Raw genomic sequence first — 72,089 nt, forward strand, 5'->3', positions numbered from 1 at the left:
TCTCCTCTATATCTTCCTCGAGTTTATCTGTTTTCCTGGGTGGTGCCATGCCGACTGTCGTGGCTCAGTATGGCCACTATTGATTACAAAAACAATTCTCACCAGTAGCCTCCACCACCACAGGTCCGGTAGCCGCACCCCAACCCTCCCCGTTGCTAACCTCGTTCACAGCCGCCCCAGCCATGGTCGTAGCCGCCGCCAGCCCTGGATGTAGCCGCTGCTAGCCGCGGATGTAGCCGACGCCTCGGGCCTGGATGTATCGCCGCCACCGATGCCTCGGGCCTGAATGAACCGCCTCCACCGATGCCTCCGCTGCTAGCCTCGGACGTAGCCGCTGTTAACCTCGGATGTAGCCGACGCCTCGGGCCTGGATGTATCGCCGCCACCGATGCCTCGGCCTGGATGAACCGCCTCCACCGATGCCTCCGCCGCCAGCCACGGATGTAGCCGCTGCTAGCCTCGAACGTAGCCGCTGCTAGCCTCGGACGTAGCCGCTGTTAGCCTCAGATCTATCTGACGCCTCGGGCCTGGATGAACCGCCTCCACCAATGCCTCCGCCTGGATGAACGCAGAATGGTTCTGGTTGGTCTGATGCAGAATTCACGTCGGCAGTAATGACACCCGGTTACGCCAATCAGAGGTCACTAAAATTAACATTGAATCGGTGTGTAACTTTGCAAAAACAATGTTGGACTCTGTAGTTTTCTCTGGGCCCCTCCCCAATCGGACCGGGAGTGACATGTTTAGCTGCATGTTCTCCTTGAATTGCTGGCTGTTTGAGTGGTGTCCAAAAAATGAGGTGGGCTTCATAGATAATTGGCAAAGCTTCTGGGGAAAACCTGGTCTCATTAGGAGAGACGGCATCCATCCCACTTTGGATGGAGCAGCTCTCATTTCTAGAAATCTGGCCAATTTTCTTAAATCCTCCAAACCGTGACTATCCAGGGTTGGGACCAGGAAGCAGAGTTGTAGTCTTACACACCTCTCTGCAGCTTCTCTCCCCCTGCCATCCCCTCATTACCCCATCCCCGTAGAGATGGTGCCTGCTCCCAGACCACCAATAACCAGCAAAAATCTATTTAAGCATAAAAATTCAAAAAGAAAAAATAATATAGCACCTTCAACTGCACCACAGACTAAAACAGTTAAATGTGGTCTATTAAACATTAGGTCTCTCTCTTCTAAGTCCCTGTTAGTAAACGATATAATAATTGATCAACATATTGATTTATTCTGCCTAACAGAAACCTGGTTACAGCAGGATTAATATGTTAGTTTAAATGAGTCAACACCCCCGAGTCACACTAACTGCCAGAACGCTCGTAGCACGGGCCGAGGCGGAGGATTAGCAGCAATCTTCCATTCCAGCTTATTAATTAATCAAAAACCCAGACAGAGCTTTAATTCATTTGAAAGCTTGACTCTTAGTCTTGTCCATCCAAATTGGAAGTCCCAAAAACCAGTTTTATTTGTTGTTATCTATCGTCCTCCTGGTCGTTACTGTGAGTTTCTCTGTGAATTTTCAGAACTTTTGTCTGACTTAGTGCTTAGCTCAGATAAGATAATTATAGTGGGCGATTTTAACATCCACACAGATGCTGAGAATGACAGCCTCAACACTGCATTTAATCTATTATTAGACTCAGTTGGCTTTGCTCAAAAAGTAAATGAGTCCACCCACCACTTTAATCATATCTTAGATCTTGTTCTGACTTATGGTATGGAAATTGAAGACTTAACAGTATTCCCTGAAAACTCCCTTCTGTCTGATCATTTCTTAATAACATTTACATTTACTTAGGTTTAAGGATATGATTCCTTCTTTATGTTCTCTAATGCCATATACCAACACAGTGCAGAGTAGCTACCTAAACTCTGTAAGTGAGATAGAGTATCTCGTCAATAGTTTTACATCCTCATTGAAGACAACTTTGGATGCTGTAGCTCCTCTGAAAAAGAGAGCTTTAAATCAGAAGTGCCTGACTCCGTGGTATAACTCACAAACTCGCAGCTTAAAGCAGATAACCCGTAAGTTGGAGAGGAAATGGCGTCTCACTAATTTAGAAGATCTTCACTTAGCCTGGAAAAAGAGTCTGTTGCTCTATAAAAAAAACCTCCGTAAAGCTAGGACATCTTACTACTCATCACTAATTGAAGAAAATAAGAACAACCCCAGGTTTCTTTTCAGCACTGTAGCCAGGCTGACAAAGAGTCAGAGCTCTATTGAGCCGAGTATTCCTTTAACTTTAACTAGTAATGACTTCATGACTTTCTTTGCTAATAACATTTTAACTATTAGAGAAAAAATTACTCATAACCATCCCAAAGACGTATCGTTATCTTTGGCTGCTTTCAGTGATGCCAGTATTTGGTTAGACTCTTTCTCTCAGATTGTTCTGTCTGAGTTATTTTCATTAGTTACTTCATCCAAACCATCAACATGTCTATTAGACCCCATTCCTACCAGGCTGCTCAAGGAAGCCCTACCATTATTTAATGCTTCGATCTTAAATATGATCAATCTATCTTTATTAGTTGGCTATGTACCACAGGCTTTTAAGGTGGCAGTAATTAAACCATTACTTAAAAAGCCATCACTTGACCCAGCTATCTTAGCTAATTATAGGCCAATCTCCAACCTTCCTTTTCTCTCAAAAATTCTTGAAAGGGTAGTTGTAAAACAGCTAACTGATCATCTGCAGAGGAATGGTCTATTTGAAGAGTTTCAGTCAGGTTTTAGAATTCATCATAGTACAGAAACAGCATTAGTGAAGGTTACAAATTATCTTCTTATGGCCTCAGACAGTGGACTCATCTCTGTGCTTGTTCTGTTAGACCTCAGTGTTGCTTTTGATACTGTTGACCATAAAATTTTATTACAGAGATTAGAGCATGCCATAGGTATTAAAGGCACTGCGCTGCGGTGGTTTGAATCATATTTATCTAATAGATTACAATTTGTTCATGTAAATGGGGAATCTTCTTCACAGAATAAGGTTAATTATTGAGTTCCACAAGGTTCTGTGCTAGGACCAATTTTATTCACTTTATACATGCTTCCCTTAGGCAGTATTATTAGACGACATTGCTTAAATTTTCATTGTTACGCAGATGATACCCAGAATTATTGTATGGCCTTGCCTTACAATATAAAGCGCCTTGGGGCAACTGTTTGTTGTGATTTGGCGCTATATAAATAAAATTGATTGATTGATTGACTCGAGGTTCTGGTGTGTAAATTAACGGACTGATGTTGATAAGGTTTTTCTGATAGCACCTGCACTGAACAGGGAGTTTCTACTGTTATTGTTTTTTGCTGGAGATGGTGTGTGTCTACATCATCAGCAGGTTGTGTTGAGATTATAAAGTTGTGATAAATTTGAGAAAAAGGAAATAATGAGATGCTTGAGAATAAACGGTCGGCGTACTATTTGCACTATTAACGGTGCATGTTAACGTTACTATACAAGATGGCGCTGCCCTGCCAGCGACATGGAGGAGGCCTTCTGCTGCACTGTTTATTTATGTCTAGTGGTGTTGGTTGCGGGTTTCCAACCTAATGTGGAGTGGAAATTGACTCATTATGCAGTATATTTATCAAATCAAATCAAATCAATTTTATTTATATAGCGCCAAATCACAACAGTTGCCCCAAGGTGCTTTATATTGTAAGGCAAGGCCATACAATAATTACGGAAAAACCCCAACGGTCAAAACGACCCCCTGTGAGCAAGCACTTGGCGACAGTGGGAAGGAAAAACTCCCTTTTAACAGGAAGAAACCTCCAGCAGAACCAGGCTCAGGGAGGGGCAGTCTTCTGCTGGGACTGGTTGGGGCTGAGGGTAGAGAATCAGGAAAAAGACATGCTGTGGAGGGGAGCAGAGATCAATCACTAATGATTAAATGCAGAGTGGTGCATACAGAGCAAAAAGAGAAAGAAACACTCAGTGCATCATGGGAACCCCCCAGCAGTCTAAGTCTATAGCAGCATAACTAAGGGATGGTTCAGGGTCACCTGATCCAGCCCTAACTATAAGCTTTAGCAAAAAGGAAAGTTTTAAGCCTAATCTTAAAAGTAGAGAGGGTGTCTGTCTCCCTGATCCGAATTGGGAGCTGGTTCCACAGGAGAGGAGCCTGAAAGCTGAAGGCTCTGCCTCCCATTCTACTCTTACAAACCCTAGGAACTACAAGTAAGCCTGCAGTCTGAGAGCGAAGCGCTCTATTGGGGTGATATGGTACTATGAGGTCCCTAGGATAAGATGGGACCTGATTATTCAAAACCTTATAAGAAGAAGAATTTTAAATTCTATTCTGGAATTAACAGGAAGCCAATGAAGAGAGGCCAATATGGGTGAGATATGCTCTCTCCTTCTAGCAAAAAAGCAGTCCTACATATTTGTTTAATATGCGCATTGAATGACATATCCTGATCAAAAATGACTCCAAGATTTCTCACAGTATTACTAGAGGTCAGGGTAATGCCATCCAGAGTAAGGATCTGGTTAGACATCATGTTTCTAAGATTTGTGGGGCCAAGTACAATAACTTCAGTTTTATCTGAGTTTAAAAGCAGGAAATTAGAGGTCATCCATGTCTTTATGTCTGTAAGACAATCCTGCAGTTTAGCTAATTGGTGTGTGTCCTCTGGCTTCATGGATAGATAAAGCTGGGTATCATCTGCGTAACAATGAAAATTTAAGCAATGCCGTCTAATAATACTGCCTAAGGGAAGCATGTATAAAGTGAATAAAATTGGTCCTAGCACAGAACCTTGTGGAACTCCATAATTAACCTTAGTCTGTGAAGAAGATTCCCCATTTACATGAACAAATTGTAATCTATTAGATAAATATGATTCAAACCACCACAGCGCAGTGCCTTTAATACCTATGGCATGCTCTAATCTCTGTAATAAAATTTTATGGTCAACAGTATCAAAAGCAGCACTGAGGTCTAACAGAACAAGCACAGAGATGAGTCCACTGTCTGAGGCCATAAGAAGATCATTTGTAACCTTCACTAATGCTGTTTCTGTACTATGATGAATTCTAAAACCTGACTGAAACTCTTCAAATAGACCATTCCTCTGCAGATGATCAGTTAGCTGTTTTACAACTACCCTTTCAAGAATTTTTGAGAGAAAAGGAAGGTGGCAAAGAGGTGGCAAAGAGGTGGCGTGAGGCAGCGCGTTCGAAGTGCCAACAAACTCCCTCCACTGCCCGTGATTCTCACCCGCGCTCTCAAAAACAAACTGGATGAGCTGCACCAACAGGTAGGAGCCTGTTATGAGTTCTGAGTGTGTGGATTGATGGCCTTTACCGAAACATGGTTTGGAGAGGAGGTGCCAGACAATTTTATACAGATCAAGGGCTTTTCACACGTAAGACTGGACAGAGATGCAAACTCTGGAAAAACCAAGGGGGGGGCAGAATCTGCATGTATATCAGGGACAGTTGGTGCTGTAACATCGCAGTAAGGGAGAAAATATGGAACCAGGACCTGGAACTGCTGCGCGTAACGTTGCGACCACATTATCTCCCACGTGAGTTTACTAACATCTTTGTGTGTCTTATTTACATTCCACCAAGCGCAAGTCCTGGCAGGGCAGCCAATCAGATTGCAGACTGCGTGCACCGCCTATTTCATGTAAAACCTGATGCTTCTATGCTGGTACTTTGAGATTTTAACCAATGCAGTCTATCTGCAACATTGCCAGGCTTCTTTCAGTATGTTAAGTACTAGGCATAAGAACATTCTTGATAAGTGCTATGGCAATATTAAAAATGCCTATATTGACAAAGCCAGAGCACCATGGGCAACTGGGACCAATCACCGGGCACATCAATCATCCTACATACCAGTCTGTGTTTAAGACAAGCAAGCTGAAATAAAAACTGTGAAGAAGTGGACTTATGATAAACAGGAGGAGCTGCTTCCTCTGGACAGATTGGGAGACCTTTTTTGATAATGCAGATGTGAATGAGGCTACAGAGGCCATTACAAACCACGTCTCTCTCTGTATTGACTCCATTAATCCTCAAGTAACTGTCAAAAGGTATGTTAACAACAAACTATCCTTTGACAGGGGAGCGAAGGAATGCCTGGAGAGAAAGAGGGCAGCTTTTCAAGCAGGAGACTTGTTGGGTATTTTCTCCTCCAAACATTTTTAAAACCTTTAACAAGACAAACAGAGTCAAGAAACACCAGTGAGACAGAAAGTCAAATTTTACGCGCGGAGTGCAGTCAGGCTGTACACCAAGGCTACACTAAAGTCTGGCCTGCGCTTCGCTCTTTTTATTAGTGAATCCCTCATCACATAAACAAAAACTTGTCCTAAGGGTGGGGGAATGACGCAAGACAAGTTTCTTCCCGTAACATAAACACACACGTCAATAAGTGCAGCTGTAAGCAAAAACAGTTTCTTTCTTTTACTCTTATCGTCGAAGGTCAGCACATCTCGTTCGCAGTTATCAGCTGTTCTGCATCTGCCTGGAACACTAAGCATCACATCACAATCAGTCAAAATTCAACCTTCAGTTCTTTTACTCCCAGTCGTTAGCGGCTACGAAAACAAGTTGTATAATAATAATAATAAGTACATCCAGCTCTTCATTCCCAGTTCAGATTGACCCCAGCATGCTAAAACAAGGTTGAATAACACGTACATTCTCAGGGTTAGTGCAAACAGCACAACACCGTTCTCATAAGAAAGAAGACGAAGGTACAAATGTTTAACAGTGATAACATATATATATATAAAATCTTTAACATTCCCCTCCTGTTTATCACCTGTTAAACATACAGTAGTAGTTATCACCTAGCTTAGCACTTCTTTTTGAGATTTTCACTAAGAGGTTCATCATGGTATGTTCTATAGGCTTACACCCCAGAGGTGATGTCATCATTGTCACTATCATCGGTGTCTGGGTCATCATACTTCCATGGGTCTGGGTACAGGTCATGGGAGTCATTGTCCTCCTCGGTGTCGTCTTGCCCCAGGAGTGGATATGATGCTGGTCCCCCTCCTGGTCCTGGACTTATTGCTGCGGTTATCATTCTATTTACAAGGCCTCGGAGACATGGAATACAACAACATCCACACAATGTTAGAATTGCAGCAAATACTGCTATAGACACTAATAGTGAAGAAATCAAAGACCTCCATCTTCCCATCCCTTCCAGCCACCAATCCCAGCCTTCGGTGTTTACTCCACTGTGCTCTTTCATCTTCCTGTTCAACGTCCTCAGCCCGTCAATGGCTTGAGTGAGACTGCCGTCTGCAGCCGTGTTGTTGGGAATGAATGTGCAGCATTGTTCTCCGAACATGGCACAAACACCTCCTTTCTCCGCCAACAACATATCCAGAGCAATACGATTCTGGAAGGCCATAAGGGACGTGGCTTCTAACTGTGAATGGACAGCCTTAAATCCTTCCTCAGTCCAATTTCCTAATTTCTGCACATTGTAGTGGATGTAGTTTATTCTGTCCACGTTTTTATTAATTGAACACCACCAACAGATGGAAGATTCGAATCCAGCTGCTATTTGATCAACCAGCTTATACTCGTCAGGCACTCCTCTGGGGACTCCTATTGCGTCAATATATGTTGGATTTCCTACTCCTTTCCACTCTCTTTTTACTCTATGTCTGGCTATGCCTTTCTGCCAATCCTCAGGAATAAGAGAGGCTGTATATGTCGTAACGTCTTCAGGGGTCATGGGTAACAATAATGATATTAATGCACAATAACCTGACACATTTCGTGGCAGTCTGTCAAAGATTCTGTTATCACCACACCACCACCATACATCACTTCGGCTGACTGGTATAAATGAACCGTTTTTCTGTATTATTCGACTACACCACTTGTCTTATTACTTTTTCAGCTAAAGCTTCATAGGCTAAGAGTGTGTTAACTCATCACGTCAACAGTTCAAGCTTGAACTGGAGTTGTGAGCTTTTCAATATCATCATAATTCTCAGTACAGTCATTATAGTTTCTCCACTAAGGTCTGACTGTTTCAATGCTTGATATTTTGGCATAGTTTGTTGGAAGGCCAGATTACACTGTACAAATGTATTTGACACCATTTTGCCAACCATTGTTTTGATATAAGGGATCACACAACACATGCAAAGTCCAATCAGAATTAGGACTATAATAACTGGTGTCACCATTTTCAATAATAACTGCCAACATGGTCCTGAAGTCAACCAGGACTAGGGATTCCACCGGTTCATGGCTAGGGTGTCTTTATGCATTGCATCACGAAGTTTATTCAGCTCTTCCAATGCGTCCTGCATATCCACTGAATGAATGGAGTCTGGGATGAAAGTACAGCATGTTGTGTTCAGCCGAACACAAACTCCTCCCTGTGAACCAGTAAGCAAGTCTAAAACCATGCGATTTTGCATCACCATGGTACGTAAAGCATCTATTTCAGTGTTTTGAGCTGCTACTATTTTTTTAGTTACATTCATGAACAGACCCAATCGATAATTCAGAGTTTCAATCATTAATGAATTTTTTCCCACTCCTATCCAGGGGAACAATGAATGTGCTATTTTATCTCCTACAGACCACAATTTTTTGGTCCTTTAGTACATCCGAGCCCCACATGTGATCATGTGGTAACACATCTGGATATATCAATCTCCTCCGTCTGGTGCTGCCATTCTTCTCTGTGGAGGTCCTACCACATATGTATGGTCAGTCACCTGGGTAGGTGCACACACACCACCCCAATTTGGTGGGAGACTCATGTACAGTCTGGAACCACAAAGCCAATAGATGTCATCATACACCGGAGTACCATTTACAGGTGGTAGCAAAAACTTACTAACATAAGCACATGATTCATCCGTTCCCCATGGACAGGAGCCTGTATAATTACATCCCCGTCCAATGTGATGAAGATAAGTACCATCCTTAATTTTACCTACAGTTTTATTCCCTGTCCCGTAAAAGCAATTTGGGAATGGCCGTTGTGATGACAATTTAACGTGATGATATTTTTGCGTTTCCCTTCAGTCTAGTCAATGGAGCAGCACTTGGGCACGCTTGTACGTCCTCTGTTGAAATCCCTATCATATAAGTGGTTGCACTGAGGCAAGTGGTGTTAGAACTGCCCCCGAAATACAGTTTGATTATGCATCCGTATGATAAGACATTCTGTCACCCTAGCAGGGTACGGTTTAGCCGTCAGAGCTGGGTGTGTTGAGGATATAGGTATTTGCGAACAAACATAACAATTAGTAACGTAATTCCATAGCCAATAAATGAACATATCTGTACCACATATTAGTATGGTATATATGAGGGTGTCCATCTGTCTCGTTCACATTATGAATAAACCTCTTCTGACGTTGCTTGCGTTGTTCTCTGGCTCGGTCCACAGTGAGCTGCAATTCTTGGGTCAACCACCAGGCCAGGAATCCGAGGAGCACGAAACACACTAAGATCACAACGCAACCGGCTGCCCTACCAACAGTCCGGCAGCGGCGGCGCTGAGCACGCCGCTCCGGGGTCTGCTGTAGTTCAGTCATGATTGCTAGGATACAGTGTTGTTAACCACCTCACCTAATAGTGCAAGGATCTCCCTGCTTCACTGGCATTGAGACAATCTATTGCTAATTAAATAGACTCCCTTTGTAGCCAGACTTCCCCTTACACTGTGGAGGCCGCCAACACACGCTGTATCTTACAGTGATGTATCCACGTTGATCTCTCCGCTATCTTTACTGCAGTTGGTGTTGTTAACAGCACTTGGTATGGACCTTCCCAACGAGGACTGGACCAGTTCTTCCTCTTAATCACTCTGATGAACACCCAGTCTCCTGGCTAGACTACTGGAAGGCCGTCCTGTGGAAGATCAAAATTATTCGGCAGTAAATGTGTTTAAGTTATCTCTTTCTGTGTTAATGTCTTTTTCATAAAATTTGCTAATGTTTGTTCCTCATCTGCTGTTTTAGTATCCATGTCAAAATTGGTAGACGATATGGTCGTCCATAAGGTATCTCAAATGGTGTTAACCCTGATGGTGTTGGTGTTATTCTCATATACAATTTTTACTAGGTCCAAACATTCAATCCAGGTTCGTTTTGTCTCTTCTATACATTTCCTTAATCTTATTTTTATTGTGCCCTTTGTCCTTTCCACTAATCCGGCACTGTGTGGGTGGTAAGCACAATGATTTTTGAGATTGACCTGTAACGCTTCTCCTACGTATTGCACTATTGTATTAACAAAATGCGCTCCATTATCTGAATAGACTGTTTCTGGTATTCCAAATCGTGGAATGATGTCTTTGCACAATGCCTTAGCCACTGTAAGTGCATCTGCATGTTTTGTAGGGAACAATTCTACCCATTTTGAGAAGGCATCAATTATGACTAAACAAAATTCCTTCCCTTCATGTTTACTCAGCTGTATATAATCCATATGAATCACTTGAAAGGGATATTGTGGTGTTGGAAATTTGCCTCTTTGGGGTCTCAAATTGCCTTGTGAGTTGTGTTTTGCACATGTCATGCATGCTCTACAATGCTGTTTTGCATATGCATCGAACCCATAAAGACAAAAAATAGATTGCAATTGCGATATCATACCCCCTGATGAGACATGCGTCACGCCATGGCTCATAATAGCTGCCCATTTAAACATATTTTTTGGCAATATGGGTTTCTTTTGTGGTCATACGTACAAATCATTTGCATACGTAGCTCCTTTAGCTATCCACATTTGTTTTTCTCTGTCAGTTGCCTGCTGTTGCATGTCAGCAAGCAGTGTATGACCTAAATGCAAATCTGGAGTAGTTTCCTGTACAACAAAAATAGAAGAAGCTGCTGCTGCCTCTTTTGCTGCTCTGTCAGAAAAATCATTTCCTTTTGAAATACTGTCAGAGCCTTTGGTGTGAGCCGCACATTTGCATATAGCAATTTGTTTAGGCAATTTCACAGCTTTCAGTAGTGCAGTTAGGAGAGTGGCATGAGTCACTGGCTTTCCAGATGATGTCACCATTCCACGCTCTTCCCACAGTTTTGCAAACACATGCACTGTGCTGAAAGCGTACTGGCTGTCTGTATAAATTGATACAGCCGTACCTTTAAACAGATAGCAAGCTGCAGTTAAAGCAACTAATTCAGCTGCTTGTGCTGAAAATGACGATGGCAATGAAGCAGAATCCAATACTTCTGAATTTGTGACAACAGCATATCCAGATTGTGTTTGTCCATAAGCGTTTTTAGTGGAAGAACCATCCACATACACAATTGTACTGTTTGGGATGGGTGTGTCCCGGAGGTCTGGGCGTGCTTTCGTACAGACTGTAGCTACATCAAGACAATTGTGCGGCTCACCATCCTCAGGTAAAGGTATCAATGTGGATGGATTCAATGTTGTACAGCGCTCTACCGTAAGATGTGGTTGTGATAATAGCAAGGACATACACGAAAGATGTCTTGCTGGGGACAAAAGGCTCATGTTTGTCTGCAACAGAAGTGCAGAAACTGCATGTGGAACTTTCAGTGTCAACTGATGGAATAGAACAACATTACTGCTACTTTGAACAGCCATAGAGGCTGCAACAACAGCCTGTACACATGGTGGTAAAGCACTTGCTACTGCATCCAATTTAGATGAGTAGTAGGCAACTGGCCTCAATTTTGAGCCATACACTTGAACCAAAACACTAGTCATGAACTTATTCTTACAATCAACTGTTTGAATGAATGGTTTACTATAATCTGGTAGTGCCAAAACTGTGGATGACACTAATGTTTGTTTTACTTTTACAAAGGCTTCCTCAGCATCTTTGTTCCATTCCAACACGGTTGACATTGAAATATCATCCTTGTACATCAAATCAGAAAGTGGACTAGTCAATTCTGCATAGCAGGGAATCCATGCCCTGCAGTAATTAGTCAGTCCAGGAAATGACATCATCTGCTTTTTGGTTTGTGGTTTTGGAGCGTGCAAAATTGCTTCCTTCCTGTCAGACAGGATCGTGCGCCCAGTGGCTGATAATTCATGTCCTAAATATTTTACTTTATCCCTACACAACTGAACTTTGTTTTTACTCACTTTGTGGCCATTATCAAATAAGAAACATAATAATGCTACTGTGTCAGTTATGCAGTTTTCTCGTGTGTCAGAGGCAATCAAAATGTCATCAACATACACTAATAGTTGGCTATCTGCCGGTGGAACGAAATTGGCTAAACATGCTGACATGACTTGAGAATAAATAGTTGGACTTTCTGCGTAACCCTGCGGTAATCTGGTGAATGTATATCGTTGTCCTTTAAAGGTAAAAGCAAACCAGAATTGACTATCTGGGTGTACTGGCACAGAGAAAAAATGCATTACTTATGTCAATTACTGAGAAACTATTAGAATTTGGTCTCAGCGAATTTAACAAGGTGTGTGGATCTGGGACACATGGTGCTCTTTTAATCACAGCAGCATTTACTGCCTGCAGATCTTGAATCATTCTCCACCCCACTGAGGGCGGAGCCTTTTTTACAGGAAATATGGGTGTGTTACATGGTGAATCTGGACATGGCACTATTACTCCTGCTGTTAATAAATCCTCTATTACTGGCCTGATTCCTTCAATTGCATCAGGTTTCAATGGATACTTTCTTACACATGGTCTGTATTCTGTTTTTGGTCTTATAACTACAGGTTGTGCATTTTTTATCAGTCCTACGTCTGAAGGACCTGTTGTCCACAATCCTGATGGTACCGAAGAGAGAAGATCATCCTCTTCAGGACTCAACTGAAACACTCAGGATTGTGAAGTGGACACATCAATGTGTGTTCCAGCTGTCAGCACCAATGAGACATTAACTGGCACTTTATACAATTTAGTTGATGGACTGAACTCCGTTCGTGGTCCAACTCTGCTCCAATCAGTGGCTGACAAAGCTGTTATGACTGTCAGTCCCAATTCTTGCCATTCTGTCAAATATGGCTTACAAAGTGACACATGTAATGGCATACCTGTGAATCTCAATTTTAAAATGTCTTCAGTGGCACCTGTTACTGTTATGACAGCTGTTGAGTTGCCATCATGAATCAAATCGGTCATTGTCAGCTTCACAGGTGAAATATTTTTCAATTTGTTTTCATACACTGGTGTTCCTGGCAATATGCCACTGTGGACTCTAAATACATTCTCAAATCTGCATCTAAACTCTGTCCATGGTTCTCCTTCTTTCTGTGTTGTCCTGGTAATTTCAGTATAATTTATCTTTTGTCCTAACACACCTTTTGCACGTGTAATCATAGCTTCCACTCTTGTTTTCAAGACTGGATCATCATGTGTCAGTGGTACGCCTTGTTGGTCTGCAGGATTCCAGTCTCCGCGTATCTGACTCCATTTAGGGCCACATGCTTTCATCCACACCTGTTGGACTTCAGGTCCACTAAGGTGGTAAGAATTTCTAATGTTTTCTATATCCTGCATAAATCCCTCAATGTCGACATGTGGCGATGGTATCATGTCGACTGCTGCTTTGATATCATCAGCATTCCATGTTCGATATACGAGCATGGTTGATCGATGTCCTGCTGTTCCTGCACGAGGATTTGGTACTTCTATCATAGGATAGGCACCTCCCTGGTCACTGTGTTCCACCATGGGAGGGGCTGTAGGCACTTTCGCTTGACTGCGTGTTTGTGGTTTTTCTGGTTTTTCTGGTTTTTCACTTTTTACCTTAGGTTTTACTGCCAAATCATACTGTGGTGGCGGTACATCGTCATCCTCTGGTAGAGGAGGATATAAAGGTGTTGTTGTCACCGACGATCCAGCCGGCGGTGGTTTCTGAGGTTGTTCAGGTTCTCTGTGCTGAATTATCACATCTTCTTCTGCCTTACCTACAGCTTTCTTTTTCCTTGCTTTCTCTAATCGTCGCTTCTCTGCTCCTTTCTGTCTGTTCTCTGCTTCTTCCTCCCAAAATGCCACTAAATCTGCCCCTACTTTCTGCATCTTTTTCTCATCACCTTTATGTTGCTGTTCTAACTCCTTCTTTAGCTTCTGTATACTGATCAGGTTTAGTCGTCCGTCAAAGTCATGTTTATTTATCCAGGTCTCCAATTTCTTTGTTGCTTTTGGATTTTTTGCTTCCATAAATTTCCAGTCGTCAGTTGATAAATTTTCCTTATTTTTAGACGTCTTACCCCCCATTTTTATTATCCCTTGTTATAATTTGGACTTCAGACGGGGGCACACCTAGGGTGTTCTAAATCTGAAGTTTTCACACTTTCTTTGGACGTGACAATTAATTTGCCATCGTGTGGTTGATTCCTTTCACCTCCCCGTAGGAAGCGGAATCACTTGCCTGCTGCTTCCACATGCACGGTTGTCACTAACGTTGTCCAAAGTATTACACTTTCACACAGTTATTTACACTTACACAAAACACTATTTACACATAGAAACACTTTTAATAATCGTACGCGTATTCTTATGCCAGGGGAGCTCGCCCTCCCGTGAAATTTAACTAATGTCCTGCATTAGGGGACTCCGCCGTCCCTGCCAAATTTAACTGCTTTTTTACAGTGCACGTATTTCTACCCGGGATTTCCTTTACGTATTAAAACAGAGGAGTCCGTATCCTCCTTCCGGAATTTAACTACGTGCGTCCCTCGCAACCGTAGAGGAGTCCGCCCTCCTTACAAAGTTTAACTGTGTTTCATTAACAGACGATTCTGTATCATCGCTTACGGAGTTTAACTGTTTTATGTGATCACTTTTATCCCCTACCGGTACGCGTATATAAACAGAGGAGTCCGCACCCTCCTTACAGAGTTTAACTGCTTTGCATTAACAGACGATTCTGTATCATCGCTTGCGGAATTTAACTGTTTATGTGATCTGATCACCACTCACTCAGTACTATTTACAAAGAAATTTTACTCACTGACTCGACTTCCTGTCTGTCTTCTTCGGGAAAATCTCGTCAACCAGACGATGCCAACGGTGGTCGACAATTGCAGACACGATCAATCGATCGGACCTTGGCCAAGGATTTACGTCTGGACTTGACGACCTCCGCTGGACACCTCCGGTATTGTTGAGATCCCGGACGTAGCCCCCAGTCAATGTTGGGTATTTTCTCCTCCAAACATTTTTAAAACCTTTAACAAGACAAACAGAGTCAAGAAACACCAGTGAGACAGAAAGTCAAATTTTACGCGCGGAGTGCAATCAGGCTGTACACCAAGGCTACACTAAAGTCTGGCCTGCGCTTCGCTCTTTTTATTAGTGAATCCCTCATCACATAAACAAAAACTTGTCCTAAGGGTGGGGGAATGACGCAAGACAAGTTTCTTCCCGTAACATAAACACACACGTCAATAAGTGCAGCTGTAAGCAAAAACAGTTTCTTTCTTTTACTCTTATCGTCGAAGGTCAGCACATCTCGTTCGCAGTTATCAGCTGTTCTGCATCTGCCTGGAACACTAAGCATCACATCACAATCAGTCAAAATTCAACCTTCAGTTCTTTTACTCCCAGTCGTTAGCGGCTACGAAAACAAGTTGTATAATAATAATAATAAGTACATCCAGCTCTTCATTCCCAGTTCAGATTGACCCCAGCATGCTAAAACAAGGTTGAATAACACGTACATTCTCAGGGTTAGTGCAAACAGCACAACACCGTTCTCATAAGAAAGAAGACGAAGGTACAAATGTTTAACAGTGATAACATATATATATATAAAATCTTTAACAAGACTCCTCAAGAGCGGCCCAGAAAGATCTGAATCACCAACTGAAGGCTGCCAGGAGTCGGTACTTGGAGCTGATTGAGCAGCACTTGACTGCATCTAATATGAAGTTGTGGGCTTCAATTAGGCACCTAACAAATATGGACACAAAAAGAAAGCCACTGATGGCCCAAAATGAAGTGGTTAATGAATGTAATATGATTTTAAAGAATGTTATGTGTGATGTAAACTCAGACAGAATTTTAATTGATTCACAGGTTGTTACAAAACCCTTTAAAACCATTAAGAGGAACAAAGCTACTGCTCCGATAATATGTCAGAGTTTCTGCTGAAAACATTTACGGAAAAACTCACTCGTGTTTGGCACAAGCTATTCCAGCTGTCAAGAGACACTCATACTGTATCAGTACTGTGGAACAAATCCATCATTATCCAAGTACCTAAAAAGACAAGTCCTCAGAAGGACAATGATTATGGACCAGTAGCTCTGACCTCTAATGTGTTCAAGTGTTTTGAGAGATTCATGCGAGAGAGGCTGTGTACAGATGTAGCACCGCTAGTGGACAGACACCAGTTGTTGTGTGGGCCGCTGAAGAGGAGGTACTGCTGGCCCACCACCACAAGAGGGCGCCCTGCCTGGAGTGCGGGCTCCAGGCACCAGAGGGCGCTGCCGCCTTACGGGAGCAGCCAGAGTGACAGCTGCCTCCCATCACTGGACACAGCTGTTCCACTCAACACAGAGGTATATCAGCAGAACGGCGTCTCCACCTCAGTGCCGAGATATCGCCTTGAGATTAAGGTAACCTTCTCTGCAAGCATATATTGAAGACTCTGATAAACCTTGTTAAACCTTTTCAGGACAGCTGACTACAGAAAGCTATTTGCTTGGATAAGTACTCACCTTCCTGCTTCATTGTGACAAGAGGTGGAGGCGGCTTCTCCCCTCTCCGTCTACTGGGTGCTGTCGCATCCATACCTGTGTGTTTGTGCTCTTTCCCGCCAGCAGTACCGGATCCGACGAGCGGAGGCAGTGGCCACCTGGGGATTCGGGACTTGGCGGTTCCAGTACTTCTGGGGTTCGGTGGCAGAGGAGATCTGGGTGGTTCCGGTTCGACTAGGACGGACGTCTCCTACCTTCGAGCCTGCCCACACGACACCAGCAGATTTCGGCTTAAAACTCCAAATTATTAATTGTTGTATTGGTTGTGCTCTTTTCACAACAGTAAAACTTGTTATTCACCTTTCTCCATTGTCCGTTCATTGCGCCCCCTGTTGTGGGTCCGTGTACCTACACTTTCACAACACCAGTTTGACTATACAAATAATCACAGCACAAGTGATGCAGTCATAACACTAATGCATCTCATTCTAAAACATCTAGAATGTCCTGCTGCATATGCCAGACTACTTTTTATTAATTTCAGCTCTGCGTTTAATTTAATACAGCCACACGTCCTTCTGAATAAGTTAGTCCAGGCAAAGGTAAACCCATTTGTCATCAGATGGTACCATTCTTGTCTGACCCATATGCAGCACTGGCGCCCCCCAGGGTCAGTAACATTGCCTTTTCTTTTTACTTTCTATACCAGTGACTGTGTCTGTTTACATCCAAATCAACACATTCTGAAATTTTCAGATGATTCAGAAAGAAAAACAGCTCAAGTCTCCACAGAGCTGCTGTTGAAGATCTTGTATCCTGGTGTGATGAGCACAAACCGATCATCAATCCAACAGACTGTTGAAATGGTGATTGACCTCAGACCAGGTGTAGATCTCAGACCTATTATCATCCATGGCCATGTCATAGAGCAAGTGAGTTCCTTTAAATATTTGGGAGTTCACATGGAGCGTGACCTGAGCTAACCCTCACCTCAGTCAGACCCTCAGTGGTCTCCCTTATTAATTCAAGATTCACAGGCAAGAGGTTTTTTTAATGAAGTAAAATGTCTGTATTATTCCAGATTGGAGTGTTATTTGACAGAGATAAAATAGAGTTTGGAATTATATAAAAATTTTCACCAGGCTGTCAAAGACGTTGAACTTGTTGGAGATTTGAAGGATGGTGTTTGACGGTTTGGACAGTGTTTGATGGTTTGGACAGTGTTTTATGGTTTAGACAACGTTTGATAGTTTGGATGGTGATTGATGGTTTGGATGGCGATTGATGATGTGTGATTGATGGTTTGGACAGTGATTGATGGTTTGGACATGTGATTGATGTTTGGATGGCATTTGCTTTGGACGTGCGATTGATGGTTTGGACATGCAATTGATGTTTGGATGGGTTGGACGGTGTTTGATGGGTTGGATGGCAACTGATGATTTGGACGGCATTTGATTTGGACAGCATTTGACAGTTTGGACGGCATTTGATGATTTGGACAGCATTTCACAGTTTGGATGGTGTTTGATGATTTGGACGGTGTTTGATGGTTTGGATGGCATTTGATGGTTTGGATAGCATTTGATGGTTTGGATGGCATTTGCTGATTTGGACGGCATTTCATGGATTGGTGTTTTATGGTTTGGATGGCGTGTGACGGTTTGGATGGCATTTGATGGTTTGGACAGCATTTGATGGTTTGGAAGGCGTTTGATGGTTTGGATGGCATTTGCTGATTTAGACGGCGTTTGATGGTTTGTATGGCGTGTGATGGTTTGGACAGTGTGCGATTGCTGTTTGGACAGCGTTTGATGATTTGGATGGTGTTTGATGATTTGGATGGCATTTGGTGGTTTGGATGGCGATTGTTGGTTTGGGTGGTCAAGGGCGCAATTTAGAACTAGAAATTGGGAGGGACAAAGTGTGAGGCCCGCAGGGCCGAAGCCCATAGGCCGGGAGACTGGGGGCCTAAAGCGGCCCCAGGTTTCTAAATAAGCTCAGATGCATTCTGAGCATCCAGAACAATAATTTTAATGTTTTGAGAAGACCATAAAGTGGACATTTGACTTATGCAATTTGAAACTGTGGATATACGTACTTTATTCTGAGAATAGCCAGCATTGATTTTATTAACATCCTGGTGTAAATAAGGTATCACCACATGTGTAGAACTCAAAAAGAATGATAGGTTGAGTTTTCATTTAAAAAAAAAACAACTGCAATGTGGTAAAATGTATTCATAAATATGAACGAACAGGCTCTTAATAATTATTAACTATCACATACTGTATTTTTTTCTCAAGATTTGTTTTTGCATAAGTTTGAAAAAACAACAGATTATAAGTTTAGGATAAATTACTTATCATGAAGTTAATTTTCGAAGTGGCACTAATGACAACACTCATACTGAACATAATTTTGCTTGCATAGAATGATTTTGGAGATCAAGCAATAATTGCAGATGGGCTTTCTGAGGTCCCAGATAGCTTTTCTGATTTCCTTTCTAACTTTCAGAATTCAGTAAATTAGCATATGGTCCATTGATACTTATGTGTAGACACTAGTCCCTAGAGGCAACTATTTTTGGTTTCAAATCTGGGCAAATGCAGTTCCAGAAAATTCTGAATGTGACAAACAAGAAACAGGTGTTGGAAACAAGTCAATGCTGCTAAAAATACAAACTTGCAGAAACAAAGATACTATTCTGACATGGTTTTGCGCATAAGACTGACATGGTTTGCACATAAGACTGACGTAGCATATTTCAAGTACACACATATATGTCAGAAGGTGGGGGGAGCATACCATATTCTATCCCCCCTGGTTGAAAAGGTGGGGTGGACATGTCCTCCCTATCCCCACCAAATTGCGCCCATGTGGGTGGTGTTTGATGACTTGGATAGCGTTTGATGGTTTGGATGGCATTTGGTGGTTTGGATGGCGATTGTTGATGTTTTTTTGGCTTGGACGGTGATTGATGGTTTCAACAGCGATTGATGGTTTAGATGGCGTTTGCTGATTTAGATGGTGTTTGATGATTTGGATGGCATTTGGTGGTTTGGATGGCGATTGTTGGTTTGGATGGTGTTTGATGATTTGGATAGCGTTTGATGGTTTGGACGGCATTTGGTGGTTTGGATGGTGATTGTTGGTTTGGACAGTGTTTTATGGTTTGGACGTGCGATTGATGGTTTGGATGGCGATGGATGGTTTTGGATGGTTGATTGTTGGTTTGGATGGTGTTTTATGGTTTGGACAGCGATTGATGGTTTGGATGGTGTTTTATGGCTTGGACGGTGATTGATGGTTTCAACAGCGATTGATAGTTTAAATAGCGTTTGCTGATTTGGACAGTGTTTGATGATTTGGATGGCATTTGGTGGTTTGGATGGCGATTGTTAGTTTGGACGGTGTTTGATGATTTGGAAGGTGTTTTATGGTTTGGACAGTGATTTGGTGAAAATGAGGTGGGCTTCATAGATAAGTGGCAAAGCTTCTGGGGAAAACCTGGTCTTGTTAGGAGCACCTTCAACTGCACCACAGACTAAAACAGTTAAATGTAGTCTATTAAACATTAGGTCTCTCTCCTCTAAGTCCCTGTTAGTAAATGATATAATAATTGATCAACATATTGATTTATTCTACCTTACAGAAACCTGGTTACAGCAGGATGAATATGTTAGTTTAAATGAGTCAACACCCCCGAGTCACACTAACTGTCAGAATGCTCGTAGCACGGGCCGAGGGGGAGGATTAGCAGCAATCTTCCACTCCAGCTTATTAATTAATCAAAAACCCAGACAGAGCTTTAATTCATTTGAAAGCTTGTCTCTTAGTCTTGTCCATCCAAATTGGAAGTCCCAAAAACCAGTTTTATTTGTTGTTATCTATCGTCCACCTGGTCATTACTGTGAGTTTCTCTGTAAATTTTCAGATCTTTTGTCTGACTTAGTGCTTAGCTCAGATAAGATAATTATAGTGGGCGATTTTAACATCCACATAGATGCTGAGAATGACAGCCTCAACACTGCATTTAATCTATTATTAGACTCAACTGGCTTTGCTCAAAATGTAAATGAGTCCACCCACCACTTTAATCATACTTTAGATCTTGTTTTGACTTATGGTATGGAAATTGAAGACTTAACAGTATTTCCTGAAAACCCCCTTCTGTCTGATCATTTCTTAATAACATTTACATTTATTTTAATGGACTACCCAGCAGTGGGGAATAAGTTTCGTTACAGGAGAAGTCTTTCAGAAAGCGCTGTAAATAGGTTTAAGGATATGATTCCTTCTTTGTTATGTTCTCCAATGCCATATACAAACACAGTGCAGAGTAGCTACCTAAACTCTGTGAGTGAGATAGATTATCTCGTCAATAGTTTTACATCCTTATTGAGCACAACTTTGGATGCTGTAGCTCCTCTGAAAAAGAGAGCCTTAAATCAGAAGTGCATGACTCCGTGGTATAACTCACAAACTCACAGCTTAAAGCAGATAACCCGTAAGTTGGAGAGGAAATGGCGTCTCACTAATTTAGTATTCCTTTAACTTTAACTAGTAATGACTTCATGACTTTCTTTGCTAATAAAATTTTAACTATTAGAGAAAAAATTACTCATAACCATCCCAAAGACATATCGTTATCTTTGGCTGCTTTCAGTAATGCTGGTATTTGGTTAGACTCTTTCTCTCCGATTGTTCTGTCTGAGTACAGAAACAGCATTAGTGAAGGTTACAAATGATCTTCTTATGGCCTCAGACAGTGGACTCATCTCTGTGCTTGTCCTGTTAGACCTCAGTGCTGCTTTTGATACTGTTGACCATAAAATTTTATTACAGAGATTAGAGCATGCCATAGGTATTAAAGGCACTGATGCTTTCAGTGATGCCGGTATTTGGTTAGTCTCTTTCTCTCCGATTGTTCTGTCTGAGTTATTTTCATTAGTTACTTCATCCAAACCATCAACATGTCTATTAGACCCCATTCCTACCAGGCTGCTCAAGGAAGCCCTACCATTATTTAATGCTTCGATCTTAAATATGATCAATCTATCTTTGTTAGTTGGCTATGTACCACAGGCTTTTAAGGTGGCAGTAATTAAACCATTACTTAAAAAGCCATCACTTGACCCAGCTATCTTAGCTAATTATAGGCCAATCTCCAACCTTCCTTTTCTCTCAAAAATTCTTGAAAGGGCAGTTGTAAAACAGCTAACTGATCATCTGCAGAGGAATGGTCTATTTGAAGAGTTTCAGTCAGGTTTTAGAATTCATCATAGTACAGAAACAGCATTAGTGAAGGTTACAAATGATCTTCTTATGGCCTCAGACAGTGGACTCATCTCTGTGCTTGTTCTGTTAGACCTCAGTGCTGCTTTTGATACTGTTGACCATAAAATTTTATTACAGAGATTGGAGCATGCCATAGGTATTAAAGGCACTGCGCTGCGGTGGTTTGAATCATATTTATCTACAACCCCTGGCAAAAATTATGGAATCACCGGCCTCAGAGGATGTTCATTCAGTTGTTTAATTTTGTAGAAAAAAAGCAGACACAAAACTAAAGTCATTTCAAATGACACTGTAAGAAATCAAGAAAAAAAGATTGTGGCAGTCAGTAACGGTTACTTTTTTAGACCAAGCAGAGGAAAAAAATATGGAATCACTCAATTCTGAGGAAAAAATTATGGAATCACCCTGTAAATTTTCATCCCCCAAACTAACACCTGCATCAAATCAGATCTACTCGTTGACATTGACCCTATGTGTCTTTTTACAAGGAATGTTTTCACAGTTTTTGCTCTATGGCAAGATGCATTATCATCTTGAAACATCCCCAAACATCCTTTCAATTGTCCAAAATATCAACGTAAACTTGTGCATTTATTGATGATGTAATGACAGCCATCTCCCCAGTGCCTTTACCTGACATGCAGCCCCATATCATCAATGACTGTGGAAATTTACATGTTCTCTTCAGGCAGTCATCTTTATAAATCTCATTGGAACGGCACCAAACAAAAGTTCCAGCATCATCACCTTGCCCAATGCAGATTCGAGATTCATCACTGAATATGACTTTCATCCAGTCATCCACAGTCCACGAATGCTTTTCCTTAGCCCATTGTAACCTTGTTTTTTTTCTGTTTAGGTGTTAATGATGGCTTTCGTTTAGCTTTACTGTATGTAAATCCCATTTCCTTTAGGCGGTTTCTTACAGTTAGGTCACAGACGTTGACTCCAATTTCCTCCCATTCGTTCATTTGTTTTGTTGTGCATTGTTCGATTTTTGAGACATATTGTTTTAAGTTTTCTGTCTTGACGCTTTGATGTCTTCCTTGGTCTACCAGTATGTTTGCCTTTAACAACCTTCCCATGTTGTTTGTATTTGGTCCAGAGTTTAGACACAACTGACTGTGAATAAACAACATCTTTTGCAACATTGCGTGATGATTTACTCTCTTTTAAGAGTTTGATAATCCTCTCCTTTGTTTCAGTTGACATCTCTCGTGTTGGAGCCATGATTCATGTCAGTCCACTTGGTGCAACAGCTCTCCAAGGTGTGTTCACTCCTTTTTAGATGCAGACTAACGAGCAGATCTGATATGATGCAGGTGTTAGTTTTGGGGATGAAAATTTACAGGGTGATTCCATAATTTTTTCCTCAGAATTGAGTGATTCCATATTTTTTTTCCTCTGCTTGGTCTAAAAAAGTAACCGTTACTGACTGCCACAATCTTTTTTTCTTGATTTCTTATAGTGTTTCTTAAAGCCAGAAAGTTGCCATTTGAAATGACTTTAGTGTTGTGTCATGTCTGTGATCTGCTTTTTTTCTACAAAATTAAACAACTGAATGAACATCCTCAGAGGCTGGTGATTCCATAATTTTTACCAGGGGTTGTAATAGATTACAATTTGTTCATGTAAATGGGGAATCTTCTTCACAGACTAAGGTTAATTATGGAGTTCCACAAGGTTCTGTGCTAGGACCAATTTTATTCACTTTATACATGCTTCCCTTAGGCAGTATTATTAGACGGCATTGCTTAAATTTTCATTGTTACGCAGATGATACCCAGCTTTATCTATCCATGAAGCCAGAGGACACACACCAATTAGCTAAACTGCAGGATTGTCTTACAGACATAAGGACATGGATGACCTCTAATTTCCTGCTTTTAAACTCAGATAAAACTGAAATTATTGTACTTGGCCCCACAAATCTTAGAAACATGGTGTCTAACCAGATCCTTACTCTGGATGGCATTACCCTGACCTCTAGTAATACTGTGAGAAATCTTGGAGTCATTTTTGATCAGGATATATCATTCAATGCGCATATTAAACAAATATGTAGGACTGCTTTTTTGCATTTACGCAATATCTCTAAAATTAGAAAGGTCTTGTCTCAGAGTGATGCTGAAAAACTAATTCATGCATTTATTTCCTCTAGGCTGGACTATTGTAATTCATTATTATCAGGTTGTCCTAAAAGTTCCCTGAAAAGCCTTCAGTTAATTCAAAATGCTGCAGCTAGAGTACTGACAGGGACTAGAAGGAGAGAGCATATCTCACCCATATTGGCCTCTCTTCATTGGCTTCCTGTTAATTCTAGAATAGAATTTAAAATTCTTCTTCTTACTTATAAGGTTTTGAATAATCAGGTCCCATCTTATCTTAGGGACCTCATAGTACCATATCACCCCAATAGAGCGCTTCGCTCTCAGACTGCAGGCTTACTTGTAGTTCCTAGGGTTTGTAAGAGTAGAATGGGAGGCAGAGCCTTCAGCTTTCAGGCTCCTCTCCTGTGGAACCAGCTCCTAATTCAGATCAGGGAGACAGACACCCTCTCTACTTTTAAGATTAGGCTTAAAACTTTCCTTTTTGCTAAAGCTTATAGTTAGGGCTGGATCAGGTGACCCTGAACCATCCCTTAGTTATGCTGCTATAGACTTAGACTGCTGGGGGGTTCCCATGATGCACTGAGTGTTTCTTTCTCTTTTTGCTCTGTATGCACCACTCTGCATTTAATCATTAGTGACTGATCTCTGCTCCCCTCCACAGCATGTCTTTTTCTTGATTCTCTCCCCTCAGCCCCAACCAGTCCCAGCAGAAGACTGCCCCTCCCTGAGCCTGGTTCTGCTGGAGGTTTCTTCCTGTTAAAAGGGAGTTTTTCCTTCCCACTGTCGCCAAGTGCTTGCTCACAGGGGGTCGTTTTGACCGTTGGGGTTTTTTTGTGATTATTGTATGGCTTTGCCTTACAATATAAAGCGCCTTGGGGCAACTGTTTGTTGTGATTTGGCGCTATATAAATAAAATTGATTTGATTTGATTTGATTTTGATTTATATTTGTACGGTGATTGATTGTTTGGATGGTGTTTAATGGCTTGGACAGGGATTGATGGTTTCAACAGCAATTGATGTTTTGGATGCCGTTTGATGGTTTGGACAGCGTTTAATGGTTTGGATGGTGTTTTATGGTTTGGATGGTGATTGTTGGTTTGGATGGAGTTTGATGGTTTGGAAGGTGTTTGCTGATTTGGATGCCGTTGGATGATTTAATTTGGGACCTGGCGGCTCCTGTTTAACCGTTCAGGGCAGTCTCTCAATTGGTGCTCAATTGAGCCGCAAACAAAACACGCCCCGCGGGGAAGCCTCCTCTGTCTAGTCGGTGGTCTGAATGTGGCCCTGCTCGTGTCCATAGCTTCGTCAGCAGGGGGAGCTGTAGCCACACGGGGCGTAGAGGCCATGGAGCGGACCCGGAAGGAAGAGGGACGGCGCGTGCCCGGCCACGCCCCTCGTCTCGTTCCCGACGGCGTTCCTCCAACCGATTGTCTAACCGTATAACAAGGTCGATAAGCCCATCTAATTCCCGCGGTTCGTCCTTGGCCACCAGGTGCTCCTTCAGGACCGACGACAGTCCGTTTACGAAGGCGGCGCGGAGCGCAGCATTATTCCAGCCAGACCTCGCAGCCGTGATGCGGAAGTCGACTGCATAAGCGGCTGCGCTCCGGCATCCCTGTCTCATTGACAGCAGCACAGTTGAAGCGGTCTCTCCCCTGTTAGGGTGATCAAACACGGTTTTGAACTCCCTCACAAACCCAGTGTACGTATGAAGGAGCCGTGAATTTTGCTCCCAAAGCGCCGTAGCCCAAGCGCGTGCCTCTCCTCGAAGCAGATTAATTACATAAGCTACTTTACTAGCATCAGACACATACATGACGGGACGTTGTGCAAAGTCGAGCGAACACTGCATGAGAAAGTCCGCGCACGTCTCCACACAACCTCCGTACGGCTCTGGGGGGCTTATGTATGCTTCAGGGGATGGTGGGAGGGGTTGTTGAACCACCACTGGAACATTCATATCCTGCACAGGGTCAGCAGGAGGAGGAGCTGCCGCAGCTCCCTGAGCGCTCGCCACCACCTGTGCGGAGAGAGCCTCCACCCTGCGGTTCAGGAGGATGTTTTGCTCGGTCATCTGATCCAACCGAGCCATAAAGGCGGTGAGGATGTGCTGCAGCTCACCAATCACGCCTCCTGCAGACGCCTGCGCACCCTGCTCTCCCATTGGTTGTTCAATTGCTGGGTGACGCCCCTCGGAGTCCATGACGCTGGCCGAGATATCCTGTTGGGAAAGTGTAGTGACACGGACCCACAACAGGGGGCGTAAATGAACGGACAATAGAGGGAGTTAAATGTGAACACTTTACTGTTGTGAATGTCACAACCACACACAGCAGATTATAGAATAAATACAAGTCAATGGATAAAGGTGTCGTGTGGGCAGGCTCGATGATAGGAGACGTCCGTCTGGAGATGAACCGGAACCACACGATTTCCACCGCCACCGAACCCGAAGGATACTGGAGCCGCCAGGTTCCGAATTCCCCAGGTGGCCACCGTCTCAGCGTGTCGGATCTGGTACTGCTGGCGGAGAGCAAAGACAGTCAAGTGTGGGTGTGTGTACACCCCGTAACAACAACGGTGGGAATTCCACCTCCACCTCTAACACACACTCGTGCAGCGTCTGAGTACCACTTATCTGGTGGGAAGTAGAATGAAACAGTCGCGGCCCACGCCGGTCCTCTGGGTAGACAGCTGCAACAAAGTAGCTCTTGAAATCAATTAGTACAATACGCAGGCAGAGAAAGTTACCTCCAAAGAAGTACGTGGTGGAGGTGTCATCCTGCTTTTATCCGGGGTGAAGTGCAGATGATCGGTGACAGCTGTCATAGTTGATGAGTGACAGCTGTCACCTCGGCTGTTCCTGTAAGGCGGCAGCGCCCCCTCGTGCCTGAAGCCCGCACTTCAGGCAGGGCGCCCTCTGGTGGTGGGCCAGCAGTACCTCCTCTTCTGGCGGCCCACACAACACTTGCCTTACAATATAAAGCGCCTTGGGGCAACTGTTTGTTGTGATTTGGAGCTATATAAATAAAATTGATTGATTGCTTGATGGTTTGGACGGCGATTGATGGGTTGGATGGCAATTATTGGTTTGGCTGGTCATTGATGGTTTTGGATGGTGATTGTTGGTTTGGATGATGTTTTATGGCTTGGACGGTGATTTATGTTTGGACAGCGATTGATGGTTTGGATGGTGTTTTATGGCTTGGAGGGTGATTGATGGTTTCAACAGTGATTGATGATTTGGGTGGCATTTGCTGAATTGGACAGTGTTTGATGATTTGGATGGCATTTGGTGGTTTGGATAGTGATTGTTGGTTTGGACGGTGTTTGATGATTTGGATGGCATTTCATGGTGTTGAGGCCGAAGGATTTTCAGGCTTGTCTGTAGAAGAAGAAAGAGTCAGGACATTGACTGTCAAATAACAGGCTTTAATACAAAGCTTTGGATGCTATTTCAACCAGAGAGTGTGCTCTGATTGGAACAGTGTAAAGTGTGGCTTTCTGAGCACAGCTTTTATCCACATCAGGACAGGAAGAAACTATGCATACAGTGTTAACACAATACATTTCTTCACACATAAACACAGAGTTAGAGGAAAAGGAAGTAGTGGTTGTTCTCCTATCTATGACAGGGCTGTGATGATCAAAGGGTCCTTTTCATTTACAAGTCCTTGGGGGGTCTCGGAGCCACGTCCCACTGTGAGACTGTCTATGTGGATCAGGAGTTCTTGGGGTCCTGAAGCCGTGTCCCACTGTGAGACTGTCTACAGTGCTTCTTCTTGCATTGTGATTGATCAGGGTTTTAGCAGGGTAACACGGAGCCATTTGGCTGAGGAGGCAGCCTAAGGAATGGTTTTTATCAAATGTGTCACAAAAGGCTGTTGATCAGTAACTTTCACACCAAGCGAGACTTTAGCATATAAGTAACAGAAGGGTTACAGTTGGTCAGACAAACAGAACTTTAAACATTTTGTCAAACATTTAATAGAAGAAGGAACATTTACTTTAATAGAAAAGCAATATTTATTATTTTACTTTCCACAATGGTTTGGATGATGTTTGGCAAGGTGATTGATGGTTTGGACAGTGTTTCATGGTTTGGGTGGCAATTGATGGTTTAGACAGCATTTGATGGTTTGTACGGCGTTTGATGGTTTCTACAATGTTTGATGGTTTGTATGGCATGTGATAGTTTGGATGGTGTTTGATGGTTTGGACGTGCGATTGATATTTAGATGGCATTTGATGGTTTGGACGGTGATTGATGAGTTGGGTGGCAATTATTGGTTTGGCTGGTGATTCATGGTTTTGGATGGTGATTGTTGGTTTAGATGGTGTTTTATGGCTTGGACGGTGATTGATGAGTTGGGTGGCAATTATTGGTTTGGCTGGTGATTCATGGTTTGGATGGTGATTGTTGGTTTAGATGGTGTTTTATGGCTTGGACGGTGACTGATGGTTTGGATGGCATTTGATGGTTTAGATGGTGTTTTATGGCTTGGATGGTGATTGTTGGTTTGGATGACATTTGATGGTTTGGAGAATGTTTAATGGTTTGGATGGTGTTTGATGGTTTGTACGATGTGTGATGGTTTGTATGCCGTTTGATTGTTTGGACGGCGTTCATGGTTTGGCTGCTCCTTAGATTAAGAAAGCACACATTCTACAGCCACAGATTCTTCAATTAATCCCCAATTGCATCACTTACCAATCGACCAATCAGACACATCTATGAATAAACATACTGATCTTCTGGTGGGAACAGTAAATAAAACTGAAACAAATTTGTTGCAAGAACTTTTTATTTGATATCTAAATGAAGTCGACATTCTAATTGTTTAGTAAAATTAAATGAAGTGGGATGATTTGCCAAATCACATCTCTTATATTAGTCAGACACTGTACCATATTTCCAATCGCTGTCCTCGGCTGCAGCTCAAACTGTACGACACAAACGCAGAGTGTAAAAGTTCAGAGCGCACAATTTATGTTGTCACACTATACGGCCCAACGCTCTGATGCGATGTTGAAAAACCACACGTCGGACTCGTGTTTCAGGAAGCAAAATGAAAATACAAGCTGCTCTCCCAAAGAGATGATGATCACTGTTTATGCTCTCTCCAATTCCTCATGGGTGTTTGCACATGCGTAGTGTGAGAGGTTGTGATAAATCGGCTTGTAGACGATTGTAGCGCTGCTTCAACAGTGTGATACCCTCACGAGGCCTGACCAGAATATCAAACAGGTTTGATTTTCAATGGACAATATGATTGCCAATGGAGAGGTGGTCGTGAGAGGTTAAACGCAGCTCATTACTCCATGTATACTACATGATGCAGGACACACGATTAAGCTGAAACTCACCACGATCCAAAAAAATTCTCGCACGAGTGAAAAATATACTCAAAAAGGGCCAAAACTCGCACAGTGGAAACCCAGCTTTACTGGCCCCAAAAATCGGACAGGTCCGTGTGGGAATAACGATGGACAGGAGAGACCGAGTCTTCAAAGCCCATCTCCATCCAGATGGAAACAAACCTCGCAGATGAGAAACGGAGCTGAGAGTGTGACAGATGGTCACATGACCTGTGAGGAAAGCAGCGTCTCTCATCAGCGAGCAGATCAGTCGCCCTGCAATTAGTGCTACAGGTTCATCTCTGCAAATCAGCGGGACACGAGTCCGCTTCCAGTGTCTGATGGACAGCAGCTGAAAGGAGAAAGAACATCGACTTGACCTTTTGTGACAGAAACACATCAACACTGCTCCTCCTTCCCACCAATAAGTACCTCCCCCTCCGCCTTTCCTTGTTTCTCCTCAGCTGTGTCTCCACCTACGCCTGATCCACCTTCTCCTCCAACGCTGATCTGTGGGCCGCACATCCACCAAGCTTCTGTCTGACGCTGACAGCTAACAGGTAATTACAGGTAATCATCTAAATGGATAGTAATTACAGAGAGGAGGGAGGGGACCCGATGTGCCAAACCTCCCACATTCAGCTTTGTGTCATTTAGAGGAAGATTTCTCACTTACAGTCAGGTGCAATGGAAGTGAAGAAACCACATCATGTCATTTACACATTCACTTGAAACCAAAACACTCAAAAAACTCTTAAAGTTCCCCCCTAACCTCAGTCAGACCCGAGCTAACCTTTAGTAACATACAAATAAATTATTAAAAAATCATACATTGTGATTTCCGGAATTTTTTTTAGATTATGTCTCTCACAGTGGACATGCACCTAAGATGAAAACTTCAGACCCCTCTATGATTTCTAAGTGGGAGAACTTGCAAAATCACAGGGTGTTCAAATACTTATTTTCCTCGCTGTATAAGATATGCAGGAACTATATCTATAATTTGATCTGTTAGTCTGTCTGTCTGTCTGTCTTTTCTTTCTTCCTTGCTATTTAAATTGCCTGCTTGCTCATGAGTTTAAATAATTGAAATGTTTCAAATTTGTGTTGTTTTATACATTTCATGGTAATCAATCAATCAATCAATCAATTTTTTTATATAGCGCCAAATCACAACAAACAGTTGCCCCAAGGCGCTTTATATTGTAAGGCAAGGCCATACAATAATTATGTAAAACCCCAACAGTCAAAACGACCCCCTGTGAGCAAGCACTTCGCTACAGTGGGAAGGAAAAACTCCCTTTTAACAGGAAGAAACCTCCAGCAGAACCAGGCTCAGGGAGGGGCAGTCTTCTGCTGGGACTGGTTGGGGCTGAGGGAGAGAACCAGGAAAAAGACATGCTGTGGAGGGGAGCAGAGATCGATCACTAATGATTAAATGCAGAGTGGTGCATACAGAGCAAAAAGAGAAAGAAACAGTGCATCATGGGAACCCCCCAGCAGTCTACGTCTATAGCAGCATAACTAAGGGATGGTTCAGGGTCACCTGATCCAGCCCTAACTATAAGCTTTAGCAAAAAGGAAAGTTTTAAGCCTAATCTTAAAAATAGAGAGGGTGTCTGTCTCCCTGATCTGAATTGGGAGCTGGTTCCACAGGAGAGGAGCCTGAAAGCTGAAGGCTCTGCCTCCCATTCTACTCTTACAAACCCTAGGAACTACAAGTAAGCCTGCAGTCTGAGAGCGAAGCGCTCTATTGGGGTGATATGGTACTACGAGGTCCCTAGGATAAGATGGGACCTGATTATTCAAAACCTTATAAGTAAGAAGAAGAATTTTAAATTCTATTCTAGAATTAACAGGAAGCCAATGAAGAGAAGCCAATATGGGAAACTGGGAAACTCTCCTTCTAGTCCCCGTCAGTACTCTAGCTGCAGCATTTTGAATTAACTGAAGGCTTTTTAGGGAACTTTTAGGACAACCTGATAATAATGAATTACAATAGTCCAGCCTAGAGGAAATAAATGCATGAATTAGTTTTTCAGCATCACTCTGAGACAAGACCTTTCTGATTTTAGAGATATTGCGTAAATGCAAAAAAGCAGTCCTACATATTTGTTTAATATGCGCTTTGAATGACATATCCTGATCAAAAATGACTCCAAGATTTCTCACAGTATTACTAGAGGTCAGGGTAATGCCATCCAGAGTAAGGATCTGGTTAGACACCATGTTTCTAAGATTTGTGGGGCCAAGTACAATAACTTCAGTTTTATCTGAGTTTAAAAGCAGGAAATTAGAGGTCATCCATGTCTTTATGTCTGTAAGACAATCCTGCAGTTTAGCTAATTGGTGTGTGTCCTCTGGCTTCATGGATAGATAAAGCTGGGTATCATCTGCGTAACAATGAAACTTTAAGCAATACCGTCTAATAATACTGCCTAAGGGAAGCATGTATAACGTGAATAAAATTGGTCCTAGCACAGAACCTTGTGGAACTCCATAATTAACTTTAGTCTGTGAAGAAGATTCCCCATTTACATGAACAAATTGTAATCTATTAGACAAATATGATTCAAACCACCGCAGAGCAGTGCCTTTAATACCTATGGCATGCTCTAATCTCTGTAATAAAATTTTATGGTCAACAGTATCAAAAGCAGCACTGAGGTCTAACAGAACAAGCACAGAGATGAGTCCACTGTCCGAGGCCATAAGAAGATCATTTGTAAATGTTGATGGTTTGGATGAAGTAACTAATGAAAATAACTCAGACAGAACAATCGGAGAGAAAGAGTCTAACCAAATACCGGCATCACTGAAAGCAGCCAAAGATAACGATACGTCTTTGGGATGGTTATGAGTAATTTTTTCTCTAATAGTTAAAATTTTGTTAGCAAAGAAAGTCATGAAGTCATTACTAGTTAAAGTTAATGGAATACTCAGCTCAATAGAGCTCTGACTCTTTGTCAGCCTGGCTACAGTGCTGAAAAGAAACCTGGGGTTGTTCTTATTTTCTTCAATTAGTGATGAGTAGAAAGATGTCCTAGCTTTACGGAGGGCTTTTTTATAGAGCAACAGACTCTTTTTCCAGGCTAAGTGAAGATCTTCTAAATTAGTGAGATGCCATTTCCTCTCCAACTTACGGGTTATCTGCTTTAAGCTACGAGTTTGTGAGTTATACCACGGAGTCAGACACTTCTGATTTAAAGCTCTCTTTTTCAGAGGAGCTACAGCATCCAAAGTTGTCTTCAATGAGGATGTAAAACTATTGACGAGATACTCTATCTCCCTTACAGAGTTTAGGTAGCTACTCTGCACTGTGTTGGTATATGGCATTAGAGAACATAAAGAAGGAATCATATCCTTAAACCTAGTTACAGCGCTTTCTGAAAGACTTCTAGTGTAATGAAACTTATTCCCCACTGCTGGGTAGTCCATCAGAGTAAATGTAAATGTTATTAAGAAATGATCAGACAGAAGGGAGTTTTCAGGGAATACTGTTAAGTCTTCTATTTCCATACCATAAGTCAGAACAAGATCTAAGATATGATTAAAGTGGTGGGTGGACTCATTTACTTTTTGAGCAAAGCCAATAGAGTACTAATAATAGATTAAATGCAGTGTTGAGGCTGTCATTCTCAGCATCTGTGTGGATGTTAAAATCGCCCACTATAATTATCTTATCTGAGCTAAGCACTAAGTCAGACAAAAGGTCTGAAAATTCACAGAGAAACTCACAGTAACGACCAGGTGGACGATAGATAATAACAAATAAAACTGGTTTTTGGGACTTCCAATTTGGATGGACAAGACTAAGAGACAAGCTTTCAAATGAATTAAAGCTCTGTCTGGGTTTTTGATTAATTAATAAGCTGGAATGGAAGATTGCTGCTAATCCTCCGCCCCGGCCCGTGCTACGAGCATTCTGACAGTTAGTGTGACTCGGGGGTGTTGACTCATTTAAACTAACATATTCATCCTGCTGTAACCAGGTTTCTGTTAGGCAGAATAAATCAATATGTTGATCAATTATTATATCATTTACCAACAGGGACTTAGAAGAGAGAGACCTAATGTTTATCAATCAATCAATCAATCAATTTTTTTTATATAGAGCCAAATCACAACAAACAGTTGCCCCAAGGCGCTTTATATTGTAAGTCAAGGCCATACAATAATTATTAGTTAATTAATTAATTAATAGACCACATTTAACTGTTTTAGTCTGTGGTGCAGTTGAAGGTGCTATATTATTTTTTCTTTTTGAATTTTTATGCTTAAATAGATTTTTGCTGGTTATTGGTGGTCTGGGAGCAGACACCGTCTCTACGGGGATGGGGTAATGAGGGGATGGCAGGGGGAGAGAAGCTGCAGAGAGGTGTGTAAGACTACAACTCTGCTTCCTGGTCCCAACCCTGGATAGTCACGGTTTGGAGGATTTAAGAAAATTGGCCAGATTTCTAGAAATGAGAGCTGCTCCATCCAAAGTGGGATGGATGCCGTCTCTCCTAACAAGACCAGGTTTTCCCCAGAAGCTTTGCCAATTATCTATGAAGCCCACCTCATTTTTTGGACACCACTCAGACAGCCAGCAATTCAAGGAGAACATGTGGCTAAACATGTCACTCCCAGTCCGATTGGGGAGGGGCCCAGAGAAAACTACAGAGTCCGACATTGTTTTTGCAAAGTTACACACCAATTTAATGTTAATTTTAGTGACCTCCGATTGGCGTAACCGGGTGTCATTACTGCCGACGTGAATTACAATCTTACCAAATTTACGCTTAGCCTTAGCCAGCAGTTTCAAATTTCCTTCAATGTCGCCTGCTCTGGCCCCCGGAAGACAATTGACTATGGTTGCTGGTGTTGCTAACTTCACATTTCTCAAAACAGAGTCGCCAATAACCAGAGTTTGATCCTCGGCGGGTGTGTCGTCGAGTGGGGAAAAACGGTTAGAGATGTGAACGGGTTGGCGGTGTACACGGGGCTTCTGTTTAGGGCTACGCTTCCTCCTCACAGTCACCCAGTCGGCCTGCTTTCCCGGCTGCTCGGGATCTGCCAGGGGGGAACTAACGGCGGCTAAGCTACCTTGGTCCGCACCGACTACAGGGGCCTGGCTAGCTGTAGAATTTTCCACGGTGCGGAGCCGAGTCTCCAATTCGCCCAGCCTGGCCTCCAAAGCTACGAAAAAGCTACAAAACCCCAACTGTCAAAACGACCCCCTATGAGCAAGCACTTGGCGACAGTAGGAAGGAAAAACTCCCCTTTAACAGGAAGAAACCTCCATATGTATATATATATATATATATATATATATATGTTGTGAAAGTGTAGTGACACGGACCCACAACAGGGGACGTAAATGAACGGACAATGAAAGAGTCAAATATGAACACTTTACTGTTGTGAAAAGCACAACCAAACACAGCAGATTACAGAATATGTACAATAGTCAATTAGCAAAGGTGACGTGTGGGCAGGCTTGAGGATAGAGGACGTCTGTCCTGAGAAGAACCGGAACCACACGATTTCCTCCGCCACCGAACCTGGAGAATAATGGAGCCACCAAATCCCGAACACCCCAGGTGGCCACTGTCTCCGCGTGTCGGATCTGGTACTGCTGGCGAGGAGCAGAGACAATCAGATGTGGGTGTGTGAACACCCAGTAACAACAACGGTGGGAATTCCACCTCCACCTCTAACACACACTCGTGCAGTGTCTGAGTAACCACTTATCTGGATATGCAGGCTGAGAAGGTTACCTCCTAAGGTAGACGATATCTCGGCAACGAGGTGGAGATGACATCCGGTCTTTATGGAGTGGGATGATGAAGTGTAGATGGGTGACAGCTGTCAAGAGATAATGAGTGACAGCTGCCACTCCCGGCTGTGTCCGTGGCGGCAGTGAAGCTGGGAGTCGAAGCTTCACTGTGGCAGGACTGAGGATTTTGAGGATTTCATACGGTCCAATGTACCTGTCCTTGAGCTTTGGAGAGTCCACCTGGAGGGGGATGTCCTTTGTGGATAGCCACACCTCCTGCCCGGGCTGGTAAGCAGGGGCCGGGGACCGCCGGCGGTCTGCATGGGTCTTCGCCCTCGTCCGGGCCTTTAACAAGGCAGAACGGGCGGAGCGCCACACCCGACAGCACTTCCGCAGGTGGGCCTGGACCGAGGGCACACTGACCTCTCCCTCCACCACGGGAAACAACGGGGGCTGATACCCCAAACACACCTCAAATGGGGAGAGGCCGGTGGCAGAGGACACCTGGCTGTTATGTGCGTACTCGATCCAGGCCAGATGTTCACTCCAGGCCGTCGGGTGGGCGGACGTCACACAGCGCAGGGCTTGCTCCAATTCCTGATTGGCCCGTTCAGGCCTGTCCATTGGTCTGCGGGTGATACCCGCACGAGAGGCTCACAGTGGCCCCCAGTTCCCGGCAGAAGCTCCTCCAGACGTGTGAGGAAAACTGGGGACCACGATCAGAGACGATGTCAGTAGGTATCCCATGCAGACGGACGACGTGGTGGACCAGGAGGTTTGCAGTCTCCTGGGCCGTGGGGAGCTTCGGGAGGGCCACGAAGTGGGCCGCCTTGGAGAATCGGTCCACTATCGTGAAGATGGTTGTCATGCCCTGGGACGGCGGGAGGCCCGTGACAAAATCCAGACCGATGTGGGACCAGGGGCGATGAGGCACAGGAAGTGGCTGAAGAGGTCCCTGTGCCTTCTGGTGGTCTGCCTTGCCCCTGGCACAGGTGGTGCAGGCCTGGATATATTCCCGGACGTCGGCCTCCAGGGACGCCGACCAGAAGCGCTTGCCGGACCACTGCCACAGTCCTTCGCACCCCCGGATGACAGGAGAGCTTAGAACCATGACAGAAATCCAAGACAGCAGATCATGCCTCTGGTGGGACGTAGAGTCTGTTATTTGGCCCTGTTCCGGGGTCCGGGCTCCGTGCCAGGGCCTCCCGGACGGTCTTCTCCACGTCCCAGGTGAGGGTGGCCACGATAGTGGACTCCGGAATGATGGGCTCCGGTGGATCCGACAGCTCAGTCTTGACTTCATCTTCATGCACCCGGGACAAGGCATCCGATCTCTGGTTCTTGGTCCAGGGGCGGTAGGTGATCCGGAAGTCAAAACGCCCGAAGAACAGTGACCAGCGGGCTTGCCTGGGGTTCAGCCGCCTGGCGGTCCTGATATACTCCAGGTTCCGATGGTCAGTGAAAACCGTGAACGGCACAGACGCTCCCTCCAACAGGTGTCTCCACTCCTCAAGAGCCTCTTTCACCGCAAGGAGTTCTCGATTGCCGACGTCATAGTTCCATTCAGCTGGGGTCAACCTGCGGTAAAAATAGGCACACGGGTGAAGGACCTTATCAGTCTCTCCGCTCTGGGATAGCACGGCTCCTATCCCTGAGTCAGAGGCGTCCACTTCGACCACTAAACTGGTGGCTAAGGTCGGGCTGCACCAGCACTGGTGCAGTCGAGAACCGTCATTTCAACTCCTTGAATGCGGCTTCGCACCGATCCGACCAGGTGAAGGGGACTTTAGGAGAGGTCAGGGCTGTCAGGGGGCTAACTACCTGGCTATAGCTCTTTATGAACCTCCTGTAGAAATTTGCGAAGCCGAGGAACTGTTGCAGCTTCCTCCGGCTTGTAGGTTGGGGCCAATCTCTCACCGCCGCAACCTTGGCCGGATCAGGGGCGATGGAGTTAGAGGAGATGATAAACCCCAGGAAGGACAAAGAAGTGCGGTGAAACTCACACTTCTCGCCCTTCACAAACACCCGGTTCTCCAACAACCGCTGCAGGACCTGACGTACATGCTGGACATGAGTCTCAGGGTCTGGGGAAAAGATGAGAATATCGTCCAGATATACGAAGATGAATCGGTGCAGGAAGTCCCGCAAGACATCGTTTACCAAAGCGTGGAACGTTGCGGGGGCGTTAGTGAGGCCGAACGGCATAACCAGGTACTCAAAGTGACCTAACGGGGTGTTAAATGCCGTCTTCCATTCGTCTCCCTTCCGGACCCGAACCAGGTGATACGCATTCCGAAGATCCAATTTTGTAAAGATTTTGGCTCCATGCAGGGGGGTGAACACGGAATCCAACAAGGGCAACGGGTATCGATTGCGAACCGTAATCTCATTCAGCCCCCTGTAATCGATGCATGGACGGAGTCCGCCATCTTTCTTGCCCACAAAAAAGAAACCTGCACCCATCAGGGAGGTAGAATTTCGGATCAACCCGGCAGCTAATGAGTCCCGGATGTAGGTCTCCATTGATTCGCGTTCAGGTCATGAGAGGTTGTACAGCCTGCTGGACAGGAACTCCACGCCTGGTATCAAATCAATGGCACAATCATACGGATGGTGCGGAGGAAGGGTGAGTGCCAGATCCTTGCTGAAGACGTCAGCAAGATCGTGGTACTCAACCGGCACCGCTGTCAGATTGGGAGGGACTTTGACCTCCTCCTTAGCCTGTAAACCGGGAGGAACCGAGGATCCTAAACACACCCGATGGCAGGTTTCGCTCCACTGAACCACCACCCCAGACGGCCAATCAATCCGGGGATTGTGTTTCAACATCCAAGGGAAGCCCAAAATCACGCGGGAGGTAGAAGGAGTCACAAAAAACTCGATCTCCTCCCGATGATTCCCAGACACTACCAGAGTTACTGGTTGTGTCTTGTGCGTGATTAAAGGGAGACGGGTGCCATCTAGTGCCCGCACCTGCAATGGTGAAGGAAGCGCCACCAGAGGGAGCCCTGCTTCCCTAGCCCATCTGCTATCCAGCAGATTCCCTTCTGACCCCGTGTCCACCAGTGCTGGGGCTTGAAGGGTTAAATCCCCACTCAGGATTGTAACTGGGAGTCGTGTGGCAATACGTGTGTGTCCCATGTGCATGTTATGAACCCCCTTTAGCCCAGTCTCTAAAGGCGAGTATTGTCGTTTTGGTCATTTGGGGCAGTTTCTCTGTATATGCTCCTTTGAGCTGCAGAAAAAACACTCCCCATGGACCAGCCTCCTCATTCTGTCATTTGATCTTATATTGGCCCTGCGCGTTTCCCTAGCAACACCAGCAGGGGGTGCTGTTGCCTCACGGAGCGCTGCGGCTGCGGAGCGTGGGGAGGGCGGAACCTTTTCAGACCCGGAAGGGAGAGGGACGGCGCGTGCCCGGCCACGTCCTTCGTGTCGCTCCCGATGGCGTTCCTCTAACCGATTGTCTAACCGTATAACGAGATCAATAAGTCCATCCAAATCCCGCAGTTCGTCCTTGGCCACCAGGTGCTCCTTCAGGACCGATGACAGTCCGTTTATGAAGGCGGCGCGGAGCGCAGCGTTATTCCAGCCGGACCTCGCAGCCGCAATGCGGAAGTCGACTGCATAAGCGGCTGCGCGCCGGCGTCCCTGTCTCATTGACAGCAGCACAGTTGAAGCGGTCTCTCCCCTGTTAGGGTGGTCAAACACGGTTTTGAACTCCCTCACAAACCCAGTGTACGTATGAAGGAGCCGTGAATTTTGCTCCCAAAGCGCCGTAGCCCAAGCGCGTGCCTCTCCTCGAAGCAGATTAATTACATAAGCTACTTTACTAGCATCAGACGCGTACATGACGGGACGTTGTGCAAAGACGAGCAAACACTGCATGAGAAAGTCCGCGCACGTCTCCACACAACCTCCGTACGGCTCTGGGGGGCTTATGTATGCTTCAGGGGATGGTGGGAGGGGTTGTTGAATGACCACTGGAACATTCATATCCTGCACAGGGTCGGCAGGAGGAGGAGCTGCAGCAGCGCCCTGAGCGCTCGCTGCCACCTGTGCGGAGAGAGCCTCCACCCTGCGGTTCAGGAGGATGTTTTGCTCGGTCATCTGATCCAACCGAGCCGTAAAGGCGATGAGGATGTGCTGCAACTCACCAATCACGCCTCCTACAGACGCCTGTGCACCCTGCTCTCCCATTGGCCGTTCAATGGCTGGGTGACGCCCCTTGGAGTCCATGACGCTGGCCGAGATATCCTGTTGTGAAAGTGTAGTGACACGGACCCACAACAGGGGGCGTAAATGAACGGACAATGAAAGAGTCAAATATGAACACTTTACTGTTGTGAAAAGCACAACCAAACACAGCAGATTACAGAATATGTACAATAGTCAATTAGCAAAGGTGACGTGTGGGCAGGCTTGAGGATAGAGGACGTCTGTCCTGAGAAGAACTGGAACCACACGATTTCCTCCGCCACCGAACCTGGAGAATACTGGAGCCGCCAAATCCCGAACACCCCAGGTGGCCACTGTCTCCGCGTGTCGGATCTGGTACTGCTGGCGAGGAGCAGAGACAATCAGATGTGGGTGTGTGAACACCCAGTAACAACAACGGTGGGAATTCCACCTCCACCTCTAACACACACTCGTGCAGTGTCTGAGTAACCACTTATCTGGATATGCAGGCTGAGAAGGTTACCTCCTAAGGTAGACGATATCTCGGCAACGAGGTGGAGATGACGTCCGGTCTTTATGGCGTGGGATGATGAAGTGTAGATGGGTGACAGCTGTCAAGAGATAATGAGTGACAGCTGTCACCCCCGGCTGTGTCCGTGGCGGCAGCGCCCTCTCGTGCCTGAAGCCCGCACTTCAGGCAGGGCGCCCTCTGGTGGTGGGCCAGCAGTACCTCCTCTTCTGGCGGCCCACACAACATATATATATATATATATATATATATATATATATATATATATATATATATATATATATATATATATATATATATATATATATACAGTGAGGAAAATAAGTATTTGAACACCCTGCGATTTTGCAAGTTCTATTTATTTGTATGTTACTGTGGCAAATAAGTATTTGAACACCTGTATTTCAATTATTGTATTGTATTGTTGTATTTCAAGTATTGTATTGTATAAGTATTTCAACACCTGTGAAAACCAATGTTAATATTTGGTACAGTAGCCTTTGTTTGCAATTACAGAGGTCAAACATTTCCTGTTTGAGGTTGTCACCAGGTTTTCACACACTGCAGCAGGGATTTTGGTCCACTCCTCCATACAGATCTTCCCTAGATCTTTCAGGTTTGGATTTTCAGCTCCCTCCAAAGATTTTCTATTGAGTCCAGGACCTTGAAATGCTTCTTACGGAGCCCCTCCTTAGTTGCCCTGGCTGTGTGTTTGGGGTCATTGTCATGCTGGAAGACCCAGCCATGACCCATCGTCAATGCTCTTACTGAGGGAAGGTTGTTTGCCAAAATCTCGCAATACATGACCCCATTCATCCTCCCTTCAATACGGTGCAGTCGTCCTGTCCCCTTTGCAGAAGAACACCCCCAGAGTATGATGTTTCCACGCCCATGCTTCACGGTTGGGATGGTTTTCTTGGGGTTGTTCTCATCCTCTAAACATGGTAAGTGGAGTTGATTCCAAAAAGCTCTATTTTGGTCTCATCTGACCACATGACCTTCTCCCATGCCTCCTCTGGATCATCCAGATGGTCACTGGTGAACTTCAAACAGGCCTGGACATGTGCTGGCTTGAGCAGGGGGACCTTGCTGCCCTGCAGGATTTTAAACCATGACAGCATCATGAGTTACGAATGTAATCTTTGTGACTGTGGTCCCAGCTCTCTTCAGGTCATTCACAAGGTCCTCCTGTGTAGTTCTGAGCTTTCTCAGAATCATCCTTACCCAACAAAGTGAGATCTTGCATGGAATCCCAGACTGAGGGAGATTGACAGTCATCTTGTGTTTCTTCCACTTTCTAATAAATAATCATAACAGTTGTTGTCTTCTACCAAGCTGCTTGCCTGTAGTCCATCCCAGCCTTGTACAGGTCTACAGTTTTGTCCCTGCTGTCCTTAGACAGCTCTTTGGTCTTGGCTATGGTGGACAGGTTGGAGTGTGATTGATTGAGTGTGTGAGCAGGTGTCTTTTATACCGGTAACAAGTTCAAACAGGTGCAGTTAATACAGGTAAAGAGTGCAGAATAAGAGGGCTTCTTAAAGAAAAATTAACAGGTCTGTGTGAGTCAGAATTCTTGCTGGTTGATAGGTGTTCAAATACTTATTTGCAGCAGTAACATACAAATAAATTATTAAAAAATCATAATCAAATCAAATCAATTTTATTTATACAGCGCCAAATCACAACAAACAGCTGCCCCAAGGCGCTTTATATTGTAAGGCAAAGCCATACAATAATTACAGAAAAACACCAACGGTCAAAACGACCCCCTATGAGCAAGCACTTGGCAACAGTGGGAAGGAAAAACTCCCTTTTAACAGGAAGAAACCTCCAGCAGAACCAGGCTCAGGGAGGGGCAGTCTTCTGCTGGGACTGGTTGGGGCTGAGGGGAGAGAATCAGGAAAAAGACATGCTGTGGAAGAGAGCAGAGATCAATTACAATTTGTTCATGTAAATGGGGATTCTTCTTCACAGACTAAGGTTAATTATGGAGTTCCACAAGGTTCTGTGCTAGGACCAATTTTATTCACTTTATACATGCTTCCCTTAGGCAGTATTATTAGACGGTATTGCTTAAATTTTCATTGTTACGCAGATGATACCCAGCTTTATCTATCCATGAAGCCAGAGGACACACACCAATTAGCTAAACTGCAGGATTGTCTTACAGACATAAAGACATGGATGACCTCTAATTTCCTGCTTTTAAACTCAGATAAAACTGAAGTTATTGTACTTGGCCCCACAAATCTTAGAAACATGGTGTCTAACCAGATCCTTACTCTGGATGGCATTACCCTGACCTCTAGTAATACTGTGAGAAATCTTGGAGTCATTTTTGATCAGGATATGTCATTCAAAGCGCATATTAAACAAATATGTAGGACTGCTTTTTTGCATTTACGCAATATCTCTAAAATTAGAAAGGTCTTGTCTCAGAGTGATGCTGAAAAACTAATTCATGCATTTATTTCCTCTAGGCTGGACTATTGTAATTCATTATTATCAGGTTGTCTTTCTTTCTTCCTGTTAAAAGGGAGTTTTTCCTTCCCACTGTCGCCAAGTGCTTGCTCACAGGGGGTTGTTTTGACCGTTGGGGTTTTTCTGTAATTATTGTATGGCTTTGCCTTACAATATAAAGCGCCTTGGGGCAACTGTTTGTTGTGATTTGGCGCTATATAAATAAAATTGATTTGAATTGATTTGATTTCATGACTGTACGTCTGTGACCATGAGTCATCTACAGAGGAACAGACGGTTCATACTTGTATTGTTCGCTCACGGGATTCAATAAAATGCAGTGTTGCTTTTATGGTGTGTGGTTTTATTTTTAGCTCCGCCAAGGAGGTTATGTTTTTGGTCGCGTTTGTTTGTTTGTCTGTCTGTGAGCAGGATAACTCAAAAAGTTTTGAACGGATTTTGATGAAATTTTGTGGAGTGGTTGGAAATGATAAGAGGAACAAGTGATTAAATTTTAGTGGTGATCCGGTTCACGATCCGGATCCCGATGCTAACGCGTTAGCATGTCTATGGCATTTTCATTGTTAAAAGTTAGCATTAAGCAGTTGCAGCTGTCGTCACGTTCGGGTGCATTTGTTTTCAAATTGTAATATTTCTTAAATTTATTTTTGTTGGCCAAGTGGTTAATGCGCTTGGTTTCAGTTCAGAAGGTTCCAGGTTCAAATCCCACCCCTGCCACATTTCTCCATGTAATGAGTTGCGTCAGGAAGGGTATCCGGTGTAAAACCTGTGCCAATTCAACATGCAGATCCACCTTGGATTTGCTGTGGCGACCCCGAGTGCAAAACAAGGGAGCAGCTGAAGGGACTTACTATTTTTGTTGAAGTTTTGTGGAGTGGTTGGAAATGACAAGAGGAACTAGTGATTAAATTTTAGTGGTGATCCGGATCACGATCCGGATCCCGATGCTAATGCGTTAGCATGTCTATGGCATTTTCAATGTTCAAAGTTAGCATTAAGCAGTTGCAGCTGTCATCACGTTCGGGTGCATTTGTTTTCAAATTGGAATATTTCTTAAATTTAGTTTTGTTTATATATTAATAATCTAATGATTATTATATACAATTTGAGAGAAAGAGACAAAAAGAAATAGATCACTGTGCCAAGGAGGGAATCTCTTTAGGGTCAGTGACCCTATGGCCTTGTTTAGAGAAGTGTTTCATAAATGTTAAAAAATTCATATATTTGCAGTTTAGTTGAATAATAAATTGAATTTTGTCTCATTTGTTTTTGTCTATAAGCACATGCAATATCAATATCAGTGCTCAGATGACAGTAGCTTCTGGGAAAGGTGCAAGTTGCAATAAACTGTGATGCCAAGCGCTAAGGATACATGCTATCCAGTCACAGCAGATGAAACTTTTTTTACTACTGAGCAAACATCACTGTTAGACTTTTTTAGGTTCAATGATTCCACGGCGTGTAGATGTTATGGCGTCAGTGACCCCATGGCCTTGGCGGAGGTTTGCACTCTCTGAGTGCTTCTAGTATTAAATACATTTATCTCCTTGTTGATGTACAGCATTTTTCCGCAACTTTTATAGGACAGCGATGATTGCGTGGTGGTAAAGTTTCTGGCTGGCAATCAGAGCTTTTGTAAATTGAAGGTTCGAATCCTGTGGGTGTCGTGTATTTTTTTATTTCACAGCAGCTGCGCGATGTTGTTCCACACGCTGCTCGCACTGTGTTCCCGCTGTGATGGTTTTGCGCAGGAGCACGCCGGCCTGACCATTTGTCCCTCCCGACGTCGGCTCGATGTTTTCGTGGTTCACTCATATAAGCTGTTATGCCGTGATTCGCCCTGATTTGTATTTATTTGTACTATGTGTGAAGGGCCCTTAACAAACACAATATTTTTTCTCAACCCTATGAAACTTAAAAAAGGAATTCCTATTGATTGTGATCACTGTATTGTTCCACAGAGATGAACAATGTGGCAAAATCTTGTGGGTGAAAATCATTCTCCAAAAAAAAAAAAAAGGAGAATTTGGTGATGGAAAAAAAGACAGTTTCAACAGAATTTTGTTAATCTCAAAATCACATTTTAAAAGAAAACCTAAACCTCCTATTTTTTTTTTAACAAGGATCACGGAATGTGAAACCACATCCAATTTGGTTGGGACAAAAATTACTTTAGCCAACTGATTTTAAAAGTGCCAGCTACTGAATAAATCAATAGCATTGACACCACCACTGTCACAGTCTTGGACAAGCTGTGACCTTTTAAATGTAATGAGTTTTATTTTTCCATGTGAACTGGAAAATCACAGAATTAGCTTTATTTATATTGTTAGGAGAAATACAGCTAAACAAGCTTGGGGATACCCTCAGCTTTCAATAAGAAAAATCCTATCAAAACAAAGATTTTTCATATCTGTTATAAGGTTGGATATGTTAATATCTTCTCTTCGAAGAAGGCTATTTGTTAATATTATTCCTAAATACTTCTGATGCAACTCTAATAGAAGCAATGGTAGAATCGGAACCTGAATGAATGGGGAGTAATTTACATTTATTTATGTTCAGGGACAAGCCTGAGGCCTTATAAAAATCTGAAACTGTCATGAGAACATTTATTAACCATTGATTGTCTTTCAAGAAAATGGCAGTGTCATTTGCAAATTGGCTTATTTTAAATTCTTTGACACCTTGTATTTTGGAAACATATTTTACAAGAATAGTTCCAAGTCGAGTAGAGCGAGATGCGCATCCCTGCCTGATACTTCTAAGACCCTTAAATCTTGGGGTTAATCTAAGGTTCAGGGAGACATAGCTGATTATATCCGTATAGAGTATCTTAATTGTACTACCAAATTTGTCTCCAAAACCCAAAAAAGTGTAATGCTTTCAACAGGAAGGAGTATTCAATACAGTCAAAGGCCTTGTAATAATCGAGAAATAATACATAGCTTTCTGTACTAATAAAGTCTTTATAATCTAACATATCAAGAGTCTGATGTGGTTATGTATATTTCTGCCCTTTACAAAAGTGGACTGACATTCATCAGCTAGCTCAGATAAACCCCTATCTATCGGTTAGAACACACATGTGCTAATAATTTATCATCACTACATAACAAGGTTATTGGCCTCCAATTATCCATCAGACGTTTATCCTTATTAGGCTTTGGGATTTGGGTGATGAGTCCCAGTTTCATAGTTGGTGACAGGAGCCCATTTGATATACAATCTTAAAAGCATTGTACAACAACTCTTTAATATCTTTCCAAAAAAAAAGAGGTAAAATTAAACAGTTAAAGCATCAAGATGTGGTGCCTTTCCTTCAGACATTCACAAAACTGCATTATTTAATTCTTCAATTCTCAGTTCATCCACTAAAACAAACTTGAAGTCTACATCCATTGCGCTCTTTTATTCATCAATCTTACTAAAAAAAAGTAGCACAATTCTGCTCAGAAAATTTGGATTTGAACAAGTTACTGTACAAATCCCTTTTTTCTTTTTCAACTTGATTTTTATCATCAATTCATTGATAGATAACTTCTGAATTTGCTTTTTTGCTTGTCTGTGTTTTTCCAAAGTATGAAGAATGTTTTTCCATCTTCCTCAAGCCATCGAACATATAAAACATATAAAAGTCCCTTTTGCTTGTCCAAATACAAGTGATCTAAGTCAGATTGGAGATTGTTAAGCTTCTTCCCACCGCAGGAAGTTTATAGACGTATTGTGGTGAATTTGCTGTTATTAGACTCCAGCCTAGCCCAACAACCGGCCCTGAATTGGACCAGATACTGGCCTCTCTCTCCTAAGCTGTGAGTGGTTGGCAGCTGAGACGCTGAGCGCTGCTCTACTTTTTTTTTAACAAACTTTTTTGAAATTTATAAGACAAGCAAGGGAAAACACCAAAACAGCAGCCACCTGAAAACAAAGACAACAATGGCAGAATGGAACAAGCATACAAAATGAGATTTAAAAAAGAAAAAACAAAGACGCATTCAAATCCTTAGATAAGCGCACACTCAAGCCGATGCAAGATACATTAGAACAGCTTGGGACTCCGGCGAGGGCGGTCGCATCTCCTCCTCTCTCCTCTATCTCTGCTCCAACCTTCAAGTCCCCTACTTCACCAGACTGTGAATTCTTCAAACTATATTGGATTAACCATGGAATTGATCAGCTGGTCTCTGAATGCTATTGACACCATTTTTTTTCTACAAGAAGATCAGGGCTGGCCGGGGGAACCTGCGTGCCAAGATGAAACCTACCCAGCGGGCTATGTTCTTGACTCCTGGGAGACTTGGCGTGTCGCATGCTTTGCACCATTCTCTGTGGAGGACGTCAAGGATTTATTTATATTTGGTTTCATTGTAGGAGGGCTGGTACTGCATTAACCCTTGAACTCAGATGCAAAATGGATAACATCTCGGAGCAAATGCACACCTTGCAAAGGAAGCTGTCGGAGACCAGGGAATATTCATAATCGGATCTGGTTGTTCATGTGAAGCTGTAAAGGTGTTTTTCACTGCTCAGCCATAAACATGGCAGGCTTATCAGCCTCTGAAGGACAAAATGCCCCGTTGTTTACCTCCAGAAGAATTTCTACGGCCTTGGTGAACATTCGGCTGCCTCCTTATCTTCTCTAACTCCAGTACACACGGACAGAAACTGACTCACACATTGACAGAGCCCGAAAGCATGCTCCACCCCTCCACCCCCCTCCTGTCCCTATCACACACCCCATCCTGGGCCCCCGCTCACGCCACTCCTTTCCCCCTCTGGGGGCTGTGCAGTTTTAGCTGCTGTAGCTCCCCATTACCCCCCAAGCTGGCGGCAGCGTGACTACATGTTGCTGCGCCCCCCCCACACTCACATCACCTCAATTTGGAAAACGGACTGTTTCAAGTTTAGTGCACACAAACAATGTCAAATGTATATGTGTTGTCTTAATTCTGATGTGTGCCATTATTACAGTAAACAAGTAATAATTGTGGATTAATTGCTATATCTTGTCTGTGGCAATTTGAGTGTGGACGTAATCTTGTTGTTGTTGCACTTGTAATGACAATGACAATAAATCTCATCCATCCATGTTGATATAGAGTTATACTCGTACATATGTTTAGCCTTTTGATTTAATGTATCTACACATTTCAAAGATTTAAAGTAATGGGTAAAATCACAGATGAAGGCAGAGAAAGAAGGGCTGCAGCTTGTTGTGTGGGCCGCCAGAAGAGGAGGTACTGCTGGCTCACCACCAGAGGGCGCCCTGCCTGAAGTGCGGGCTTCAGGCACGAGAGGGCGCTGCCGCCTACAGGAACAGCCGAGGTGACAGCTGTCACTCATCAACTATGACAGCTGTCACCGATCATCTGCATCTCACCCGGGATAAAAGCAGGATGACACCTCCACCACATCGCCGAGATATCGACTTCTGTGAGAGGTAATATTCTCTGCCAGCATTCAGTGATTTCAAGAGCTATTGTGTTGCAGCTGTCAACCAGAGGACCGGCGTGGGTCGCGACTGTTTCGTCCTTCGTCTCGTCAGATAAGTGGTTAAACAGACGCTGCACGAGTGTGTTAAAGGTGGAGGTGGAATTCCCACCATTATTGTTACGGGGTGTACACACACCCACACTTGACTGTCTTTGTTCTCCGTCAGCAGTACCAGATCCGACACGCTGAGACAGTGGCCACCTGGGGACTTCGGGACTTGGCGGCTCCAGTATCCTTCGGGTTCGGTGGCGGTGGAAATCGTGTGGTTCCGGTTCATCTCCAGACGGGCATCTCCTATCGTTGAGCCTGCCCACACGACACCTTCATTAATTGACTTGTATTCCTTCTGTAATCTGCTGTGTGTGGTTGTGACATTCACAACAGTAAAGTGTTCTAATTTAACTCCCTCTATTGTCCGTTCATTTACGCCCCCTGTTGTGGGTCCGTGTCACTACACTTTCCCAACAGGATATCTCGGCCAGCATCATGGACTCCGAGGGGCATCACCCAGCTGTTGAACGACCAATGGGAGAGCAGGGAGTGCAGGCGTCTGCAGGAGGCGTGATTGGTGAGCTGCAGCACATTCTCACCGCCTTTATGGCTCAGTTGGATCAAATGACCGAGCAAAACATCCTCCTGAACCGCAGGGTGGAGGCTCTCTCCGCGCAGGTGGCGGCGAGCGCTCAGGGCGCTGCTGCAGCTCCTCCTCCTGCCGACCCTGTGCAGGATATGAATGTTCCAGTGGTGGTTCAACAACCCCTCCCACCATCCCCTGAAGCATACATAAGCCCCCCTGAGCCGTACGGAGGTTGTGTGGAGACGTGCGCGGACTTTCTCATGCAGTGTTCGCTCGTCTTCGCACAAAGTCCCGTCATGTACTCGTCAGATGCTAGTAAAGTAGCTTATGTGATTAATCTGCTTCGGGGAGAGGCACGCGCTTGGGCTACGGCGCTTTGGGAGCAAAATTCACGGCTCCTTCACACGTGCACTGGGTTTGTGAGGGAGTTCAAGACTGTGTTTGATCACCCTAACAGGGGAGAGACCGCTTCGACTGTGTTGCTGTCAATGAGACAGGGACGCCGGAGCGCAGCCGCTTATGCAGTCGACTTCCGCATCGCGGCTGCGAGGTCCGGCTGTAATAACGCTGCGCTCCGCGCCGCCTTCGTAAATGGACTGTCATCGGTCCTGAAGGAGCACCTGGTGGCCAAGGATGAACCGCGGGAATTAGATGGGCTTATCGATCTTGTTATACGGTTAGACAATCGGTTGGAAGAACGCCGTCGGGAACGAGACGAAGGGCGTGGCCGGGCACGCGCCGTCCCTCTTCCTTCCGGGTCCGAAAAAGGTCCGCCCTTCTCACGCTCCCTGGCCTCTACATCCCGTGTGGCGACAGCTCCCCGAAGCTATGGACACGAGCAGGGCCACATTCAGACCACCGAATAGACAGAGGAGGCTTCCCCGTGGGGCGTGTTTTGTTTGCGGCTCAATTGAGCACCAATTGAGTAATTGCCCCGAACGGTTAAACACCAATGCCCGCCCCTAGAAACTGGGCTTAGGGTGGGCCAAGAAATTCACGTGGGACACACACACATTTCCACACGGCTCCCAGTTACAATCCTTAGCGGGGATTTAACCCTTCAGGCCCCAGCACTGGTAGACACAGGGTCAGAAGGGAATCTGCTAGACAGCAGATGGGCCAGGGAGGTAGGGCTCCCTCTTGTGGCGCTTCCTTCACCATTGCAGGTGCGAGCACTAGATGGCACCCTAATCCCTTTAATCACACACAGGACACTACCAGTAACTCTGGTAGTGTCAGGGAATCATCGGGAGGAGATTGAGTTTTTTGTGACTCCCTCTACCTCCCGTGTGATTCTGGGGTTCCCCTGGATGCTAAAACACAATCCCCGGATTGATTGGCCATCCGGGGTGGTACAGTGGAGCGAGACCTGTCATCGGGTGTGTTTGGGATCCTCGGTTCCTCCCGGTTCCCAGGCTAAGGAGCAGGTCAAAGTTCCCCCCAATCTGTCGGCGGTGCCGGTTGAGTACCACGATCTTGCTGACGTTTTTAGCAAGGATCGGGCACTCACCCTTCCCCCGCACCATCCGTACGATTGTGCCATCGATTTGATGCCAGGCGTGGAGTTCCCGTCCAGCAGGCTGTACAACCTCTCCCGACCTGAGCGCGAATCAATGGAGACCTACATCCGGGACTCCTTAGCTGCCGGGCTGATCCATAACTCCACCTCCCCGATGGGAGCAGGTTTCTTTTTTGTGGGCAAAAAAGATGGCGGTCTTCGTCCATGCATTGATTACCGGGGGCTGAACGAGATCACGGTTCGCAACCGATACCCGTTGCCTTTGTTGGATTCGGTGTTCACCCCCCTGCATGGAGCCAAAATCTTCACAAAGCTGGATCTTAGGAACGCATACCACCTAGTTTGGGTCCGGAAGGGAGACGAATGGAAGACGGCATTCAACACCCCGTTAGGTCATTTTGAGTACCTGGTCATGCCGTTCGGCCTCACAAACGCCCCCGCGATGTTCCAAGCTATGGTTAATGACGTCTTGCGGGACTTCTTGCACCGATTCGTCTTCGTATATCTGGACGATATACTCATTTTTTCTCTGGATCCTGAGACCCATGTACGGCATGTACGTCAGGTCCTGCAGCGGTTGTTGGAGAACCGGCTGTTTGTGAAGGGCGAGAAGTGTGAGTTTCACCGCACCTCTTTGTCCTTCCTGGGGTTTATCATCTCCTCCAACTCCGTCGCCCCGGATCCGGCCAAGGTCGCAGCGGTGAGAGACTGGCCCCAACCTACGAGCCGTAGGAAGCTGCAACAGTTCCTCGGCTTCGCAAATTTTTACAGGAGGTTCATTAAGGGGTATAGTCAGGTAGTTAGCCCCCTGACAGCCCTGACCTCACCAAAAGTTCCCTTCACCTGGTCAGATCGGTGCAATGCCGCGTTCAGGGAGTTGAAACAGCGCTTCTCGACTGCACCCGTCTTGGTGCAGCCCGATCCTAGTCGCCAGTTTGTGGTTGAAGTGGACGCCTCTGACTCAGGGATAGGAGCCGTGCCATCCCAGAGCAGAGAGACCGATAAGGTTCTTCACCCGTGTGCCTATTTCTCCCGCAGGTTGACCCAAGCAGAGCGGAACTATGACGTGGGCAATCGAGAGCTCCTTGCGGTGAAAGAGGCTCTTGAGGAGTGGAGGCACCTGCTGGAGGGAGCGTCAGTGCCTTTCACGGTTTTTACTGACCACCGGAACCTGGAGTATATCAGGACCGCCAAGCGACTGAACCCCAGGCAAGCCTGCTGGTCACTGTTTTTCGACTTCCGGATCACCTACCGCCCCGGGACCAAAAACCAGAGGTCGGATGCCCTGTCCCGGGTGCACGAACATGAAGTCAAGACCGAGCTGTCGGATCCACCGGAACCCATCTTACCGGAGTCCACTATCATGGCTACCCTTACCTGGGACGTGGAGAAGACCGTCCGGGAGGCCCTGGCACGGAGCCCGGATCCCGGAACAAGACCGAGAAACAGACTATACATCCCACCAGAGGCCAGAGCTGCCGTCCTGGACTTCTGTCACGGGTCCAAGCTCTCCTGCCACCCAGGGGTGCGTAGGACCGTGGCAGTGGTCCGGCAGCGCTTCTGGTGGGCGTCTCTGGAGGCTGACGTCCGGGCTTATATCCAGGCCTGCACCACCTGCGCCAGGGGCAAGGCGGACCACCAGAAGGCACAGGGACTCCTGCAGCCACTTACTGTGCCTCATCGCCCCTGGTCCCACATCGGTCTGGATTTCGTCACGGGCCTCCTGTCGTCCCGGGGGCACACCACCATCCTCACGATAGTGGACCGGTTCTCCAAGGCGGCCCACTTCGTGGCCCTCCCGAAGCTCCCATCGGCCCAGGAGACGGCGGATCTCCTGGTCCTCCATGTCGTCCGGCTGCATGGGATACCAACAGACATCGTTTTGGATCGCGGTCCCCAGTTCTCCTCGCAGGTGTGGAGGAGTTTCTGCCGGGAACTGGGGGCCACCGTGAGCCTCTCGTCTGGGTATCACCCTCAGACTAACGGACAGGCTGAACGGGCCAATCAAGAGTTGGAGCAGGCCCTGCGTTGTACAACATGTGCACACCCGACGGCTTGGAGTGAACACCTGGCCTGGATCGAGTACGCGCATAACAGCCAAGTGTCCTCTGCCACCGGCCTCTCCCCGTTTGAGGTGTGTCTGGGGTACCAACCCCCTTTGTTTCCTGTGGTGGAGGGAGAGGTCGGAGTGCCCTCGGTCCAGGCCCACCTGCGGAGATGCTGTCGGGTGTGGCGCACCGCCCGTTCGGCCTTGTTGATGGCCCGGACGAGGGCAAAAGCCCATGCAGACCGTCGACGGTCCCCGGCCCCCGCATACCAGCCCGGGCAGGAGGTATGGCTATCTACCAAGGACATACCTCTCCAAGTGGCTTCCCCAAAGTTGAAAGACCGCTACATAGGGCCGTTCCGCATCCTCAAGGTCCTCAGTCCCACCGCAGTGAGGCTCCAACTCCCGGCCTCACTGTGGATCCATCCAGTTTTTCACGTCTCCAGGTTGAAACCACATCACACCTCACCCCTCTGTGCACCCGGTCCGGCGCCGCCTCCTGCCCGTATCATCGACGGGGAGCCGGCTTGGACAGTACGCCGGCTCTTGGATGTCCGTCGAATGGGCCGGGGCTTTCAATATTTGGTGGACTGGGAAGGGTGTGGACCCGAAGAACGCTCCTGGGTGAAGAGGAGCTTCATCCTGGACCCGGCCCTCCTGGTCGATTTTTACCGACGCCACTCGGACAAGCCTGGTTGAGGGGGGGGTCCTGTTGTGTGGGCCGCCAGAAGAGGAGGTACTGCTTGCCCACCACCAGAGGGCGCCCTGCCTGAAGTGCGGGCTTCAGGCACGAGAGGGCGCTGCCGCCTACAGGAACAGCCGAGGTGACAGCTGTCACTCATCAACTATGACAGCTGTCACTGATCATCTGCATCTCACCCGGGATAAAAGCAGGATGACACCTCCACCACATCGCCGAGATATCGACTTCTGTGAGAGGTAATATTCTCTGCCAGCATTCAGTGATTTCAAGAGCTATTGTGTTGCAGCTGTCAACCAGAGGACCGGCGTGGGTCGCGACTGTTTCGTCCTTCATCTCGTCAGATAAGTGGTTAAACAGACGCTGCACGAGTGTGTGTTAAAGGTGGAGGTGGAATTCCCACCATTATTGTTACGGGGTGTACACACACCCACACTTGACTGTCTTTGTTCTCCGCCAGCAGTACCAGATCCGACACGCTGAGACGGTGGCCACCTGGGGACTTCGGGACTTGGCGGCTCCAGTATCCTTCGGGTTCGGTGGCGGTGGAAATCGTGTGGTTCCAGTTCATCTCCAGACGGGCGTCTCCTATCGTCGAGCCTGCCCACACGACACCTTCATTAATTGACTTGTATTCCTTCTGTAATCTGCTGTGTGTGGTTGTGACATTCACAACAGTAAAGTGTTCTAATTTAACTCCCTCTGTTGTCCGTTCATTTACGCCCCCTGTTGTGGGTCCGTGTCACTACACTTTCCCAACACAGCTCTTCCATTTATGAGTATGGATATGATATTTACCCAGAATAACAACAATGCTGACCAAGTCTGAAATATCTGCATTTAAATTGCCATAAAATAAATTCTGCTGTTACAGGTGAACGAGGGAATGCAGTCGATTTTCAAGGACAGCCAACCGTGGACATCAGACCAGAACACTTTAGTTTGAGGACAGTGAAAGAATAAATGATCAATAGTTTCTATTGCTAAAGAACAGAATGAACAGAGTTCCACCTCAAAGTTAAACCTGTGGTGAAAAAAATGATTAACAGGGTAAACTGCAGAGGTAGTCTTAAAGTGGGTTTCTTTTACTTTAGGGGCTACGGGGCAAGAAAGGTAAAATGAAAAAGACTTTCAATGAGATCGCCTCTATATTATTTTGACAGAGCAAGAGTTAAACCCACCTATGTGCTTCTGCTTAAAAACAAACTGATATTTCTGTTGTTGCATCTTCTGTCTAATAAACTGAAATGACCAACCCTCAAGGATGGCAAGGAAGGTGAACACACAGAGTAAAGCAGAATATTCTGAATCATACCAAGTAGAGAAACTGGGATTGCTTTAGCTAATTTTTCATATTTTGTTTTTGTGCTAGTTAAATCTAATTTTATGGTCAGTTCATCAAAAGACAATAAATTGTCCTCAGTATTCAGTAAGTCCAGTACAAAAGTTATACCTTTTTCATACTAGTTGGCTTTGAAGATTGATTTTCTATTTGTGGTGATAAATCTGTTGTTCCATAATATAGTATTGTGAGGGGAGACGTTATGGGTAAACATCATCTTTCTATTTTGCAGAGCTTGTTTATGGAAGTCAGACATTTTTATGGGAATTTTTGGGACTTCACATGAACTAAATACCCCCAACTTGTTAACAAGTTTATTGGGGATATGGTTCCATATAGAATGAGGATGGGTCATACAGTCCTTTAGCCATTTCAATCTAAATGCTGCTATAATTGATTCAAATTCTAATACTTTTAACCGCCCATTTTCATAATGTTTAACTAGCTGAAACTTTCAAATATAGTGTGTTTTATTCTTTCAGATAAACTTAAACAATAATAAGTTAAAGGACCTTATCATTTTAGAGGATGTGTACAGAGAGAGTGATGACATGGATAAATAAGCCTCGATAAGCCTTCTGTTTTAGTTAAGAGAATACGGCCAAATAGTGATGAATCGCTTGTTAACCATGGATCAAGTATTTTCTCTACATCTTTCATTCTGAGAGTAATATTTATGTTATGTGTCGGACGCAGCTCGGAGAACCGACCAGCGTTTGAAGGACCCAGTATGAAATAAGCAGAGCACGGTACAAAGGCTAACTGAATTTAATACATAACAGTGACCATAATAATAATAAAAAGTGCGGTCTGGCGTGGTGCGCTCCCAGCAGCGCTAATGGTCCGGAGCCAGAAGCTGTTTCGGACCCAAGGACCCCGCCGACACCCCCCAGGTGGCCGCAACAACCGAGTCTGTGAAAGAAGGAACCATTATGTGAGTCCACACTCTACACACAGAACACTTAAAGGTGTACAAACAGCAAACACTTCCTGGCTTGATTACTGATCAGCTTCCAACCTGCAGGCATGGAACATCCAGTTCACAAAACTCCACCGCAGTGGAAGCTGATACATGACTAACGTACAGCTCAATATAATAAGGTGTGAGGGACACCACATTTACTGACTGTATAACTGTTAGTCACAAAATCCAACGTACCTCAGGAAGTGTGCTGACGAGCGTGAGACCTCACCCTCTCCTCTTTCACAGACCGTGCATCAAACCTGGACATTCTCAGCGTCCGCTGCTGATGAGATGGCTCCCAAGACGACGATCTCACCCGTCTGGTCACAAGGTCGAGTCTCTGGCAAATACACACTGTGCACTTCAGTCTTAAATGCCAACATACTCCAATCCCTCCAGATGCACCTCAGCTGTGAGTCCTGACGAGTCGCAGGTGATCAGGGTGAAGTCCTCCTAACAGCCTCAGCAACACAGCCACTCAGTCCCAAATGCACGCCACCTGGGAGGAAACACAAAAGGCAAACAAACCGGCAGCCAGGCCCCCCCAGCCATACAACAATTTAACTCAGTTCTTATAAGCATGTCTCTTGTTATTACAAGTGCAAGATATTTTATTTCATCTTTAACAGGGATGTTAGCTATCATATTTACATTATTATTATTATGAATAACAAAAAGTTCACATTTTTTGAGGTTCACTGTTAAGCCCAAAGCTTTTGAAAAAAGACTGATATGGTCAATAGCTTTTGGAATCTGTCTGGGTTATTTTTCACATATATTGCCAATAACTCTGTCACTAAAATAAATACCAAAGGACAAACTGGACATCCTTGATGAATACCTTGGTTAATTGGGAACCATCCTGAAGAGCTAGTACTAATAGATACTACATATGTTTTTGTAAAGCATTTGTATAATATTACAAAATTTTTGTCCAAACCCAAACATTTCTAAAGTTTTAAACAGAAAAGGATGTGCTAGGGTGTTAAAAGCTTTAAAGAAATCTAAAAATAAAATAAAACTATCCTGGGAAATCCAAGTAATCATAGTCAAGCATATCTACGATCAAGCATGTATGGTTGTGGATATGTCTGCCTTTGATAAATGCTGATTGAGTCTCATCAGTTATTTTTCCTAGACCTGTTTCAGCCTATTGGCATGAACATGAATAAAGATAAAAGTTTCTAATCGACACAGAAGTGTGACAGGTCTCCAGCTGTCTATAAATAGTCTATCTTTGGTTTTGGTAAGAGTGATTATACCTTGTTTCATAGTTACTGACAGGCTTTTTATGTCTATGCATTCCTTAAAGACATTATGAATCATAACTCTAATATCTGGCCAAAAATGTTCATAAAGCTCAGCTGTGAGACCATCCTGGCCAGGTGACTTTCCATTTGGCATTTCTGAAATGGCGGAGTCAAGTTCTTGTAAATTGAGATCCGCTTCTGTTGTTGTTATAAATTCTTGATCTATTTTAGGGATCCAATCTTTGATGGATTCTAGAAAAACCTCTGCATCCTGCTGAGAATATCTGAAGCTTTATAGAGTAATATAGAATGAATATATGTAATTATCGATTTCACTCTGATCTACATTCTGATATTCATTGACACAGCATTGGCTTATTGTTTTGTTGTTTTTGACTTGCCTATTCTTTTCTAAGTTGAAGAAATAGGTGGAGTTTTTCTCATCATCTTCAATCCACCTCGCTCATGAGGGAATGAATGCCCCATTCGCTTTTTCAGTGTACAGGTCATCCAGCTTTGATTGCAGTTTTCGAAGTTGAAGATTATTTTCATCATTTAAATTAGTTTGGTTACATAGGCAATTTATTTCAGTGATAATCTCAAGCTGTTTCTTCCTTCTTAAAAAAGCTAATTTCTTGCCCTCATGAATGCTAATTTCCTTAACATTGTGTTTAAACCATTCCCATTTATTTAAAGGGGATGAGTTGCTATATTGTCTAATATCTTTTACTAGGGCAAGAATTCGATTACAAAAAACTATTATTTAATAGAGAGCTATTAAATTTCCAGTTAAAAGTTTGAGATTGAGGTAAATTGTTAAAGGATGAAATGCTTAGAGTGATAGCACAGTGATCTGTAAGGGGAGAATGGCCAATAGTGCAATTAGATGCAAAGTCCACTAAGTTGTTTGATATTTTAGCCAGAAGTCTAGTCAAATCAAATCAAATCAATTTTATTTATATAGCGCCAAATCACAACAAACAGTTGCCCCAAGGCGCTTTATATTGCAAGGCAAAGCCATACAATAATTACAGAAAAACCCCAACAGTCAAAACGAACCCCTCTGAGCAAGCACTTGGCTACAGTGGGAAGGAAAAACTCCCTTTTAACAGGAAGAAACCTCCAGCAGAACCAGGCTCAGGGAGGGGCAGTCTTCTGCTGAGACTGGTTGGGGCTGAGGGAGAGAACCAGGAAAAAGACATGCTGTGGAGGGGAGCAGAGATCGATCACTAATGATTAAATGCAGAGTGGTGCATACAGAGCAAAAAGAGAAAGAAACAGTGCATCATGGGAACCCCCCAGCAGTCTACGTCTATAGCAGCATAACTAAGGGATGGTTCAGGGTCACCTGATCCAGCCCTAACTATAAGCTTTAGCAAAAAGGAAAGTTTTAAGCCTAATCTTAAAAGTAGAGAGGGTGTCCTTCCAGTGCTATTGCTCCAAGTATATTGTTTCTCACCTGGGTTGTTTTACGCCATATGTCAACAAGATCTAGAGATTGGGAAAGATCAGTTATTAGCAGATTATATGAATGGGTGATAAAACAAGTGGGAGTTCTGTCTAACCATTCATCAGGGACCACATTAAAGTCACCTCCCACAATGATTTTATCTGTTAAGTATATATTTCTCCATTCATCAATCATTTTAATTAAGTCTTGTATTAGTTTTTTTATTTTTTGTCCTACTATTGTACCCATACATATGTGCCATACTGTATTTATGATCATTTGAATCGATAATAATCCAATGCCCCTCTATGTCATATTTTTGTGAGATAACCTTGCCTTCCATTTGGAGTGTGAATTGGTGTGCGAGAAGTGTTGCCACTACCTCACTGGGAGTTCCAGAACTTAACATCATTTTCAGTACAGTGTGTCTCTTGTAGAAAAAAAAAAAATTAACTCTTGGCTGTTCCTTGCAAAAAAGAAAAATTGCTTTGCTTTGTATTATTTCTTAAACCTCTAACATTTAAATATAAAGAAATTACCATTCAGAATACCTTAGGAGCATGTAAAAACTCATGCAGGATTTATGTAAATAAGAAACCTTTAGAAAATTGCACTGGTGGTAGTCAAACATCTAAAGTAATTAAATGAACAAAGCTTAATGCAAACATGCTGCTTGGTGAACAGTTTTATAGCTTTAACAAGCAGAGCCGTTCGTAAACATCCTCCTAAACGCGAAGGATTTGAAGCTTCTGTATAAATTTTACAGAATTAACACCCGGCAGTCACTGGGCACCTCAGCTGTGTCACATTTTATTTATTTATTGGAGACACTTTGCTTTACAGATATTCAGGCCTCGCAACGGGGAACCATTAATATGTAACGTTTATTTAATAAAATAACACTATGTAACATAATTTTTGTTCCTGGCTTCTAAGTGTTATATTTCAACTGCTTATGTCTAAAGTCTATGGTCTATGGTTCATTAAAGGCTACAGTCAGGTAGTTAGCCCCCTGACTGCCCTGGCCTCCACCAAGGTCCCCTTCACCTGGTCGGATCGGAGCGAAGCCGCGTTCAAGGAGTTGAAATGCCGGTTCTCGACTGCACCAGTTCTGGTGCAGCCTGATCCTGATCGCCAGTACATAGTGGAAGTGGACGCCTCTGACTCAGGGATAGGAGCCGTGCCGTCCCAGAACGTGGAGGCTGATAAGGTTCTCCATCCTTGTGCCTATTTTTCCCGTAGGTTTACCCCAGCTGAACGGAACTATGACGTCGGCAATCGGGAGCTCCTCGCGGTGAAGGAGGCTCTTGAAGAGTGGAGACACCTGTTGGAGGGGGCGTCGTTGCCTTTCACGGTTTTCACGGACCATCGGAACCTGGAGTACATCCGGACCGCCAAGCGACTGAACCCCAGGCAAGCCCGCTGGTCTCTGTTCTTCGGGCGCTTTGACTTCCGGATCACGTACCGCCCCGGGACCAAAAACCAAAAATCGGATGCATTGTCCCGGGTGCACAAAGAAGAAGCCAAAGCGGGGCTGTCGAACCCCACCGAGACCATCATCCCCGAGTCCACTGTCGTGGCCTCCCTCACCTGGGACGTGGAGAAGACCATCCGGGAGGCCCTGGCAAGGAGCCCGGACCCGGGGACCAGCCCCAAGAACAGACTGTACGTCCCACCAGAGGCCAGAGCTGCCGTACTGGACTTCTGTCACGGATCCAAGCTCTCCTGTCATCCCGGAGTGCGTAGGACCGTGGCAGTGGTCCAGCAGCGCTTCTGGTGGGCGTCCCTGGAAACCGACATTCGGGACTACGTCCAGGCCTGTACCATCTCCGCCAGGGGCAAGGCAGACCATCGGAGGACCTCGGGACTCCTCCAACCCCTGCCGGTGCCTCACCGCCCCTGGTCTCACATCGGCCTGGACTTCATCACGGGCCTCCGCCGTCCCAGGGCAACACCATCATTCTCACGATAGTGGACCGGTTCTCCAAGGCGGCCCACTTCGTGGCCCTCCCAAAGCTCCCGACAGCCCAGGAGACGGCAGACCTCCTGGTCCACCACGTCATGCGGCTGCATGGGATACCATCGGACATTGTATCAGATCGTGGTCCCCAGTTCTCTTCGCAGGTTTGGAGGAGTTTCTGTAAGGAGCTGGGGGCCACCGTGAGTCTCTCGTCCGGGTACCACCCCCAGACAAACGGCCAGGCAGAGCGGACTAACCAGGAGTTGGAACAGGCCCTTCGCTGCGTCACCTCCGCGAACCCGGCGGCCTGGAGTCACCATCTGGCCTGGATCGAGTATGCCCATAACAGCCAAGTCTCGTCTGCTACCGGCCTCTCCCCTTTTGAGGCATGTTTGGGGTACCAGCCCCCATTGTTCCCACTGGTGGAGGGAGAGGTCGGTGTGCCCTCGGTCCAGGCCCACCTCAGGAGGTGCCGCCGGGTGTGGCGGACCGCCTGCTCTGCCCTGTTGAAGGCCCGGACGAGGGCCAAGACCCATGCGGACCGCCGGCGTTCCCCGGCCCCCACATACCAGCCCGGGCAGGAGGTGTGGCTTTCGACAAAGGACATCCCTCTCTGTGTGGACTCCCCTAAGTTGAAAGACAGATACATTGGACCATTTAAAATCCTCAAAATCATCATCCCGGCCGCAGTGAAGCTCCAACTCCCAGCTTCACTGCGGATCCACCCTGTATTCCATGTGTCCCGCATCAAGCCACACCACACCTCGCCCCTCTGTGCACCCGGACCTACGCCGCCTCCTGCCCGGCTCATCGACGGGGAGCCTGCTTGGACAGTCCGCAGGCTCCTGGACGTCCGTCGTAAGGGCCGGGGGTTCCAATATCTGGTGGACTGGGAGGGGTATGGACCTGAAGAACTCTCCTGGGTGAAGAGGAGCTTCTTCCTGGACCCGGCCCTCCTGGCCGATTTCTACAAAAGACACCCGGACAAGCCAGGTCGGGCGCCAGGAGGCGCCCGTTAAGGGGGGGGGGGGGTCCTGTTGTGTGGGCCGCTGAAGAGGAGGTACTGCTGGCCCACCACCACCAGAGGGCGCCCTGCTTGGAGTGTGGGCTCCAAGCACGAGAGGGCGCCAGACCCAGAAGAAGTGACAGCTGTCACTCATCGCACCAGCTGTCACTCATCTACACCACTATATAAGCCGGACTGCAACTCCACCTCCCCGCCGAGAAATCAACTACCGAAGAGGTAACTACTCTGCTGATTCATATCGTTGAGTGATAATCTGAACTTCTTTTGCAGCCTTTATCCTGTGGTGTTCGTCCTTATCTGTGGGATTGGCGTTTGGTGTGACAGTGACGGCTTCGCCTCACACCCCAAACCAGATAAGTGGTTTAAACAGGAGCTGCACGAGTGTGTGATTGGAGGTGGAGGTGCTCCCTCCTAACTGAGTGCAGACTGTGGATTACTGAGTGTGCGGATTCACACTCATTCATCTTGTCTTTGTTTTCTGCCAGCAGTACCAGGGTCGACAGCCGAAGACAGAGGCCACCTGGGGATTCGGGACTTGGTGGCTCCGGTGTTCTTCAGACCGTTGGTGGTGGAAGCCGTGTGGGATGCGGCTCCTCTCTCGTCGGGGGTCTTCTATCTTTGAGCCTGCCCACACATCACCTGGTGTTAATTGACTTTACTGATTTTGTGTGTTTAGTTGTGTGTTGTCACAACATTAAATTGTTACTTTTTGGCTTATTCATTGTCCGTTCTTTAGCGCCCCCTGTTGTGGGTCCGTGCTACGACACCTTCCCAACAGGAGGGTTGGTTCCGTTCATCCGTCGTCGATATTTCTGCTCTGGGCAGTGTGAACTCACTTGGGTCAGAGGGGTTAACCAGAGGTGTCCCCAAGTGATCCCAGGGCTTGTGTCAGCTGGCTTTGCCGACGTTAGCTGCCTGCAGTCAGGTTTGAAATCAGCTCCGCTGTCAGCTTGCAGGAACCCAGAGGTAGAAGGTGTTTGTTGAAAATGGTTCCTAGTAGCTTTTTAAAAAGTTTGTTTGAACCAGATTAAAAATGTTTGTGAATTTAGAAAAAAGTAAACTTTAAAAGCGTTGAAAATTATAATGGAAAAGGAAAAGTCACTTTTCTGTAAATTCACTCTTAATTTGAAAAGCTCAGCTCGGAAGTTCTCTTAAAAATTCAAAGACTTGACGCACCTTAAAGCGTCTCGTTAAAACTTTGTCAAAAGAATAAATGAATGAATGCCACATGGTAGCTTAGCTTAGCTTAGCAATGGGCCCTTGGCCCAAAATAAAATTAAGCATTTACAAAGAAGAAAAGCAGAGAAGGAGCGTCCAGCAGGCGGAAAAAGAGAAGGCCACAGAAGAAGAGCTGAGTGAGGCTCTGTCCTAACTTCTTAAAGGGGGACTGACGTCACCAAACTCCACCCATTTAGGGTGTGTGTAATCTCATAGAAACTTCATGTCCTCAGAGCAGACTCAAATGATTCAACTATTTAAACACATTAATTAATTTGAAATACTATTTGTTCTAAGACACTCAAATGGACACATCATTCATCGTCACTTAAGCACATCCTTTGGATAAACAGAATACTTCATTGTCAGCATTTTGGATACTGCAGAAAGATTCACTTACATCAGTTGCAAGGAGCACAGATCAATAAATTGGAATGATTACATGCAAAGCACTTTGATTAATCAGTACAAACAAACATTATCAGTAAATAAAGACGAGGGCTTACCTTTTAAGAACTTTGAATTGCAGCTTTGTTTTTTCTCTGCGAAGCAGTGTTGGACCATCTGGGGATGTCTCCAGACTTATCTGAGATCTCCAGATGACTTAGGAATTTCTCAACTGAGAGTGGAAAGCACAGTCTGTTTCCAGTTGAAGACTCAGGTTGTTGAGACAGGATTAATATATTTGATTTAATCAGGGCGAATCGAAGCCATGGCGCTACATATCCCCCATTTGATGAAGAAGTGGAAGGATGTCCAGTTCTTTCATCACAAGGAAGAAGCTGGCCGAGAAGAGTCATCGGTGGCTGATGATGGACGAGGTCCTCCCAGGCAATGTTTGCTGTAAAGGCTGATGTCATAGGCACAAAGTGACTCAAATAAACAAAACAAAGCAAAGCAGTTTGTTTCTATATTGGAAAGCTTCAAAGAGGGTTTTCTTGGAAGCTGTTCAGGGTTCGGCCTGTTTCAACAGTTTGGAGACCCTGTGGGTCTGCATCATTTATCCTATTCTTTGTTTCGATTGAAACAGAAGATCGAAATTTCTCAACATAAAAGTTAATTGAATGTCTTTAAGGTTAATTAGTAGAATTTGGAGCTTGCAGGTTCTCCTAGTGTTTGTGTGGGTCCGTCTGGTTGTTACGGCTTCCTCCCACAATTAAGGACGTGCACATTAGTTGAATTTGAAATTTTAAATTGGTCCAGGTTTACCTGGTACACGAGATCTCAACTTTAGTGTTCACCCCCCCATTGGATTGGCTGGGTGACTCAATTACTGTCAGTGTGTCCTACTCCTTTTTGGAGAAACAGTTTTACTCTCAAAAATCTTGGGTAAATTAAAAGCTGTGAAATCATTTGGGTACTTGGTGATCTTGGTGCATGTAAGTAGAATAATAGGCATATTTAGTTTTTTTCGACTATTTTGAATTACATTTTCGAGTTAAGTAGATTTAAATAAATATAACTGGTTAAATACATCCTAATTTATTTCAAGAAAATAAATTCAAATAATAAATGTAAAGTTAAGATGAAATTAACTGATAAAAATTTGAGCATTTAATTTGGTATGTTCAACTAAAAACAATTAATTGAAGGTGTTTCAGAAATTTTATTAAATCAGCATAGCTGTTTCTTACTGTTAATTTTATATACAAAAGCACTGCGTCAGAGTGTAACGTCTGTGATGCTCTGTAAGTTTAGAGATTTGCAAAGGTATTTTGTCCGCTGTAGTTTCGCGGTACTAATAGCTTTGTGGGTGCGACTGATGATGCAGAAGTTTGCGGCGCATTTCGACGTGACAAGATTTATTTTCATTTGTTTGAGTTAGTCAACACTTGTGGCATACCCGACGTGTCCCACAGGACTTAGTAGCATTTTCTTTTAACGCACTGTGTTAGTTTGGAGAGAGTTTCTCTTTGATCTCTGCTGATTTTAAACTGATCCACGTCAGTGGAGTTTCTGTCACACACCAGGTGAGATCCTGTTGGATCCAGCTGGGTGAATCACAAAGTGGAACATTTCTTCCTCCAGTCACACGGCAGCCCTCAGGTAAGCTTGGAGACCTCTTTTCCTCGCTTCCTCCACCTTTGGCCAGAGACAAGCGTGCGCTTCTCTGTCCTCTTTGCAGAAATCCTCCCAGAAGTGGATTTTCAGCTCGTTGCAGATCTTTGCATCTTTAGACATCTTCCAAAGTTGGTCGTGGACAACGCTCATGGAGAATTGCAAAATAATTTGCCTGGGCCGTTCTGCTCTCATTTTCTGACCAAGTCTGTGCACGATGTCCACAGCATTTTGTAGTTTTTCTGCTGGGAGGGGCACGATTTTGGCCAGGATGTTGATCACTTCATCTCTGATATTTTCACCTGCTTTCTCGGGTAACCCATTCAGCCTTAATGACCATTTCCGCTAGTATCTTTCCTGCTCCAAACAAGCTTCACAGAGCGCTATGTTCTCTTTCTGAAGAGCAGCCGTTTGTAGTTTTAGTTTGTCCATGTCTTCAATTATTCCTTTCAAGGCTGATGTATTAGTTTCCACCGATTCTTTCACCTTCACTACAGCATCAGTGTTTTCTTTCAGCTGCCATCCCAGAGCTTGGAAATGCTCACTTTGGGTATCAAACTTACCCAACAGGTTGTGAATGGCATTCAGAATGACGCTACTGGATGATTCTTCTTCTTGTATTGTGGTCTTCTTAGACTTTTTTGGATTTGGGCTCTTTAAGATCCAAGATGGCGCCACGTGAAGGCGCCCTGGTATTTTGGTGCTCCCTGTTTTGTCTGTTTTTGTGTGTAAATCGTGTGTCATCGTGCTCCTACACCCGCGAGGAGCTTCTAAACATCAGATCATCAACACCCACGGACATTACGCCAGTTTTTTTAGTGCCTGCAGCTGAACTGGCTCACTTTTTGGCCAAAAGAGTGAGACGCTGGCGGAGAGGAAAATGAGCTGGAGCTCTCGTGCACCTCAGACAAAGGGGCACGCGCACGCCCCTACCTGTGATATTTCTCTCCAACGTCCGCTCACTCGGCAACAAGATGGATGAGCTGGCACTGCTGATGAAGAATAGAGATTTCTCCTCATCTTGTGTACTGTGCTTCACGGAGACGTGGTTAAATGCACAGACACCGGACTGCACGCTCCAACTAGAGGGATTCCAACTCCTCCGCGCAGACAGAGACTGAGCACTCTCCGGTGGAAAAACAACCCAACACCTGGTGCTCCGATGTGACTGTGATCTCCCAACACTGCTGTCCCTCTCTGGAATATCTCCTCATAAACTGCAGACCGTTCTACTCTCCACATGAGTTTAACTCCTTCATACTTTGCTCCGGGTATATTCCACCGAGCGCGGACGTGCATGAGGCCAAGCGTGCACTCGCGGATCAGATTATGAGCGTGGAAAGAGACTTTCCGGACTCCCTTGTTATAACTCTCAGTGATTTTAATAAAGGGAATCTCAGTCAGGAATTACCAAAATACAAACAGTTTCTTAAATGCCCGACCAGAGAAGGGAGAACGTTAGATCATTGTTACACGACAGTGAGTGGCGCCTACCGCGCGGTGGCCCATGCAGCTTTGGGACTCTCAGACCACGTGATGGTCCACTTGATCTCCGCGTACAGACAGAGACTAAAACTCTCCAAACCTGTTGTGAGGACATCTAAAGTGGGGAGCAATGAAGCTGTAGAGGAGCTACGCGCGTGCTTGGGCACTACTGATTGGGATATGTTTGAGGCTTCAACAGACAGTCTAGATGACTACACGGACACCGTGACGTCATATATTCATTTCTGTGAAGACAGCATCATCCCACAGCGTACCAGGGTGAGATATAACAACGACAAGCCCTGGTTCACACCTAAACTCCAGCAGCTCTGTCGGCAGAAAGAGGTGGCTTTCAGAGACGGAGACAGAGACAGCTATAGAGGTGCAAAGTACAGATTTAGCAAGGAGGTGGCAAAGGCTAAATCCATGTACAGTTCACGTCTGCAGCAAAGGTTCTCTGCCAACGACTCGGCCTCTGTGTGGAGGGGGTTGAAAGAGATCACCAACTACAAGCCCAATGCACCTCGTTCTATTGACGACCTGAAGCTGGCCAATGACCTGAACGTCTTCTGTTCACGTTTTGAAGTCATGGACACACACCTCCCCATCCCCCACACAACTGGATATTCAAACACTCTGGACCTCCCCCCTCTCATGCTGCTGCCCCCCCGCTGCCCTCTCGGTTCAAGAGGAGGATGTGAGAAGACACTTCATAAGGCTGAATCCACGTAAGGCCCCAGGCCCAGACTGTGTCTCTCCTGCCACCCTGAGACACTGCGCTGATGAGCTGGCCCCAGTCTTCACGGGGATCTTCAACACCTCCCTGGAGTCATGCCACGTTCCGTCTGTTTCAAGTCCTCCATCATAGTTTCAGTCCCCAAGAAACCACGCGTCACTGGACTTAATGACTACAGGCCTGTGGCTCTCACGTCTGTAGTCATGAAGACCTTCGAACGCCTGGTTTTATCCCACCTGAAGTCCATCCCTGACCCCCTCCTGGACCCCCTGCAGTTTGCCTACAGAGCCAACAGGTCTGTAGATGACGCCATAAACCTGGCCCTGCACTCCATCCTGCAGCACCTGGACTCCCCAGGAACCTATGCTAGCATCCTGTTTGTGGACTTCAGCTCTGCATTCAACACCATCCTTCCGGCTTTGCTCCAGGACAAGCTTTCTCTGCTCCACGTGCCTGACTCCACCTGCAGGTGGATCACAGACTTCCTGATGGACTGGAGTCAGCGTGTGAGGCTGGGAAAGAATGTCTCAAACACTCGGGCTCTCAGCACAGGATCTCCACAGGGCTGTGTCCTTTCCCCTCTGCTCTTCTCCCTGTACACTAACTGCTGCACCTCCAGCCACGACTCCGTAAAGCTCATCAAGTTTGCGGACGACACCACCCTCATCGGACTAATTTCGGATGGGGATGAGTCTGCCTACAGGAGGGAGGTGGACCAGCTGGTGACCTGGTGCAGCAGCAACAACTTGGAGCTCAATGCTCAGAAAACAGTGGAGATGATCGTGGACTTCAGGAAAGCCACAGCCCCCCGCCCTCCCTCGCCCTCACCAACAGCCCCATCACCACTGTGGACTGTCACCGCTTCCTCGGCACCACCATCACCCAGGACCTCAAGTGGGAGTCAACCATCAGCTCCCTCATCTCATCAAGAAGGCCCAGCAGAGGATGTACTTCCTGCAGCAGCTGAAGAAGGCCAAGCTGCCTGTCCAGCTGATGGTGCAGTTCTACACGGCCATCATCGAGTCCATCCTCTGCTCCTCCATCACGGTGTGGTACGCCGGGGCCACAGCCAGGGACAGACACAGACTGCAGTGCATTGTGGCTTCTGCTGAGAAGGTGATCAGCTGTAGCCTTCCATCTCTTCACGACGTGCATGTCTCCAGGACTCTGGGCCAAGCAGGTCGGTTCACAGCTGACCCTTCTCACCCTGCACATGGTTTATTCAAACCACTCCCCTCGGGCAGGAGGCTACGGTCCATCCAGACCAGAACCTCCCGCCATAAGAACAGTTTCTTCCCCTCTGCCGTTAGACTCATGAACACCTCATAACTCAGTCACCTTAACCTTAACTCTGTCACTTTATCATTTTATCACGGGTCACTTTAGACAAATGTACTCTGGTTTTTAATTGCACTCCTCCCACTGCACTGTTGTTCTGTTTGCGTCATTGTACACAGCCTTTCATATTTCAGATTTCTATTTATTTTATCTTATATTTTATCTTATTTTAGCACATATTTTATCTTAGCATTTTATATTGCTCTCTGTTTAATGTTGCACCATTATACCAAAGCAAATTCCTAGTCTGTGAATCCTGTTCATTGGCAATGGCAATAAACTTCTTCTGAGTTCTGAGTTCTGAATAAAGGTGTTTGTTCTCTGGCTGGACTGGAGTTGTTAAATTCTTTCTCCAGTAATGCGACATCATCATCCTCACATGCTAGCTGAATAGCGGCTAAAGAATAGCTATGTTCATGGCTAGCACTTGACATCTTTATTTATTAGCTTGGAAAAATGTGCTGTGCAGGAGCAGAACTAATCCTTTCAGTCAAAAAGACCGCGTTCAAAATAAAAAGAGCTTTTAAATCACCACTGACTACCAGTTTTAGATTTTCAAATGTTATTTTAAATCAGGTATCAGAGCCTGCTGAAAGCATTACCACTCACTCTGGTAGAGACTGGTAGCATGTTTTTGAAAACATGGCTGTGATTGGTCTATCTGATACAGCGGCCGCCATTGGCTATCACGCCACGCTCTGTGATTGGATGTAACCGCCGAAAGTGTAAGTTGGTTCCACTCCTCCAGAGACTGTCATACCAGTGCTACGTTGTAAACAAAGGCTGCAGCCAATCAGAGAGCAGCGTGTCTCAGCCAATCAGCCAATCATAAAGACATGGATGACCTCTAATTTCCTGCTTTTAAACTCAGATAAAACTGAAGTTATTGTACTTGGCCCCACAAATCTTAGAAACATGGTGTCTAACCAGATCCTTACTCTGGATGGCATTACCCTGACCTCTAGTAATACTGTGAGAAATCTTGGAGTCATTTTTGATCAGGATATGTCATTCAAAGCGCATATTAAACAAATATGTAGGACTGCTTTTTTGCATTTACGCAATATCTCTAAAATCAGAAAGGTCTTGTCTCAGAGTGATGCTGAAAAACTAATTCATGCATTTATTTCCTCTAGGCTGGACTATTGTAATTCATTATTATCAGGTTGTCCTAAAAGTTCCCTAAAAAGCCTTCAGTTAATTCAAAATGCTGCAGCTAGAGTACTGACGGGGACTAGAAGGAGAGAGCATATCTCACCCATATTGGCCTCTCTTCATTGGCTTCCTGTTAATTCTAGAATAGAATTTAAAATTCTTCTTCTTACTTATAAGGTTTTGAATAATCAGGTCCCATCTTATCTTAGGGACCTCGTAGTACCATATCACCCCAATAGAGCGCTTCGCTCTCAGACTGCAGGCTTACTTGTAGTTCCTAGGGTTTGTAAGAGTAGAATGGGAGGCAGAGCCTTCAGCTTTCAGGCTCCTCTCCTGTGGAACCAGCTCCCAATTCAGATCAGGGAGACAGACACCCTCTCTACTTTTAAGATTACCCTTAAAACTTTCCTTTTTGCTAAAGCTTATAGTTAGGGCTGGATCAGGTGACCCTGAACCATCCCTTAGTTATGCTGCTATAGACGTAGACTGCGGGGGGTTCCCATGATGCACTGTTTCTTTCTCTTTTTGCTCTGTATGCACCACTCTGCATTTAATCATTAGTGATCGATCTCTGCTCCCCTCCACAGCATGTCTTTTTCCTGGTTCTCTCCCTCAGCCCCAACCAGTCCCAGCAGAAGACTGCCCCTCCCTGAGCCTGGTTCTGCTGGAGGTTTCTTCCTGTTAAAGGGAGTTTTTCCTTCCCACTGTAGCCAAGTGCTTGCTCACAGGGGGTCGTTTTGACCGTTGGGGTTTTACATAATTATTGTATGGCCTTGCCTTACAATATAAAGCGCCTTGGGGCAACTGTTTGTTGTGATTTGGCGCTATATAAAAAAAATTGATTGATTGATTGATCAGCAAAATGTCAGAATCCTGACTAAAAGTGACTTGACCAAATAACGCTATACCAACTCCTTTGCATTGGCCGGAGGAGTGGAACCAACTTAGTATCCGGCCCAATTCATAGCTGGACCAGTTGTCGCATAGACATTATATACGTAGACACCTAATAACTTAACTGCAATGTAATCCAGCATCGCCACCATATTGGATGGGTCTCTTCACAATAGGCTCACACCAGAGTCAACTGGAGTCAATGGAGAGTAGGCAAATTTGTCGGTATTTTGTGCTGCTTACATGCAATGACTGGTGCAGTATAGGAACCAGATCACATGGGATTACCTTTCTTAAATAAGACTGAACAATAATTTTGGTTATTTTACCATTTGTAATATTATGTCATGGTAACAAACTGTACTTATGTGTAACGTTCTTACAGCAGTAACTGGTCCACTCTCTTTAGCTGTGTTTCCATCCAACTAGTATCACAACTTTTAAGCAACTTTTCATTAATGCGGTAAAAGGAAGAGTGCATTTGTGCACATTTCCATCCACTTGTTATGCGCTTTTGTTTCACAATTCTTTGGAACTGAGTGGTGTCTGTATTTGACAAAGTAAGGTTGCACCACATCACAAAATTACCTCCACTGGAGTTACAGAGTGTCAGCACATGCAAGAAGCTGTGAAAAACAATTTTTTTTTTTCAAGGCTTTTAGCTCTCCACCCCCAGTCAAAAGCCTAATACGGTAGTTTAAGACCCTGGAATTGTTGGGGAAAGTGTAGTGACACGGACCCACAACAGGGGGCGCAAATGAACGGTCAATAGATGAGCCAAAAGGTAACAATTTAATGTTGTGAATGTGCACAACGAATATACAGACAATCTCAGAATCTGATTATAGTCAATTCACAAAGGTGACGTGTGGGCAGGCTCGAGGATAGAAGACGTCTGTCCTGAGAAGAGTCGGAACCACACGATTTCCACCGCCACAGAACCCGGTGAATACTGGAGCCGCCAAGTCCCGAATTCCCAGGTGATCACCGTTTGTTCATGTAAATGGGGAATCTTCTTCACAGACTAAAGTTAATTATGGAGTTCCACAAGGTTCTGTGCTAGGACCAATTTTATTCACTTTATACATGCTTCCCTTGGGCAGTATTATTAGACGGTATTGCTTAAATTTTCATTGTTACGCAGATGATACCCAGCTTTATCTATCCATGAAGCCAGAGGACACACACCAATTAGCTAAACTGCAGGATTGTCTTACAGACATAAAGACATGGATGACCTCTAATTTCCTGCTTTTAAACTCAGATAAAACTGAAGTTATTGTACTTGGCCCCACAAATCTTAGAAGCATGGTGTCTAACCAGATCGTTACTCTGGATGGCATTTCCCTGATCTCTAGTAATACTGTGAGAAATCTTGGAGTTATTTTGATCAGGATATGTCATTCAAAGCGCATATTAAACAAATATGTAGGACTGCCTTTTTGCATTTACGCAATATCTCTAAAATCAGAAAGGTCTTGTCTCAGAGTGATGCTGAAAAACTAATTCATGCATTATTTCCTCTAGGCTGGACTATTGTAATTCATTATTATCAGGTTGTCCTAAAAGTTCCCTAAAAAGCCTTCAGTTGGTTCAGAATGCTGCAGCTAGAGTACTGACGGGACTAGCAGGAGAGAGCATATCTCCACCGTGTTGGCCTCTCTTCATTGGCTTCCTGTTAATTCTAGAATAGAATTTAAAATTCTTCTTCTTACTTATAAGGTTTGAATAATCAGGTCCCATCCTATCTTAGGGACCTCGTAGTACCATATTACCCCATTAGAGCGCTTCGCTCTCAGACTGCGGGCTTACTTGTAGTTCCTAGGGTTTGTAAGAGTAGAACGGGAGGCAGAGCCTTCAGCTTTCAGGCTCCTCTCCTGTGGAACCAGCTCCCAATTCAGATCAGGGAGACAGATACCCTCTCTACTTTTAAGATTAGGCTTAAAACTTTCCTTTTCGCTAAGGCTTATAGTTAGGGCTGGATCGGGTGACCCTGGACCATCCCTTGGTTATGTTGCTTTAGACGTAGACTGTGGGGGGGTTCCCATGATGCGCTGTTTCTTTCTTTTTTTGCTCCGTATGCATCACTCTGCATTTAGTCATTGGTGGTCGATCTCTGCCCCCCTTCTCGGCATGTCTTTTTCCTGGTTCTTTCCCTCGGCCCCAGCCAGTCTCAGCGGAGGACTGCCCCTCCCTGGGCCTGGTTCTGCTGGAGGTTTCTTCCTGTTGGAAGGGGGTTTTTCCTTCCCACTGTGGCCAAGTGCTTGCTCGTGGGGGGTCGTTTTGACCGTTGGGGTTTTTCATGGTTATTGTATGGCCTTGCCTTGCAATATGAAGCGCCTTGGGGCAACTGTTTGTTGTGATTTGGCGCTATATAAGAAAAAAGTTGATTGATTGATTGATTGATCACCGTCCCCGACTGTCGGATCTGGTACTGCTGGCGAGGAGCACAAACAGTGAAATGTGGGTGTGTGCACACCCAGCAACAAAAACAGTCAGAAGGTGGAAAGTCACCTCCACCTCTAATCACACACATGT

This window comes from Thalassophryne amazonica, chromosome 8, assembly GCF_902500255.1.
Source record: "Thalassophryne amazonica chromosome 8, fThaAma1.1, whole genome shotgun sequence".
Lineage (NCBI taxonomy): Eukaryota > Metazoa > Chordata > Actinopteri > Batrachoidiformes > Batrachoididae > Thalassophryne > Thalassophryne amazonica.